Raw genomic sequence first — 72,089 nt, forward strand, 5'->3', positions numbered from 1 at the left:
GTATGGTTACGTTCTGCGGTTTGGACTGGAGAGAAAAGTGGTGTGTATGGGGTAGGGAGTGTCAGGGATTTCTGTCCTACTCACCTTCACTGACCCCTCCACAGCAGTGGAGGCCAGACTAAAGCTTGCCTAATTAAAAATGGAATTAGGATTTTTAACTACTTTTTCTATGTCATGGGTGACATAGTTTGACTTCTTTGGTTGGAAATTGTAGGTTACTGATCAGGAACAAGGACAGCTGAATCACAGCAGATACCAGAATAAAATCTAAATAAAGTATTTCTCAGACCAACTAGGATAATAGCAAATACTATGTGCTTGTTATAGCAGCATAGTCAATCAACAGAGCAGCCAGTCTTTATTTTCATCGCAGACAACAGTCTTCATTGTTAGTCTAATTCTAATAATTTGTATTCTACACAGAGTTGGGAATGTAAATGGCCTTAAATTTAAGCAGCATTCAATAGCCAATCCTGGTTGTTCTACTCAGCCTGGCCTTTTGAACTGAGCAGTTTCATAGGGGAAATCTAGCTGAGGTGTTAGATATCCTTTCACGGATAAAGTTTATTCTTTAAGTAAACAATATCCCTAAAAGTACAAATCACTTTCTCAGTGCGGGGAGACTGCTGTAGACATCAGAAAATAAATTGGGTCACTCCCATCTCTCTAGCAGCATGTCTAGCTGTCTTTATACATCTTCCACTCAATTTCCTTATAAGCCCTGAAAATGCATATTCAGTGCAGTAATTTATCCTCAATGCTTCAGTGCAGAACAGCCTTAATTTGCCAATTAACACTTCACCACCCTCCAGCAGGGCCACCATCAGTTTCTTTACAACTATTAAAGCAGCAGTAGGGTTGTGCTTGCTTATTTCAGAGCTTGGTGCTGCTAAGGGGGTTACCTACAGGTGAAAGTCGTTTTCTTTACAAAGTTCTCACTTCCAGAGCATGAGAGTTGAAATACTGTGGTATCAGCTCAAGTGGTGTTTCACACTCTTTACGGTTATGCAGGCTGGTGTTTCTCTCCTCTGATTTCTTTGTGGGTTTTTTTGTTTGTTTGTTTGTTTTTTAAATAATGAAACAGCAAGGAGTGAGAAATGAATCTCTCAAGAAAACATGTAGTATAGCTCCTAAAGTACTAGCGACCAGAACTGGAAGGAAGATGTAATTTGAAAACTCATGATTATACTTAAATATTTTGTCTTATAATCAGGCACTTAATGACTCTCCTGCACATTAAACAAGTTATCAATCAAGCTGAGTACAGCTTAAAATTTGAAGTGTTTCACGTCCTGGCTGTAGAAAGCACAGTCTAGCATTTGGTCAGGCTTTAGCTGCAGCTCTTCAGTGTTGTAACCCTCTCTGATTTACTGTGCTGGTGTATCTTCAAAATAGTAAAACTGCATGTAATAAATGTCTATCAATGTGCACAACTCTTTAAAGCAATCGTGTGGTAATTCTAAGCAATCTTTTGTTACCTTATCAAATAGCTTACTTCAGTAGTTGAACTTAGAGAACAGGGGGAAGGCAATAAATGTGTCCCTTTCAGCTTTTAAGGTGATAATTTGCTCCAAATCATGCTTTGGATGTTGTATTTCAACCAATTTGGTTTCACAGAATTTGTCTGTAAGATACCAGGGCTGAAGTGTGATTCTTGGTAACAATATCTCTTAAAAATGACTTCATTTTCAATTTTCCCTTGACACTTTTTTATTTTAAGTTAGGAAATCTATTAACTTACTATACAATATGTCCTGTCAAACAATGTGCGTTGAATTTTTATTATAAAGAAGAGCTATAATGTTCATAATTCTAAGTTTTATTGAGGGTAGATTTAATTCTTCTTTTGAGTTTTCTGATGCCTGCTTTTGTTTTCCAGCAGAATATGGGAAATGTTAGCTGTGAAGTCCTAATCAACTAATTGCTTCGGTCTTGCTAATTGCACTCAGCCTGATCTACAAAAGGAAGAGTCATTGGACTGTTTTCAGTGTTTCCTCTGGACAGGTATGAAATTAATATTGATTCCAAGTTTTTTGTTATCCTTTATGCCCTGGCACTAGAAGGAGTTCTTGGATATTGTAAAGCTAAAGTAATAGAAAAGGAGTTTTTGTGAAACTGTTGGGGATCAATTTCTAACTGTTCTTTGATGTTATGTAGTAACTCAACCTGGAACAGAAATAAAGTGCTAGAGCAGAGGCTTGATCAAAGTTAGAGGGATAGTTTAGATTTATAAAGAAACCTGATAATATTTTTAACTTAATATTATAAAATCTTATCTACAGCTTGAGAATCCATTTAAAGTCAACACAAGTTTTGTTATTGACTGATTTGAATCAGGCACATACAGAAAATGCTGCAGGCTGGGGAAGGATCCCAGCTGTTAAGATTCCCTTAGAGTTAAACCTGTGTCATCACTGTGCCAGTCTGGGATGAGCCCCATCTGGGGCCCTTAGGAGCTGTGAGGAAGTACTCATGCCACGCTCTTTTACAGAGAACCTGGAGACAAAAGTGGTCTAGGTTGATCCTGTGGTTGTTAGATCCATTTTTACCTAAACTGAAAGCCCAAAACCATCTGTGGAAACAGGGCAGGGTAAATGGGAAGTCTGTGGCTTTCTCATACGCAGCTGAAGTGCTTATGGGGAGAGTGCAAAAGCGGTTGGCGGTTTGTGTGCTCCTGGAGATGAACACATAACCCAAACCCTCTTATTTTAGTTTTGCTCAAAGGCATTCAGAAGAAAATAAATGTCTTTGTTTTGTTTTGTTTTCTGTAATAAATGAATAAATTGAATGTTGCTACGTAATATACCAGATGGTCATATTTGTTGAAGAGGAAGCTTTTTCCATTAAAATATTATGCATAAGTGATGTATTATGTAGATATGAGAAGCTACTTTATAACTTCTTGCACTGTGGATTTCTTCTTAACCTCATCTATGATGGGTAAAAGACTGTAAACAGATGGAAAGACCTCTGCCAGTTTTGTCAAGACTATGAGGTTCGATTAGAGCCAATTGCGAGTTTTTTGCAAAGCATAGTACTTTTCATTGCAAGCCAGCTACGTCAGACTTCAGCTGAAATACATTTATGAGACAAATGCAAATCTGTCATTGTCCACTGTGTCTGAGTGTTCACGTATACAGATGTTTGATTTCCAAATAACTTTAATTTTTGAAAACTACTTTATTTGAAACTATTTCAAATGTGTGTACAGGAATTAGTTGGAACTTCTATGCAGTGGAATAAAAAATAATCTTTAAAAATGAGCAGCACCTCTGTATTACACTTTCTTTTCTCCAGTAGATAATGCTTTACTTTAAGCTACTAGAATGTTATTAACTGATACTGTGAGAAACTTGCTGATGATCAGCTGTCGTAAGAGACTGTAGGTCTACTCCTTAGTAGGTGTTTAGTGAGTTTGTAATTTTAAAAAAAAAAAAAAAAAAAAAATTTATTCTTCATATGCAAGTTTGAAATGGACGTTGCTTTTTTTTTGTAGTGTTATAAAACACACCATTTTTCTCTGTAGCGATTAATGCTGCTTCTTTATGCTTACGGTTTTAAGACCCTAATGTAAATGAACTATTACAATGAACTTCACCACTTACCATGAAGTTTCACAGTAGTGCAGTTCTTGATCTGATTGGAAACTGTATTTTAAGGTCATCCATGTGTGTTTTTTTTTACTCTGCTTTCCCATCATTACTATGCTTCACTTGATGATTGATTTCACCTAGTTCAAAAGAACACTTCACAAACAGGATAGCTTTATTTTATATGATAGTATTTTTCAGGCTTCTAAGTATAACTAAAGTCTGAAACAAAACCCAGGCTTAGCAGCTTCAGCTGTGCTGAGAGAAAATTCATTCTTCCTGGAAAATTTTTGTTTGTATTTATTTTCATCTCTAAACCAGCTGCTGTATTCCTGCAACAGTGAGAAAGCTTAGGAATTCAAATGTACGTCTTCTATCAGTGGCACTGCTGGAAGAAAAATCAGCCAAATGGGCAGGAACAGTGAGGCATACGCCATGAGCATGCTGCTGAGCACAAGAGAGTAGGAAGAATATGAATAAGCAACAGTAAAACTCTTAGTTTTACTCTGGCACCATCCATTACTTAACATTTCTCTGATATTCTGCTACTGTAAATGAGCCTTCTGTAAAAAGTTTCTTCAGCATACAGAAATGGAAGTTTCAGTATTAGAAAATATATTGACTTATTTTGTGACATTTCTTATAAACCTTCTTTTAGAAAGATGTTCTTATTCTATTAGACAGTTTTTTCTTCTGTATCTGCCCTAAATGACTTGAAGACCGTGAGAAAGAGAGGGAGGGCTGGTAATTTTAGAAAGTCAGAAAAGTGGCTATGGAGTTGAAAAGGGCTGGCTATGGGGGAGGAGGGGTGGTGTCACTTCTTCCTTCAGGAAAAAGGTGTCATATTTGCTCATACTCCCATTTTCCTGGCAGGTAAAAGAATAGCAGTGGTGAAATTATACTTACATGGTCATCTCTGAATTCAAGCCTAAGCCAAACTGAAGCTACACTCAGTCTTCTCTTTGTTTAGCTCTTTTTCTTCTCTATTTGCATATATTTTTATTTTTTCTCATGAAACAATCTACACTAAACTATTGAATACAAGACTTTACAATATGCTTGAGTAATTAAAGACATATTGAAAATCATTTTACAGTAATCCAAAATCTAAGTTTGCATTTAGAGGCTCAAACCTGATGTGTTTTGTTTGGTTATGGTTTGGACTATTTAAAAGCTCTGCCTTCCTTTCAAAGGTTATTAGGAGGGTTTTTTGGCTACACCAGTATTTATTCTTTTGATTGCTCTTAATTTTTCTGTACTTCATGTTAATTTAAAAAATTGTCAATGGTTACTCAAAAAAGAATCATTTATTTTTGCTGGATAATCTTGATCTGTTCCAGAAGTAATGTTTCTTTTAGAATCAAATTTACCATGAAAAACAAAAGTTTAAAAGATTCAATAAAACGTACAGGAGCTTGACTCCTGGTTTCCTTCAACAGACTTTAAAAACTGAATTCCATTATAACTCAGCAATTGGATAAGTAAAGACATTGCTTTCTTTATTAGAAAAGTGTGTGCCTTTTATCTTTTCCTGTTTATTTTTTTTAGTTATGAGTGGCAGAAACTTATTTTAATGGAAGCTTGAAATTCTTTATATAGCCCGCTAATGACAAAAACATGATTGTTTTAGAGCAGTTGCATATTGTAAAACTTTTGAGGAAAAATCAACAGGATTGTTAATGCTACATGGTATTATCACAACATGAGAAAATGAATGTACTTATATATTGCTGAATTCTCAGAAGTTTATTGCAGTCGTATCATTAATCCTCAATGTAAAGTGTAACTTAACATGTGATGCACAAAATTGTTTTTTATTTGAATAAAACATGCCCCATAAAGTTCAAACTGGTTGCATTCCTGATCTGGCCTACAACATCTGCTCTTGACCAAATGGATTCAGCTGACAATCTAGTATAACCTGATATAGTCCGAATACAAATCTGTCATTATATTGTTTCACTTAAGTTTATTCATTGCAGGAGAAAACACATCTATCATTAGTGTATGTTAGTATGTACCAATATCTTTTTGCTGTTTTGATCTATATTGAAGACACATAAGAAAAGTTTGATTTTTCAGGAGAGCTAGAGTCTTCATTGTTCTTCAAAAATTTTCAGTAAGCTGAAGATGTCTTGTTAAACCTGACAATTTTTTCCAATTGCTTAAACCAGAAGATTACAGCCTTTAATAATGACAGTATAGTTCATTTTTGTAATTATTACACCTATTTTTGTCTTCCTTCATCTGTGATGTTACCTAAAGGTAACTCAAAACAGATAACCAGTAATTTTAATCAGAACATAGTTTTCAACCATACAAAGCAGTGATTTGGATAAGAATCCATTCTATCTCCCATTTCTTGTTCCCGTGCTTTTTTTTTTCCAATAACAAATTCAATTTAAAGAAAAAAAAAAAAAGTTTGACCTGTATATAGAACATCTGAGTAATTTTTTTCTCCCTAAGAGTTCCTTACAGCCAACCGAATATGAATACCAAGTACAACCTGAAAATTATCACAGTGAGTTAGAGTAATGGTACTTCTTGTCTCCAAAAACATCCTGTAGCAGATGCCTACTACAGAGTTAAGAAAGGGCAGGCATGTATGATAATTCCTCTGATACCCTTTTCTTGTATTTCCATCTATTCTCATGTTAGAAGATTTCCTGAGTTAGAAGTTTTTCCTGTCTACTTAGTAACCCATAACTTTTCCAAATACTTGACGAGTCTCCCTTGTTGGCATTAAGGAGTACAGATATGCTGCCTGTGCTGTGAGAATTCTCTCTGCTACTAAAAGCACTGAAAACTGAAAAGTGTCACAAAACAGCAGCAAATTACTCTGATGCCAGCCTCATGGCATCAGAGTAGCCTTTTTTATTTCATTGAATATGCCAGGTCAACAGACATGTATGGCAGTAACAGTTCTTTAAAACCCATGAAGGATGCTAGGTAGCTAAATTTTCTTTCATGCATCCAGATGCTCAGATAATCAAGTTGGGTGCTTGGGTTGCTTTTCCCCCTTTATGAGAGAGTCTTTTTCTATTAATTAGAAAGCTTTCATTATGAAATTAAAAACTGTGGTCTTCAAATGTCAGACTGCAAAGGTAAAAGTAACATTAAGCTAAAAACTCAAAGGGTTAAATCTTTTTCAGGAAGTGTGTGTGCATTTTCAGACAGATTGAAACAGACATTTCCATAACTGTAATTTATGCAATTCTGAATCAGAATTTAGATTAAAACTTTGAAGTGTCTGCTACAAAGAGCTGTGATGTTAAAAACTCCAGTTCTTATTCTGTGCTCTTGCACATCAGACAAGATTTTTGATTGTAATGGGGTTTTCCTTCTTTAAGATATAAGAAAAAAGTGAATTGTAAAGATTTATGTGCTATGTCACAGAATTCTTAAACATTGCTGGTTTTGTAAGTGGTTCTTCTATTAAAGCATTTTACTTCCACTCTCCATCAAAGTTGAATTTCTGGCTATAAAAGCAAGGCTTTTCCCAACTGTGGTGTTGGTTGTTTTTTTGTTCTGTTTGTTTTTTTTTTTTTTCTTTGTGTCAGTCACATTTTGTAAGTGTTATTCTTTTTAATATTACCTAGGTTTATGATGTATGTTACTAGAGAATGAGAGAAACATATTAGAGAAACAGAGGAAAGGGGATGAATTTAGAAGAGTGAGAGCTGTCCAAGATAAAACATTTGATTTTTTTTTTTTTTTTCATGAAAGTCATGTCCTTATAAAATAAGGATCCTCTTAGAAACAGTAAAATATATTTGGCTGAATTACCTTGCTACAAAACTAAAATATAGAGATTTTCCTGAAATACTGAGATTAAAATGAAAATACCCTAGCATCTCCCTAATACTTCCCTATTTTTGTTATTCATGTGAGAAGTGTGTGTTGGAGAACAGTATTTGAGGCAGTGGCAGCAAGTAACCTGATAGACCTCCTCCTTGTGAGGCTGCAGGGAGTTCTTCAGGAAGTTGTTCAGATGCTCATCTATCCTTGCCCTAAACAGAAAGAGGGAGACTCCAATAGGCTTTTCTCCTCTTGAAGGAATATATGAAAAGACCTCCTGTATCTTCCGCCTTCTACAGGGCCAGGTCTCTGTGAAGCAAGATTCAGCCAGACTAGATGACAGTGTTTCTGGAAGAAGCATTGTTTTGCTCTTGGTTTTCCTCTATTTGTGATCGCCCAGCTCAAAAGTAAAGCCTGCAGGCCCACGACTGCAGGGTGGTATGGGAAGAATAAAGAGACTTACTGAGAGAATTTTCATGGATGGAGGCAGACAGAAATCCAAAAATGTTTCTCTGAAACATTTTTGCAGCTCCAAAATATATGTGGCAAAAGAAGTGTAGGAATAGCTTCTGACCGTCAGCTCAACTGCTCCTGGGAATGGGAGCTCCCCTCCACATTTGGTCTGTGATCATCTCAGGTCTGACTTAGCCAAAAAAAAAAAAAAAAAGCAGGGTCTTGATCCAAAGTCGCTTATTAGGTCCTAAGTTGAGCTTTGAGGTAAGCCTCCAAAAGCACATTAAATTGACCCTGATCTTTAAGACTTATAAAGATCTGCCTAAATGGCAGCCCATTTAGCTGCTCTTAAATGCTGTGCATTCTACAGCAGGGAGCTTATCAGCTCTTGGTGCCATCTATTATGAACCCTTTTTGTGCGTGGGCTTGCTTGTGAGTGGAAACAAAAACTAGCAGCCTTTAATTATCTGGTACTGTTTTGAATCTGAGAACTTTTGAAGAGATTATATTTGAGTATTTATTATATTATTTTTCTTTTACTGAGCACTTTCCACAAACAATATTTATTACAATATTTTTTAATTTCCAGTGCAAAACGCTGTAAGCCATTCTATGTTATTTATTAGTTAATCACAAACTGCATATATATGCAATAAAATATTAATCTGTGTTTCCATATTAAAGTATTTCATTTGAATTTATAAGAAACCTCATCACAAGGAAGCTTAGGAATGTATAATAGTTTCACAGTTTTAAAGTTGTTGTTTTTTCATACATGCAGAAGTTGCTGGTCTTTATTGTGATATAATGATCCTCAGAAGTTTATTTTAGAAAGCAGAGCAATGATATAACAATTATATGATAAAGTCTGTGAATATCAGTATCAAGCCTTGTTCATTGTTGTGACACAGGAAAAAATCACATAATCATCTGAATGGGCTCTTTTAGGTGTGTAAGCATTGTTTAAGAAGACCAAGTGTTAAACAGCACTGAATGGTGTATTTTGAGTATCATGGCACAATCTTCATTTGAAATACACAGCACTTAAGGAGTGATATGTTTTAATCTGATGTGAATTGTCAGAAGCTTTATTGCATTAGAAGATAACCAAATAGGAAAATGAAGCAGCTTTGCAATTGTGCAGTGGTATTTGCTGTTGGAAAAATGGGAATTAAGCAGAACAAAAAGTTTTAATTGCACATTTCAGATCCAGTACTGGCTTGCTTCAAATCTGAAACACATTTCTAGGCAGTATTATCCCTTAAATTTATATACTGGAAGAAATAATTGCTAGAAAAATACCTTTTAAAGAAATTGCAGTATAAAATTTTATCTCCATACTCTGCCAATATATTTGCTATACTGTAAGTCTTGTAATAACCTTCTAAAGACAGTTTGTATACCCGAAAAAAGATGACATCTAGCTAATGAGGGATTGAGACACAGCTCAGTGACATGTAAGATTGCAGGCCTCTAACTGTTTGAGAATTATACCTTTAGTATGCAAATACATCTCCTAGGGAAGTTCTGATTAAAGGCAAATTAAATAGATGTATATGTCATTGAAAGTCAAACGGTGAAATTATATGGTAATTAGTATGCTGTGTCTGTCTATCAGGAATGATATTTCTTATTGAAATTATAAATTGATGAAAGAGTAGGGTTTTTTTCTGTAAGAATGAACTACAACTGGACTATCCTTCCTGCCACATCAATAGCCCAGTAAATCTCTGGCCACTTCCAGATTTATTTTTTTCAGCTACTTCTACTCTTCACAGAATCACAGAATTTTCTAGGTTGGAAGAGACCTCAAGATCATCGAGTCCAACCTCTGACCTAAAACTAACAGTCCCCACTAAACCATATCCCTAAGCTCTACATCTAAACGTCTTTTGAAGACTTCCAGGGATGGTGACTCCACCACCTCCCTGGGCAGCCCGTTCCAATGCCTCACAACCCTTTCAGTAAAGAAATTCTTCCTAACATCTAACCTAAAACTCCCCTGGCGTAACTTTAGCCCATTCCCCCTCGTCCTGTCACCAGGCACATGGGAGAACAGGCCAACCCCCACCTCGCTACAGCCTCCTTTAATGTACTTATACAGAGCAATAAGGTCACCCCTGAGCCTCCTCTTCTCTAGGCTGAACAAGCCCAGCTCCTTCAGCCGCTCCTCGTAGGACTTGCTCTCCAGGCCCCTCACCAGCTTCGTCGCCCTTCTTTGGACCCGCTCAAGCACCTCGATGTCCTTCTTGTAGCGAGGGGCCCAAAACTGAACACAGTACTCGAGGTGCGGCCTCACCAGAGCCGAGTACAGGGGGACGATCACCTCCCTAGCCCTGCTGGTCACAGTGTTTCTGATACAAGCCAGGATGCCGTTGGCCTTCTTGGCCACCAGAGCACACTGCTGGCTCATATTCAGCTGACTGTCCACCATCACTCCCAGGTCCTTCTCTGCCTGGCAGCTCTCCAACCATTCCTCTCCCAGCCTGTAGTTCTGCTTGGGGTTATTGCGCCCCAGGTGCAGGACCCGGCACTTGGCCTTGTTGAACCTCATACAGTTGGCCTCAGCCCATCGGTGCAGCCTATCCAGATCCTCCTGCAGAGCCTTCCTACCCTCGAGCAGATCGACACACGCACCTAGCTTGGTGTCATCTGCAAACTTACTGAGGGTGCACTCAATGCCGTCATCCAGATCATTGATGAAGATGTTAAAGAGGACCGGCCCCAGCACCGAGCCCTGGGGGACGCCACTAGTGACTGGCCTCCAACTGGACTTGGCTCCATTCACCACAACTCTTTGGGCCCGGCTATCCAGCCAGTTTCTAACCCAACGAAGCGTGCGCCAGTCCAAGCCAAGAGCAGCCAGTTTCTTGAGGAGAATGCTGTGGGAGACGGTGTCAAAAGCCTTGCTGAAGTCAAGGTAGACCACATCCACAGCCTTTCCCTCGTCCACCCAGCGCGTCACTTTGTCGTAGAAGGAGATCAGGTTCGTCAAGCAGGACCTGCCTTCCATAAACCCATGCTGGCTGGGCCTGATCGCCTGCTTGCCCTTCAAGTGCCGCATGATGACTCCCAAGAGGATCTGCTCCATGAGCTTCCCTGGTACTGAGGTCAAACTGACCGGCCTGTAGTTCCCCGGGTCTGCCCTCCGGCCCTTCTTGTAGATGGGCGTCACATTTGCTAGCCGCCAGTCAGCTGGGACCTCCCCCGATAGCCAGGACTGCTGATAAATGATGGATAGGGGCTTGGCCAGCTCATCTGCCAGTTCTCTCAGTACCCTTGGGTGGATCCCATCCGGCCCCATCGATTTGTGGACATCCAAGTGCCGTAGCAGGTCACCAACCAGTTCTTCGTGGATGGTGAGGTCCACATCCTGCTCCCCGTCCCCTTCCACCAGTTCTGGGTACTGGGTATCCAGAGAGCAACCGGTTTTGCCGCTAAAGACTGAGGCAAAGAAGGCATTGAGCACCTCCGCCTTTTCCTCATCTCTTGTAACTAAGTTTCCCCCTGCATCCAGTAAAGGATGGAGATTCTCCCTAGTCCTCCTTTTTGTGTTGATGTATTTATAAAAGCGTTTTTTATTATCTTTAACGGCAGTAGCCAGATTGAGCTCCAGACGAGCTTTGGCCTTCCTAATCTTGTCCCTGCACAGCCTCGCTACATCCTTATAGTCCTCCTTAGTGGCCTGCCCAATTTTCCAAAGATTATAAACCCTCTTTTTTCTCCTAAGCTCAAGCCACAATTCTCTGTTGAGCCAGGCTGGTCTTCTTCCCCGCTGGCTCATCTTTGGGCGCATGGGAATAGACCGCTCCTGCACCATTAGGATTTGCCTCTTAAAGAGCGCCCAGCCTTCCTGGACCCCTCTGCCCTTCAGAACCGCCTCCCATGGGACTCCACCAACTAGTGTCCTGAGCAGCCCAAAGTCAGCCCTCCGAAAGTCCAATACAGTGGTTTTACTGGTTCCCTTCCTGGCCCCGCCAAGAATAGTGAACTCCACCATTTCGTGGTCACTCTGCCCAAGACTGTTCCCGACAATCACATCCTCCACCAGTCCTTCTCTGTTTGTGAAGAGAAGGTCTAGCAGGGCACCACCCCTGGTAGGTTCACTAATCAGCTGCGTCAGGAAGCTATCTTCCACTTTCTCCAGAAACCTCCTAGACTGCTTCCTCTGGGCTGTGTTGTGCTTCCAGGATATGTCAGGGAAGTTGAAGTCCCCCACGAGTACAAGCGCTGACGATTTCGCAACTTCTGTCAGCTGCCTGTAGAACTCCTCATCCGTCTCCTCATCCTGGTTCGGCGGTCTATAGCAGACCCCGACCAGGACACTAGCCTTGTTGTCCCTGCCGATCCTAACCCAAAGGGACTCGATCTTGTCATTCCTAGCCTCGAGTTCTACAACATCGAAAGACTCTCTAATATAGAGAGCCACACCGCCACCCCTTCTGTGCTGCCTTGAACAGTATTCAGTTCATGGCTGTAGGAGAAATGTTGTTACCTGAGTCCAAGAGCAGATTTTCTAGAAGGAGGCAATTTTCAAACTGTCACTTTCTTCTTCTGTCTTTTGCCTTTCATTCCCACAAAACTTTCCATTCATTTTCTAGTTATTTTTATCCTCCAGACAAAAGCATTTTTTCCCTTATCCAATGTAGTTGGCAAAGAAGGATTTCTGTGTGTTTAATACAAGGACTATGATGCAGCTATTCATTTTTGGAAATCAGTATGCAACTTTGACATAATCTGAAAAGGTCCAATTGGATAATCAGAGTGTAGCTTTGAAAAAGAGCTTATCTTAACAGCCAGGCTGTGCTCTCAATTATATATTTTGCATAATAGAAAGATGCCCCAACACTGGAGTTGTTTGTTTAGCTCTTGTCTACTTTTTCCTTTCAATATTTTGTATGGTATTTGCAGCTTTTAAACCCTGTTGGGTAAGAATATTGTAGGTTGAGTTATTTCCATTTGTCTCTGGATGAGGTTAGCAGAGTGTGAAAGGGAAAAAAATAGTTTCTGGAATAGGAGTTTTAGAAAAGTATTTCTCATCTCTTCAAAATGATGATTACTGTTTTTATATTGCAGATGGGGAGGGGTTACCTCTAGGCAGGGCAGGGAAGAGAAACTATAAAATAGGCTTTGTGAAACTGCTGAAGAAGGCTCTTAAGAGGGGAAAAAATGTAAGGACTGTTTGTCTAAGTGCTTCTTTAAAGCTGTCTATAGTTGGATACTTTCTCCAATTTGCAAACATATGTGTTGGGCACATTTAGGACCATTTCTATGTCTCAGGTGCACATGGCTATGCCTAATCATGATAATCTGGTTCTCAAACACAGATGAAAATGTACGTTAACTCCATTTCACCTTCCCACCCTCAAAAATATTGTGATCTAATATGTTTATTGCTGAACACTTTCAACTACATGTATATGCTCCATATATGCTATAAATGAAGTCTCAACTCAATCTGAATTTAGTGATATTTATTAAAGACAAGTAAACAGCGCTGGGTGTGCGGGGAGACTATGCTCTACCAACACGCACACACGAACATTGAACTTTCTAAATAGACATAACATTGCTTTTACATACTAAACCCGAGTATGCCTATACATACGTACAACCTAACTTCATTGTGTTGCCTTCTGTTTTGTTTTGTTTTCTTTTCTTTTCTTTTTGTTTTGAGGGCAGGCTCCCCTCTTAAACCCTTCACCCCACAGCAGTCCTTTTCAAAAACAACTTTTCATTGGTCAAACAACTTTGCATATAACAGCAACAGCAAAAACCCAGCAACTTCCATACCTTAATGGCTGGAGAACAAGCAACCCGGAGACTGCATGGAGTCTCCTGAATCACACTTCTTTGTTTCCTCTAAACTCTTACATTCCTGATGGCCTCATTGTTAAGAGTCTTATGTTATCTTCAGCCACGGGGCTTGCCCACCCCCATGGCCACACTCCCACATCTCCCCCTTCTTTATTAATATCAACCATTTTCTTGACACGAATTATTATGCCATATATCACAATATACAACTTGCACCAGTTTAGTTGGATGTCTGACGGAGGAAATGCTAGGTGTTTTTGAAATATTTCTCTCTTCTTCTCAATTTATAAATTACTGTTTTGCTGATTTTAAGGAAATGACTTAAACGAAAATTATAAGGAAGGAAAGGTAGTTGTGATGAAAATTTACATTTTAAACTCATTGGGCAAATAATTCTCTTTGCTCTGTATACTGCTCATACCTAGTATAGTCTGGGTTTGTAATATATTAATGTTTTCTAACTACTTAATTTCATGCAGTACGGTCTTTCTGTAGGCATCTTGTAATCTGTACAGGGAATACTTACACTGGTATATGTTCCTATAACTAATACCTTCTCTATCTAGTAAAATTTCACTTGAGTCTGTAACTTCTCACAGAATCACAGAATTCCTAGGTTGGAAGAGACCTCAAGATCATCAAGTCCAACCTCTGACCTAACACTAGCAAGTCCTCCACTAAACCATATCACTAAGAAATGTTCAAGTTCAACTAAAGTTTTCCATTCAGTAGAAACAAAACAAAATAGACACGCATCCCTCCACAAAGTAAAGGACCTTCCCAATTTAAAAGCTTTTTTGCCTTAGACATACTTTTTTTTTTTAAGTAGTCTTACAGAATTACAGGAAAAGGCCTCAATCTTACAAAGACTTTAACATTGCTTGTCTAATCGTACCTTCAGAACACGTCTTTAACTGGCTCTTTATTTCTCCTTAGAACTGTAAATAGACTTTTTCTTTCTTTTTCTCGCAGCAAAGCTCGTGTCTGATTGTCTATGATGTTCCTTTGACTGCAGCAGTGGTTTGATACTGAATCTAAGTTTGTAGTGGTGCCTGCTAAGGAGACAAATAAAAATGCATCTGGTATGATGAAAGATAAATAGTAGATAAAGAAACTGGAGCTTCGCCCTTCATAATATGTTGGCAGTATTTTTGTAATTATCCTGCTTGGACTCTGGATACCAAAGCCAGGATAAATAAAAGAAATACTTTGAGAGATTATTGGAAAATTATTAGTGGTAAAAGCAAGTGGAACTGTACTTCAGTACCTATTCGATGACCCTGTTTGTGGCCTGTTTGACTGACAGATAACAAAACCTGCATGGTATCCTATGTAAAAATCACCTTTAATTTCCTGCTCAAAGAGCTTCACAACCAGGATATGGTTCCTGCAAAGCTTGAATTCTGTTAATCTCTTACATGGCAAAAATGAACCAGGTCATATCCCCTAATCAAGCAATTATTTTGGTGAGCAGATGAAAGAGGAAAGTCAAGCTTATAAAGAAACACTTGTTTAGAAAGAGTGGACTTGGAAGAAAGTAAAGGCAAGCAATTGGAGGAAGATGCTGGAATACTTGAACAGTGAAATGGCTTAGACAATATGCACAGATGATTTAATAATCTTTAAGTACAGATGTCAGGGGTCTCAGAATAGCTGGAATAAAAGTTCTGCCCAATGTTCATAAACTTTAAATTATTTAAGATGGTTGTACAGACTTTAATATGGTAGATATTAGGTCAAAGATGGAGTATAGTGCTTCAGGTAATATAACTATTTTAGCTAGAATTAATGGCCCTTTAACTAAATAAGCTGAAAGAGCAGTAGCAAATATCCTAGTAGTAATTACTATACTCTGAACACTTTTAGTTGTTTTTTAAAATCAGTAAATGTGATACTGAGAGAAATGTCATCAAAGGATCAATAGATTAAATTGGACTACATTTCTATATTTAAAATTAAATTAAATTAAAAACAAACAAAAACTGAAAGTCTTCTCAGTTTTCAGATAATATCTGTAGAACTGCTAGTCCTAATAGTTAAGAAAATGTGATGGTCTATTGACATGCTACTCGCTATTAATACAGATAAGCTTTATTGATTTAGAGGCTTGTTGGAGACCTATTTGCTCATCAGAAAATGGTGCGGTAATGTTTGATTAAATATTATTGCTACATCTCTGAAAGAAATGGTACTCAGTGCTGGCTACCCTTTCATTTCTGTCATTCAAAACAATTGCTGGCTGCTCAGTTAGACATTTGACTCATCACCCTCTAGAGAAAGCAATGATAAGAGTTGAAGTGCATGCAGATTTTTTTTTTTAACTATATGACTTCTAGAAATAAAATCTCAAGATTCAAGGCATCTTAAGCAGTGACAAAGTGTAAACAGATGAAAGTTGCATGGAGTTGCAATATGTGAGTGTGTAAGCAATAGAATGACAAGTACAGATTTACCACATGAATTTTTCTCCCCAATAATGACAGTATAGGTTGTAACATCATAACCATAGATGTAATAATTACTAGATGTTGTTTCTAGATGAGCTTTAGTTTTGTCCATACATGACAAATATAATAAATTCTGAGGCATTGGAATGTGGTGAACCTCAAAAGATATTGGATTCATTGCTCTCAATCATGTGAAAGTCACTCAGTCATCTCTACGTGGCAGAATCAGAACTGTGTTTTTACCTTATTTCTAGTCAATCTGTGCCAGATTCCGGAAGATCAGGATGGACATGACATTTGATTCTCTGTGATGAAATGAGAAATAAAATAAACAAAAACAACAACAACAACAAAACTACCTGCAAATGCAAAAGATGCTTTCAGCTCTCTAAATAGGTGGCTGTAGGGAAAGCAAACTATTGTTCATTTCTATAGTAATTCTTTATTTGTCCTCCAAGTGACAATATGGCTAGGGGAAGGTTTGAATTTATATTTATGAAGAAGAAATGCACTATTTGCTCTGAATTCAGTTTCAGAATATGTCCTCATTGGGAATCTTTAGCATTTTCAAGGGATGCATCCCTCCCAGGAAATGGGACTTACTGTTCAAAGTGTTGGAGTAAAGAAAAGCTTGGCCTAAAACAGATGGGAAATCTGGACTGTCCTTTAGGAAAAGGGCAATTCATACAAAATCTCCTGCTCTGAATTCCTACCTGAATTTAGCTGGATACTTTGGTTTGCAAAACGCAAGCAAAGAGCAGAAAAATCTCACTTGTTCTTTCTGTCTCTGTCTTTTCTTTTCCTTCTTTTTCTTCTGTCTTTCCTTTTTCTTGCTGGTGTTGTTTCCCCTCATTACCCCACTATGTCTGGTAAAGTCTTTATGACTTAGAACAGTGTGGAGAAAAACTGAATCGTTGAAAACTGACTGAAAGCTCTTTTATGAAGATGCCATTAGGAGCTATGAAATTTTAGTTTTATGGTAAGTCTTGGATACTTAGTCTTACTCATGGAGAATTAGCTATAACCATTCCAATTTAAAATAGATATATTCCTGAAAATATTTTGTCCACTCTTGTATTATTTGTCATTCAACAACTTTAGCAGATAGAGTGAACCAAAGGAAGATAAAAATTGTATGGTAACTGTATTTTCAGTATTTTTGATAGAAATAATGAATGTTTCCCTGTAACCTGTAATGATTAAGATTTGGGTAATAATGTTTTGCTGTTTGTGATCTGAAGTTGGCAGGTCAGGATAACTTAATGGTGTAAAGAACTGTTTTGCTGCTTAGTTAATACCTGCTTCATATCAGTAGGATATTTATTGTTGCTCAGTTGAGACCAGAACAGAGTAGACCAATAAGCCTCCATTTCTGCCTTTGTGTTTGTATACTTGTTCAGTGGTAATGCGTGCAAATCGTTGATGATGCTCCTGGCAACTGAAATATTTTTTCTTTCTATAGAAACTTGCTAGAAGCTTTTTTGTTGTTTTCATTCCCCCTTGTACACAGAAGACTTAATTCAGTGGTGTTTACTTTAAAGGGAAACATGTACTTATCTCCTTCAGAACTGTGGGGCCTTTATCTTTGTTAGAAAGCTGTGATTTTGGGAGGTAGAAGGCCCGAAAGAAAAACTCTAAAGCCTGGTCTCAAATCTTCCGGTGTTCATTTATGCCCTCGCAATCCTTGTGGATGCTTGTTGAAATCCATTTAGATTCAAAGCAAGACTCTGGTATAAGGAAGAAATATGATGATGGTACCCTGTTAATGAAGTGTTTAGCCTGATCTGGCAATGTAATCTCAATCTCAAAAAACTGCATATCAATTTTGTGGAGATCTATGTATATAATATGCATACAATACAGATTGCTATTTCCGGAGGTTTTGAACATAATTTATGTAGCTAGATGCAACTGTGCATTACTCTGACATTAAATTATTATATTCTGTGTTATAAACAAAGTCTCAACTCAATCTGAATTTAGTAATATTTATAAAAATAAAAGGTATAAAAGGCAAGTGCTGGGTGTGTGGGGAGTCTACGCTCCACCAACACGCACACACAAATATCAAACATTCTAAATATACAGAACATTGCTTTACATACTAAACCCGAGTATGCCTATACATACGTACAATCAGGAAAGGTAACAAACAATCCGTTAAGTTCCATGACTTAACAGCCTCCGTTTTCCATTCCTTTTCTTAATTACAAACAAGTCTCCATTTTCCATTCCCTTTGAACAATATGTCTCGCTTTAAGTTGTCAAGCAACTCGGCCTTCGGGCCTTATGTATCCTGAGCTTCCCGCATCAAAGAAAAACATTTCCATCTCCTTTTCAAGGCCAATAGGCCTGGGTCAAGGTCACCAGGGGGCGGAACACTAAAGGCCTGCGATGGCTGTAGCAGCAGAGGGGCCGGACTGATGGCGTAGCAGTCGGATCAGTAAAGGAGCCCGCAGCTCCCTCACTGTCTGGCAAACCACACGTGTCTGACTGGTCCCACGCGGCTCTTCAAGGCCTCAGAGACTGCTCGCCAGGTGCCGAGCAATCCCACTGCAACCTTGTCGCTTTTAGTAGCAGAGTCCCACACCTTGACATCAATTTGGTCCCATGTTTCAGGCTCATAAACTGTCCAATTGTTAATAAGGAGAGTAAGCCATAAGGTTACCAGGACAGTCTTTGTTCCTAAGGATGCATGATTCCCCATAATGCGCAGCTGCTAACCAGCGAGGGGCAGTTGTGTGCGCGGCTCAGCTTCTCTCAGCTTGAGCTTCTTCCCAGCTTCGGTGCGCCCGTTTCCAGCGACTTTCAGTACGAGCTTCTCTGAGCAGTTTGCTGAGTTTGGTTGAACCGATCATGAGGCGATCAATGTGCCTGTTCGCGTCCTGATCTCTGTTCTGCTAGCCTGTCCCTATTCATTCCTTCTTTCTGCTTCTTTATTGATGACATAACTTCATTGTGTTGCTTTTTTTTTTTTTTTTTTTTTTTTTATCTTGAGGGCAGGCTCCCCTCTTAAACCCTTCACCACAGGAGTTCTTTTCAAAACAACTTTTCATTGGTCGAACAACTTTGCATATAACAGCAACAGCAAACGCCCAACAACTTCCATGCCTTAACAGCTGGAGAACAAGCAACCCGGAGACTGCGTGGAGTCTCCTGAGTCACCCTTCTTTGTTTCCTCTAAACTCTTTTATATTCCTGATGGCCTCATCGTTAAGTGTCTAATGTTATCATCAGCCACGGGGCTTGCTCACCCCCATGGCCACACTCCCACATCTCCCCCTTCTTTATTAATATCAGCCGTCTTGTCGACACGAATTACTACTCCATATATAACTTTCTGTCTTCAGAAAATTCCAACCATCTTCTCTTCAGCCACATGAATTTTTGAAGGTAGAGAGATGAGGATAGCACAAACCAAGCGAAAATTACAAAAAACTAATACTCCGCTCATGAAGCAGTCTGCCTACACAATTTTCTGAAATGACTGTAAAGTAAAAGACAGCACTAAGAATAGTTTTAACCACAAATTTCCATTTCATCAGTTTATTTCCATTGCAGGTGGGTCAATCCACTGTTCCTTTGCACCCAGCTATAGCCTACCATCACCCAGTTTTCAAAGAGCAATCCCAGACTATGTTCTACTACAGCTTTCTCTGTCCCTGCTTCACTGAAACTTGGGAGATGTTTTATGCGTGGGAGATGTTTTATCCTCTGACATTCCTTTCTTTACACTCTCCCTTAAACACTGAGACCTGTAAAGTGATTCAGCAGTTCTGAAAACAGCTTTCAGCGTAGTGGCTGTTGATGCTTTTTGTTGTTGTTGTTGTTGTTGTTTTTAAGTGTATTAGAGCAATTCTAAGTCTTTGCTAATAGACCTTTACTGAGATCCTTGCTTTGAGTTTGGCTGTTTGACTTTCCTGTGTCAGGTGCACATTGGGAGGTGTTGAGAGTTGAGAATTGTTGAGAATTACTTTCAAGTTATAATAAATTTTTAAAAGTCAAGTTCCTAAACGAAGTGTTAATTGGGCCACTCCCTTTTGGATAAGCACAAATAGTTTCTTTCCCACCTACTTGCCACTCATTTAGTAGATTTAATTACCACCTAGCCAGAAGGCAGAGACACTATTAAACCTAGCCAGAGGGGACAAGAGGGGAACATAGTCACTTTAATGAGCTGGAACAGAAGTAGGTCAATGAAAAATATATGTATAATTTACTATAGTACTTCTATGTGTGCATATATATTTAACTAGTGGACTAAAGGTGGTGTTGATTGTTGAAGCCTAAAACAGTAAACCTCAGTTGAGTGATGTTTTGTTCTTCCCTTTTTTATAGTTTGCATTTACTCTGTTCCCACACTGATTTAAGTCTTCTGCTTGAGCTTATTTGTTAATTTTGTTATTATAATGTCTTACTGAAGAAATGCTACATTATGTGGATTTCAATTTATCAGGTCTTTTTGCAACAAATGACTGTCATATGTATTTTTATTAAAATTATTGTTCTATACTAAAGTTGTTTCCTGGAGCTATAGGGTACCTGTCTTACTGCCTTTATTTCATTAACAAGTAGCTGTTTAGGTTAAAATGACAAATTTCTTATTTTCTTTGAGTCCTTGGTGCTTTGTTCACATGACACAACTTGAAACTTTTGGGATGCATGTGTGGAAAAACAATGGAAAAGACAAAATGGAAAGAAGAAATAATTAGCATAGAAGTTATGTTGATCCTGTTTACATGAAACACAGTATCTTAGTACTCTTACTACTACCAATTCATGAGCCTTCTGCAGAATAACCAGAGAGATCTCTGCCCTAAGCTAAGTTGTTATGGTTGCGTTCTGAAGAACTTTTTTTTCTGTATCAACATCTTGCTTAATCACACACACACACTTTTTTTTTTTCCATGATTTGTTTTTATCTCTCTTCTAGCCACAGCATTGTATCACTGCAGCACTTTATTTGATAATATAATAAGCAAGATAGCAGTTACAAAAAAAAAAAAAAAAGTTTCCACACTTCCCATACTGGGCATCTTTCTTTTAGCTGGTTTCTTTGTTCATTTTGTCAGCTAGTTCCACAATCAGCTACACCAGCAAAACTGAAGTAAATGCTGTGAGAGCAAGAGTTATGTGGCAAAGAAAATAAAATGGAGATGGATGTGCATACAGTGTGCATGTTGTCTGAGGGAGCTAATTCAAAATCTTCTGCTCAGGAGTCGGTTCCTGACACTTCAGAAATGTTCATGAGTTGTGCTTTTTGCTGCTTTTCCATGATGGGTGTGCACAGCTCTCAGAAACATGAATCATGATGTTTCTTAGCAGGCTTCTTTTCAGAAGAGCAGAGATGGCAGAAACATATGGAAATTCAGTTTCATGTATCAGAATATCTCTCATGCTTTAAAAGCCAAAAAGCATTTCAGCCATTGCCTCACACATTTAAATACAAAATATACATTGTATTCTACCTCTGAATTTCATGAGGGATTATGTCAGCTGAACACAAACGGGGCAGCCACTCTGTATGTGTGAGGAAATACCTCATCTAATAGAATAATCCTAAATTTTATACTGTATCCGTCATTTCATCATCATGAATCAGGAAGTAACCTTATAGTAATTTTGAAAGAGTTCTGTGGTGTTTATGTGACATCTGGCCGTGGCCTTCTGTGATCTCTTCATCCATGACTGAACAGTGTTCCTAGGGAGGAAGGCCAAATTAAGTAGATCCTAACACCGTTTTCTTTTCTCTTAACCTACTGTTTTCATATTCGTGTTCTACTCTATTTTTCCCTTCTGAAAGCTGGACAGTATGGCACTATCTACCATAATTCAATAAACTAATATTTAGAGTGAAAATAGATGTTCTTTCTCAAAAGTAATGTTAATGTATTTCCTTGGGTATGTTTCCTTAAGTAGGACCATGGTAGATCAACATTTCTATTGCTTAAAGGAAGGTCAAGTTATGATAACAAGGACCTCATAATCATTTTGTGGTTGATAGTAGTGGGACATGGCATGATAATTTCTGAAGTTGTTATTGCAAAGAAAATACAAGAGTAAAATAATGGGAGAACCTGAATGTTTTGATCCAAATACAGGCAATAAACTCCATGCAATAAATTGCCAGTCTGTGAGAGCCACAAAGTATCTTCTCTTCATTACACTCCCTCTGCCCTTGCCAAAACACACTTTCTAGAAGCATAAACAATCTTGGGAGAAGTCAGCAAAAAGCATACATATAATATGCCACAAGATCAGAACAGGAAAAAACAAAACAGACACCAGTGATATTATTATTCTGCAACACAAAATAAACAAAAATTAACCTGTGACCTGATCTAGAGTCAGGAAAAAGAGGGAAGGAAGAACGAGGCTTTCTTTTTGATCTGAGCGTCAGCAGCTGACAGTCATGAGCAAGGAATACAAATCCAACACAGGAGAAATTTTAATCCTGCCTTTAGGAGTGCCCAAATACTTCTTACTTCTCAAAGGTGTTATATAAAGAAAATGTCTGAAGCTTCAGAGGTACTGACAATTCAAGTCCAGAAGGCAGGCTGAGCATCAGAGGGAGAATAACCTCTTAGGGTCTGACTGGTACCTGATAAAAGCTTTTAAGCCCGATAGTGTAACAGCTTTTTGTCCTTACAGAACAAAAAGCCTTTCCCTTTCTCAAAAGCAGACCCAGCCTTCCTCAATGATACTAACAAGTTATATAAGGACTAAGACTTAGTTATCTAAGGACTGAAATCCTGTGTCTCTGATGTGCTAAGTGCCCCCCTGCATAGTTTCTAAAATACTGCACTTATGCCAAGTCTAAATGTGATTTCATAGAAACCAGAAGCCTGAAGACTTCCTCTTTTGCATATACAAAATACCAGTATGCGATGTTTCTGTTGTACTGGATCAAAAGTGAGAACTAAAAGCACAATAGAAATTGCAGTTTGCAATTATGCCTTTCTTGGTGGAAATTCTAAATAATTCCTTCCAGATTACTACGTTGTACTTTTCTGTCCCTCACAGTCTCCTCCACATTTGAATGATCAATGCTGGCTTCTCATGGCCAGTATTAGTAATATGTTTCTCCTTGGTATTAAAAATGTATTGCAACCTTTCATGAAGAACTGAAATTTCAGCTTAATTTTTCAAATACAAATAACTTGCACTAGCTGAGCTGCCAGCATTAGGTTGATATGTAGTGCAGTTTATTTTTTGGGGGGAAAAAAAATGTATTTAATTTACTTCTGCGGCTAGTGTCATTCAAACAAGTCTGTATTCTTGGCAACAATGCTGAGGAATCATCTTTGCTTTGTGTGTTGAGCTTTGCTTTGTGTGTTGAGCTTTGTGTGTTAAGCATGATGATAATAATGCTATGCAGTATTCATTTAGACTCCAAAGCCTGAAGTGGTAAGGGCATAATCCTTTTTCCTGGAATTAAGACTTTTGCTCTTTTCTCTAAAGCAGAAGATAGAATACTGTATCTTTCCTGCTGTGATCTTAAAAGCCTTTAGGTATGTATTTCCTGTAAAATTTGCTTACTCTGTGTAATTTCTTCTTTAATAACATACTTTTCAGCACAAGCCAGTTACTTCAGCTCCTGGGTGACACCACTTTAAATGGGATTACAAGGAGCAGTATTGTTCTGTTCCAGTTTAATGATTCCTAATAACATATATGTATATATATATATTCCCATGTTGATTGCTAACTTTCTTCATTCCCTAAAATTTAGTTTCTTGAGAATAAATACCTGTGTAATACCATATTGTATTGATTCATCCCCAGCAGTAATAAATCTTTATAAAATAATAAATAATAAATCGGTTCCCGATTTCTGGTCTTGATTTCTTACTTAAGTTCTCTAGTTGCTCTTAAATAAAAAGAATAATTTCTCCCCTAGCTTCAAAGGCTAACCAATATAAACTAGGAGAAAAATAAAGTGTTAGGTTACTAATAATTTCTAAATGAGATTTCATGTAACTTCAGCATTCTGTTGTTTTAACTGCATGAAAAAAAAAAAAAAAAAGTAGTTGATTTTTTTTTTCCCCTGTATCTATCTCTATTGAAATCCAGTGGTTCCTCATGGTAGTTCTCCTCTATTCATTGCCAATTATGAAATCCATGTATGAGTTTTTCACATTAAACCCTTAGGCTTGAAAACTTTTGTCTTCAGAATCAGAAGACCCCTCACCACAACACCCCTCCTAAACACTGAAATATGTTCTGAAATGTTCATCTTCCTATCCATTTATAGCAGCAGTGGAAGTAGAACCGTCAAAAAACAAACATTCTTGCTTGCAGTTTGGGAAGGGCTACTGCATCCACTTGTTCCTTTTCTGGAAGCCATTCTATATCTTTAATTATTCTCTCTGCGAGGAGAAGACCAAAACTGCATATAGTTTTACAGATGCAACAGAACAGTGGGTCTGTACAATGAGATAATGATATTTTTGTTTGCTTTCCTGTTTATTTTTCTGTTCCTTTTTCAGTAATTGCTAATACTCACGTTTCTGTTTTTCCAGTCCCAAATACCAGATTTATGTTTTCACAGCATTATATACAGTGACCCTGTATCTGCTCCTGCTCCTGTGTATTAGTGGTTGGCTTATCACTGTGTAGGTAAAAATTATTATTTTTTTTTCTATGTGCATCATTTCACAACTATCCTTTCTGAATTTCATCTGCCATTATCTCACACAGTTGCTCGGTTGCAAGGCTTTTCTGCAGTTCTTCACAGTCAATTCCTATTTTTACCACCATGAATAACAGTGGCAGCCTGAAAGTTTGTCATCACACTTTTCACTCCTTTTTTCAGATAACTTAAAAGCATGCTGAACACCAGGGTTTCTAATAAATCCTGTAAGACTCTGAGTATCTCTCTTCAGAGAGAGAAATGACTTTTGCACTAACCTTCAACATCTTTCTTTTTAGTCATCTGTTTTATTCATGTGAGGCCCTTCCTTCTCATGTCTGCTCAGCTTATTTGAAAAACTTGTTAAAAGATGTTGTAGAAGACCTTGTATGTATGTATGCTGTATTAACTTGATCTATCTCATCAATATTCTTATTGACTCTGTTATCATTGACTATAAAACTTTACAATGTATTTTTGATGTATGCCTTGCCTTTATATAAGCTTTCTTGATCCTTCTTGAACAGATCTTATTTATTGTGGTTTTGCTAATTCTGTTCTTCTGTAGTTTCCAAAAATTTCTCTGAAGCAGATTTCAGAATTACTGGCTGGTAATTTGGAAGAAATTTTCCATTTAAACAAACAAACAAAAAAGAAAGAAATTACCACCTTTCTTGTCAACTTCCAGTATCCTACCAACAAGGTGTTTTTGAATGGCATTGCATACCCTGATTCTAAATAACTGATTTATTTTAGCTTTAATCCCTAAATGCAAGTCATCTGAATCTGGTGTCTTGTCCTTGCTGCCAGAAACTTTCCCGATGACACATCAATTTGATACAGGTCCTCTGATGTGCTCTCTGTAAAAGTGATTTATCTGCTGTGAGCGTTGCTTCTCTTACAGTTATCTAGAAGACTTTACTGAACATAAAATGAAGCATTCCAAGAATTTCTTACTAGTATAGGGAAAAAATTAGGAACACTGTTTCATTGCTACTTTAGAGTAGCAGTGACCTTGCTGGGTTTTGGATAGATCAGTAGCCACAGTGTTTGCAGTCATTTAAGTTGCTTTCACAACAGCTTTCCAGTGTATACAGGGTCATAGCCTTAGTATTCTCCCACTTTCTTATTTACCTTTTTCTGAGTTACTAACCAATACATAAATATTGCCTAGTTACATGGCTCAGAGTAAATAACTGAGTCACCTCTTGGAAGTTAATTTCTGATTGAAGTTTGTTGCCCTACTTTACCTTGCCACACTTTTTGATAGCAGACCTTTTGGAGTAAGGTGTGCTCTTTGGTTCAGTTCCCACTGAACCACTTTGCACAGGTATTGCAAACCAACTACACTGAATTTGTATATTCTTTGTCATCTCCATCACTGGGGGTTGGGGAGGCTTTAAAAGGGTTTTAAATCTTCTAATGAACAACTATGTAGGAAGTTGATGCATCATTAATCCTCAGGTCATGGGATTGCCCTGTTTTCTCTTTTCTGGAGTTCTGAAGGGAAACTACTAGTGTCACTGAATCTGTTGAACTTTATGATCCTCTGCAGTTGCTAAAATGATGCAGTATTGTACATGTATTATAAAATCTCATCTTGACTCTGTTTCTTGATTCACCTCATTCAATTTATTTGAGAAGTGTCCAAATGTCCATTTCTTTTTACATATATGTTTTTAAAAGGTAATAACACAGGTGTATTATCTCATTGAAGTGAGTTTTACTGCCCATCTTTCACAAAGGTAAGACACAGAAAGTAAGATGTGTATGGATGGGGTGATTCTAAGAAGATTGTATCAAAGGTGACAGAAAACATTTTCTTAGCAGAAACTTAAGATTCAAATAAGATTTTTTCTGTACTTCCGTGGAGGAAAAACTCAAGTGCTTTGGATGATAGATGCATTCTACTTTGAGAGCCTTATGATCTGTTGCAAGTTGTGATTCCCAGGCATTTAAGTTTGTGCTGCTTTACCTTTTTATAAAGCATACACAGCATGTAACTAAATCTGAGATGACATCTTTACTTGCAAATGCATCTTGTGAAAAGCAGAGCTGTGCAAGAGGAAATTAAGTAAACAGTCATTCCAGCCATATAGCTAAGTAATGGGAAATGTTTTTCCTGCTAATTTACACATGCAAATTAGATCAGGCTCTTTTATCAATAAATCAATGTGGCCTAATGAATTCCTTGTGTGGAATTCAAATATAGCTAACTGCAATCCGCGTTTGTTAGGAAGAATACAGGGTGTACCTCACTTTTGATGGATGTTTCAAATTGTGTCCTGAAACAGGGTGTTGTCTTCAAGTGGATGACAGGGATATCCTCATAAAACTCATTTATTAATGCAGTAAACCCTTTATTTCTAGTAAGCCCTAAACATTCACCCACTAGTTAAAATGTTAAATGTCCTTATTTTTTCCTATTGCTTTCTTACCTAAATGATTCTTGGCAGTTTTCCCACAACATAACTGTCTCAGTCAACACCTGTGGCATTTTTTCTAGATGTCTGTGTATTATAATTGACTTTGCTACTTTATCTTTCCATTTCTTCAGTACATGCACACCACTGGATGGCTGGAAGCAATATGGAACTGTCATTCATATACTTCCATTTTTTCTGCCTCTACTGAACTGTAGTTTACAAACATGAATAATCATTCCATTCAGAGAGTATTATAATGATATTGTAACTCATTAAACCACTATCATGGGACATATCTGATACATGAGAAAAATACTCACTCAAGTAGAAGTTATTGTCTTAGCTAATACTTATCCTCCTGCCATCATCCTTAGTGATACACAAAAACTTAATATCTTGGGGTTAAATATATGTACGTATGCCTAACATTTAAGTTCCTGCTTCAAAAAGTTGATTGATCACTCCAAATATAAAGCGACATACTCCTTGTTTTGTTAGAAAGTCATAGCATATATATAGTACTTAGACACAGTTGTCAAAGATGTGCCTTTTAGTGGATTACACAGTTTTCATTGTCTAACTGCTTTAAATGACACGTAAAGAAGGTTTGGGTCATCTCAGTTAGTAACCTCACCCAATGATGCAGGATATATTGGTGCAATTGTATGTAAAAAGATTGTATACGAAGGTGTTTTAGATTACAGATGCTTTGAATTTTCTATGCAGTATTGAAAACAAAATGATTGTTCTTTTATCTGGACTAAGTTATAATATTTTTCCCTGAAGAAATTAAATTTAGTAAATGTTTTTGGTAAATTTTAGCCAAGTGAAATTACCCAAAATTACAAGCATATTGCTGTGTAGATATCATCCCCAACAAAAATTTGTATGTTACCCTGATTGTTAATGTATCTGAAACAGTGTGAAGCCCATAGGCTGTGACCAATTAGTCTGTAGCCATTTAATTTCCTCATGACTACAAGTACTTTAAACTAGTCTGTAAACAGAACTTAGAGTGTATGTAACTCAATGGTGAATTTCTAGCATAAATAATAGGGAATAATAGGAAATAATTTTATTTTTGTATTTTTTTTTTCAAAATACAGACCTGACAATTAGATTTACTTTCATCACATTGAATGTCTGCTTTTTCTGCTTTACATGAAGGAGAAATTTAAAGTTTGGGATGGCTGATATTGATATTATGAATGTAGTACTAGCAGACTCTCAAGAAAGCCATTCTTCAAAAGTTTGTGTGAGTCTGTGTTTTTGTTGTTGTTTGTTTGTTTAGTAGCATTCATTGTGTTATCCATTTCACTTCTAAAATACTGGCCAAAATTTACCAACACTGTAATGTTTATATGAAGATTAATGTCAATTCTTAGTCTGACTCCCTATAAGAGAAAACTAGCACTATAACTATGCTGAATGTTGTATTTATTGAAACAAGGAATGATTCAGCCCACTTTTACATGCAAAATGGGGATGGAGAGGGAGGAATCAGTCTAAGCTTTCTATCCTGTACTACAAGTTTAATGAGAGTTTTCATGGGTATCATCTGCCTAGAATTCCAAATGCTGCTTATTTCACTCATATTAATATTTGTGCATGTTCATGTCACCTCCAACAATACAGATTTTTTTTAGATCAATACATTTGTGATATTCAATGCTCTGTGTGTAATATACATAATTCCCACAATTACTTGAAATACCCATCTGTTTTTTCTTGTTTTCAGGTTAGAAATAATACTAAATACTAAAAATAATAGTATTTAAGTTAATTCAAACAGCACATGTTCACAACGTATCTTTATCCTATATGGTGGTGTATGGACTACCTTTGAGCAGTATTTCCTTGGGTTTTCATCTTTTGTTTTAATTCATCATTTTATGCTACTTATCAGTCTTGTTTTGGTTTTTAAATATGAAATCACCATTCACCCTTGAAGCCACCTTCACAGCTGTTGAAAAGTGCAAACTTCATCAGCATCACACTAAAATTGATTTTCCAGGCTGATATTCATGATTTTTTTTTTAATTGCTTATAAAGAGAGCATTCTTTCACAGGCTGAAATATGAAGAATAACAGCACTTGGCCCACAAATAAAAACAGCAAGCAAAAATCACAATGATTTCCATAAAGGCTTGAAATGAAACTTAACTAGCAATTGACCTTGTGAAAAAATGTACAGTTTTATAATATATATTTTTTAGTTCAAAGGAACAAGTCTCATTTGGTGATACTTGATGATCAGTTTGGTCAAGGACCCTGGTTGGATTGTTTTATTGTAGGTAGCTATTTACAGTCAACGTTTCTAAATCAACTCAAAATGAAAGGTTTGGGGGTGCAGAAATCCAGTCAGAAATGGTATAATAGAACATGCGAGCCTGAGGACAGGAGGTAGGGGGATTTGAGTGACTAACCTTGCAGAAATATATTGTCTGTATAAGGTCACAAATTCTGTAGCTTGGAAAATCATGTATTTTGTTTATTTTAAAGTGTTCTTGTAAGGCATTTTAGGGAAAATTTAGAGAAGTATTAGAAGATCACTTCCAAGGTCTTGACAAGAAACTGATTCCTGCCCTTTTGGATATATTCCCTTTTCCTTTATTGAGTAATTTGAAGGTATACAACCCTCTTAAACAAACAAACCCATTTTCTTACATACACATATAATAGAGATAGCTGACATATTTTATTTATTTCTCTTTGGAAATATTAGTCTCATAAGAAAATGGAAGCTGTGTAAAACAAACCATCTCTGAATCTCTGTCAGCTCTGAAGATGTTTGGCCTGTCATCAGATGCTTTCTGGGTTTAGCCCACTTCCACTTTTCTGGGAGATATTTTGAAAATTAAGAGGGATAATGTAAGAGTAGCAAGATGAACTGCACAAAGTGCAGGAAAAGCAACAGTCCTAACATGAATAAACATTCATGTCCTAACATTGCACTTGTCAGCCATTTGAGTGAAGAACTAGGTCAAAGATATCTAAGTCATCATCCATGAGGCCCAGGGGCATAGTAAATGTGTTTCATTGAATGTATTTACTGAAAGAAGTAGTATAGGAAAAAACTTCGCAAAAGCGCTGGTAAGTCAGGTACCCTGAATTTCTACCTGAGTCAGTTGCAAGTGCTGCTGTGTTCTTAGGATTCCAGTTTACTCACTTCTAATAGACCTGAATTTGTATTAATATGAAAGAGCTATAAAGGTTTTTCTTTTGTGTTGTGGCTGACAAATCTAGTCCTTAAATCTTGGAGATAGGGAGAAGTAAGCTGACTTATATTTGTTGAATGGAAATTTGAGTTGTGTGTGAGGCTTTTATGGTCTGTGAAATCCTCTCATATTCTCTAAGTATTGTTGGACTATTAAAGAAATGATATATTGGTGCTTATCTTTCCTTAATATCAAACACATCAAATCTTTACCTCATGCAGTAGGGCACTGTCATATTCTATATGGTTCATATAGCATCATGCATAAATTCTCTTTAATCGTAACAACCTTGAGAATATTTTGCAAAGAAATTGGTGAGCTATTTTCAGCTCTTCATTTTGTGCTTTAGAAGTTGGAAGGGCAGGTCTGAATGAGTATACTCTTGAACAGTAAAATCTCTGCTCAGAAATGTTATTTCCAAACCCCTGGAAGATGATGCAGTCAGTTTTCCATCCATTGTTATTGCCAAAATTACATAATCTGGAGTTTATACGATTAAGGAAACATTTTACATCCTGGAAATATGGGCAATAGAAGTTGCAACCTCTGGAAACATCCAGCCAGATGCCACCTTGTACCGCATTTGAAATATGCAGCTTCTAGTAGGTTAGTGGATGAGTAGTGTGAGAGGCATCGATCAATTTCTGATTAATTACATTAATTAATTTAATTAAGGAAAAAAGTCGAAGACAGAGAAAGGGGCGTCCAGCAAGCTCTATGAAGCATACTGGAGAAGTAGTGTGAAGCTGTGTGGTGTTTATGAGACTTGAAATTATTTTCTAAATGACTTTCAGCTCTGGGTTAATGTTAAGAGGCAAATTCTGGGAGGGGAAAATGATACTGGGGGCTTCACTGTCTTGAATGAGACTTATATATTTTTTTTTTTCTCGCTTCATGTGCATTCCCAGTTGCAAAGGCTGCTTGATTATAAAAACTTTATGATTAAATGACTAAGTCTTACTATGAAGGTTACTTTGTGTTGTCTTTTTTTTGGGGGGGGAGGAAGGGGAGGGCTGTTTGCTGTTTGAGCATGGCAACAGCAAACAGTCTGTCCCCTGCAGTGGCACTGAAGGCTGGAGTATTGTTTTAAATATGTAAGGATAGGTCCTGCAGTGCAGTTACATTGCACAGAGAGTAGAAGAGACATATAAACCCTGATACAGTGCATTAGAGCAACACAGGGACAGCTCTGACTTATTCTTCCAAAGGGAAGAATACAGGAAACATGGACAAGTATTAGTGCACTGACACACCTTTCTTTATCAGGATAAATATTTAGATATTTGTGTGGGCTTCAATAGGAGAAACTGTTGAAAAGATCCGTTTATTAAATTACTCTTTTTAGGGGATATACACAAGCCCAACTTCAGCCCCTTTCTGTGACTGAAGAAATCTTAAATCCAATGTTTTCACCTGTTGTCATCACCAGCCTAAAAGTTACTTACTCTGGAGTGCTGAGGAACGAATATGACACTTTCAGTTTCCTCTTGTTGTGCTCCTCCACTTTAAACATTCACTAGCAGAATGGATGGAAGCCTGGTATCTACGTGTATCTTATTTCCTATCTAAGGACTTCTGTGTTCTCCTAGATAAATAGACAAAGATACTGAGAGAGGCTGTTGATACCCCTGTAACCTAGGTCTAGCTGCTTGTGACAAAGCAGCTAGACAAAGCTGAGAGGAACATGCTGTGGAAAAGAAGGGAGGTTAGAAAATTCTTTATTATATTAGTGAGTAGGCAAGTGGCTAAAATTTTATGAGATTTCTTTGTGAATAACTGTGTTAAGGAAGTAGTCAATGAAGAGTGAAAAGCAATACGTGTTAACAGCAGTACGGAACAGTTAACTTGTTGGCTTAGGTACTTTGTCACATCAGAAGGCAGAGAACTGAAGAGCAAAAAGCTGTGTCCCCCGCTTCCCTTGTTTTGGAGCCTCTGAGCTGGGAAAAGGAGTTTGGACCACTGAGGCATTTGCTTGCTGAAAAGCCCATGGTGCATGACTTGCTGCAACAGTGACAGCCACAAAGGTTTGATGTGAAGACATTGCCTTTCCTTCCAACGGAGCTCTAATTTTTTTTTTTTTTTTTTTTTTTTTTTTTTTTCTGGAAAGGGCAATGCTTTGAAGTCTATACTTGGCCAGTGTGAAATCTATTTAGTGTTTGCGAGATAGAGGGAGGGGGAGAGAAAGAGACTGTATTACCCATTATCTTAAGCATTCTTTTCCTATTTTGCTTAGCCTCCTGAAGTATTGGTAAACAGCAGCTTAATCTAGTCTGTGTTTGTGAGGCTAAAGAAACAGTTTCTTCTTGTATCTTAGACACTTTGTTCTTCTGCCCATCATGGTATCCTTTCTTTGATCTTGTTACTGCCTCATCAGCTTCTGAGAAATCTTGTAACAATAGTTACAATTGTAAAAATAGTTGTAACTATTGTAAAAATCTTGTAACTATTGCTGTGACAAAAATCAAGGGTAGGGAAAAAGGAAAGTTGAAAGCTCTTGCTTCAAGCACTTTCAATGTATGATTAATTTGGAGAGCTCTCCTTGTACTAGTTCCTTGTTATTCAGTCCTAAGCAATTATTTAAGCTGAGCTGAACTAACTACAAACATCTGTTTTAAAGAATCCAATGTACAAATGTACAATTTCCAAGTGTTTCTCTGTAGTAGACTAGCGGCTTATTTCTCTTGTATTCCTCTCTAGCCACCTGGCATTCCTGAAATGGTGACTGAAAACAACTGAGGCATAGTGTCAGAGGGATGCTTGTCTGTAGGTTTTCTTAATCGTTATTCATTTTTACTCTGTGAAACCCTAGGAGAACAGAAAATGATACCATAACCCCCTTGATTTACCTCATTTTCCAGAGCATTCAGTTTACCCATTTCATGGTAACTGGAATATTTCCAGTACACATCTTAAATTGGTGTTCTTTTTGTATTTCAGTTTTGTCCTTATGCATGAATGCTACTTACATACCAATTTTCATGTTCCTTAGAAATGAAATTGTATTGCTGTGGTCTAGCAAAGCATACAGATTAATTCTGTAGATGCTGATGTTTAAAGTTTTTCTTTGAGTCTTATTTCCATTTCCGCTCCCAAGTAGAAGTAACACAAAAAGCCATTCTTAATGTGTTTCCTAACAGCAAGTTGTTCGTTGATACACATACCTCCTTTTTCATTGCTCCATAGTCCTTCTGCAGTACTTTGGTAGCTTAGATATCCTGCAATGTGCCTCTCACCAAAAATATCTGATTAGGCAATAAGCTAAATGAATTATAGTTTGAATTAAATAAGTAACAGTAGCAAGGGCAAAGAAGAGACCAGCAGTTGATGGAAGAGGAGAGAGACAATGGAGGAGGGGTAGGGTGGGGGATTGCCTCTGATGGACCTCTCAGCAGCAAAGTCATGAGGGCAGATGCAACTGTGAGGAAACAGAGTATGAATTGTATGAACTGTATGAATTGTAGAAGGGTGTATAAAATGTATTTCCTGTGAAGTAAATAATCATAACAGGAATAATAATAAAAACAATACAGCTAATATCAGGATTGAATTCTTCTCTGTTCTTTGTTATATTAAGTCAGGGGAATCGTGTTTGTTTTATGATTCTGTGGCTTTTTTATCAGTAACATTGACTGATTTATCTTAAAATTTTATGTTCTGTCGTGTTACTCTTTTCCGTGACCGTTATTTTAACACAAGTAAATTGGTGAATGAAAAAGACTTTCTGAGAACAGGAAAAACATTTAAAAAATTGAAATATAAAAGGTTAAATATTAAAAATATAATAATAATAACAATAACAAGAATATCGAAATACTTTCAAAAAGATACTTTCAAATATATACAAGAAAAGGTATGCAGATGACATCCGTGAAAAATATTGGAGGAACTTAAATCTGAACTTAGTGAATTTGAATGCTGATAGTATTTACTGTTTCATTGTATCAGCAAATATGGAATATTGTTTTTCTGTATTTTACCTAATTTTGTTTTGCTCTACTGCTGTCTCCTATTTTTTTCTTCATACTTCTTAAAACAAAGATGATGTTAAGCACTGTAGTCAGCCTGTTTAGTTAGTCTTTTGATTTACAAGTTTAATTTCCTTTATTGAAAGTGTGAGCTTTTCTTATAATGTGAGGATAAACACCTCATATGAGGTCTATCACCTTCTATGTACTGCTCAGATTCTCCTGCAAATAAAACAATTATAGGTACAGATTATAATTTGCAATTTAAAAATGTAAACACAGAAGACAGTGATGCTCTGCTCTTGCTGCTGACAACGTAGAAAAAGCTGGGTTGAGTACAGTGTCCATGACATCCAAATATACTGGAGTGAACGAGATCAGCCAAGAAAAAAAATAATAGTTACCCTGAGGGAGAATAACATTGGATCTAGATAAAGGGGAGGAGAGAGAAGAAAAAAAAAAAAAAAAAAAAAAAAAAAAAAAAAAAAACAAAGAAAAAGAAAAAAAAACCTTAAGGTTAGTCATTTCATTTCCATCTATAAAATATAACCCCAAAATGTTTGTTTTTACCTCAGCATAACAGATTTTTATCTTTTCTCAACCTGCAGTAAAATACAGAGAGGTTAAAGTAAGTCTCGCTTTTGTCCTTGAAAACTTTCACATAAGGGTACAGATAATAGTTGCTTGTTTACATTGAACATAAACCTTACACTGCACCTTTCTCTGAATGCAGGATTTTTTAAGTATGTATACATTGAATTCTAGTTTTGACCTTAAATTTTATTATTATCATGTGCTGAGAACAGGAAATGAGAGAAATACAAAGAGAATGTAAAAGAAGCAGACATAGAAAAGTAATTTAATAGCAGAAAGACATATTGCATTAAAAAAGCTATGCTATAATTATATGATTTGCATAATTAAGTGCTGAAAAGTCATGAACTATGAAATACAACATTTCAGACAAAAAGAAGAAGGAATATGATTTATGTCTGTTTATAAATAAGAATTATGTCTATGTATTTATATATTTCAGCCACAGATTAATTTGGTTAACTGCACAAAACAGAACACACTAGAAGTATTAGCCTTAACCATTTTATGGAATTAAAGCCCAGCCCATCTATCTCCTTTTTCTGTTCTAATCATCATAACTTCTTTTCCTGAAATTTTCCCATTACTTTTATTAGTGTAGTGGTGGCTGTTTCTGTGTTCAGTGTGGGCTGCTTCCACTTCATCATTTGCATCTATGACCAATGACCTGCTTAAAACCTGTCCTCCAACCAGCTATTTGGAACTTCTTGTTTCTGATGCCCTTGCACTGTAGTCATGCCTGTTAATGCAAAGGCTGAGAAAAGGGGTGAACATATATCAACATTTTTTGGAATAAAAATATATTAGTGTTTTTCATGCAAGAAGGGTGGATGCACACCAGCCTTGTCTGTTCATTGTAGTCTTTGTGTAGAACATCTGATCTCATCAGCATTTTCATAGCATTGCAGTGAACTTATTCTACAGAGTAGCTTTATTATATCAGAGGAGAGTAGAGCCCTTGGACACTCTTACTTATTTTTCCTTAAATGTTCTGTGGGAGTTCAAAAGATCTCCTGTGTCTGGCTTTGTTTTCATCTGAGCCATGCATTTCTGAACCTAAGAGCAGTTGCCTGATAGTCATTCAGAAAATAGTCACTGAATGCACAGTCCTCAGAGAAGAGACTCATATAAATGCCACCAAGAATAGGGTCATTCTTTCTTGCTGTGGTATCAGCAATTCCGTTTTTTATTGTAAAGTGGAGCAGCTTATTGGAGAAAAGCTGAAAGTAAAGCTATTTTACAGTGAAACATAGCACAGTGGTGCAAGCACTCTTCTGGAAAAGAGGTATGGTGATCCTGACCCTTGAGCAGAGCTGGGAACAGGAGCCAGGTCTGCCTGTGTGATGGGGCTACACATCAGCATGTTGTTGAGAAAAAGGGATGCAAGCAGGCAGAGGTGCAGAGATCCTCATCCTCTTCTGGCAGCTGTGCTCAAAAGAAAGTAGGCAGTCCTCCATCCAGTACATATTTGAAGAATTTTAGGCCAGAATAATTTATACTAATGACTAGTGGCAGCACTGTAGAAACCATCTAAGCCATCTCAAAATTCTGTACCTCACCTCTACTATGAGACAGGCCCAGGAGCTCCTTCAGCAGACAGGGAAATACTGGAAATCCAGTAAGCACACTTCCAGATAGAACAATCACTGTTTGCAGGTGATACAGATCGGCTGTCAACCAAGGATTTTTTAAATAGTGTCATGCTCTTCAGTGTTACCTGACTTGTGCCATCTCTAAGCAAATAGTCCTAGAACAGGGTCCATCGGCAGGTCATGTATTAATTTCATGCGACACAACAAATCAATAGAATTCACTAGCACATTTGTTTATATTCTGTGTTTGACAAAATCCAAGTCGTGGATTTTCAGTTTCAGGTAACAGACAAGATCTCCACTCAGTTAGTGGCTTGTAAGAAAAGTATTGCTTCAGCTCTGATTAGTCTACTCTTAGTTAATTGACCACTTACTTTTGATGACTGATGCTTGCCAATGTTAACATTCATACTTCAGCTGATGTGCGGCTGCTAAATATCTAAAAGAAAGCATTATCAGAATCAGACTTACAGAGGAGATTGTAGCCCAAAATGTTGTCCTTTTTTTTTTTTTTCCCAATTATATCAGCTGATCTAGGAAAGTATATTACTTTTCCCTGCAAATCTTGTTTCATTTGAAAAAAAAGCTGTTTAACAAAAATAAATGGAAGTACAGAGGGCATTTGTGGGACCCTTAATCATTGTAGCCAGAATTCCTTCTGAAGTATTCTGCTGATTTGTTTTCAGCTATTGAACAATATATTTTGCCAATAAAAATATTGTGCGTAGGATTACATATTTATCTGCAAATTTAACAATATGTGAATATATATCTGTTGCTGCAGGCCAACATAAATTCCTGAGTTATTATGTGAGGTTTCTTTTGGTGTTTTTTGTTTTTTGTTTTTTTTGAAAATGTTTTGTATTAACTACTAGGCAATTTTCTTCCTTCTCTTGGCTATTCAATATCATAATGGGAAAAAAACACTCATAATGCAACATTAATAATACTACAACAAAGGAAACATATTTATGACTATAGGAGAACACTGGCTAACTTCCTGACAGGTAACATTTTACAGCATACGCTGACAAGTAAATCTTTATTTATGACTAGGATCATAGAACACCAGGAAGCTTGTCAATAAATGGTCCTATAATGCTGTGAAAGAAAAATTCTTTATAAACAACATCTTGCAAACTGAATTTAGCTGGATGATGCCTTGTTAATTTTTGTTATAGATGGTGACATTGGTATGAATAAGATTTATTACATTAGTCAAATGAAAGTGCATGTGCTGAATGCACAAGTTTAACCACCAGTACCTGCACAACAAACCTAATTAAATGGTGTGTCATTGAAGATGATTTAAATGAAAAGATAATGAAGCAAATCGCATGAAATGTGTTTAACAAAATTTATTCCGAAAGAATCGGAAAGGTTATTATAATTAGAGAAGTAGTCCTCCATGTTAATAATCTTTTTAAAGCTGTCTAATTAAAATCCAAAGCTTAAAAAAAGTCATGGTAACTCAGCTTTTAGTTTGGGGCAAAAGACGGGGTTTATCTGTCACTTTTTAAAGAAATGAACACATTCTTAAAACAGATGTAAGTGCTGAATTTTGAGGAAAAGTTTCAGGTCTACATAAAAATGTATGGCTTTTGGCTCTCTTTGTTTTTCGTAAGCTTCAATCAATGGCCTGCAGTTTAGCAAATGACTGAATGAGGACTAAATGTCTGCGTATGAACGTTATGGCTTAACACCATTCCTAGTTAGAAAAACATTCATTTACATAGGAACATTTTATACTTGTGAAAGAGGGAACCTGGGCAGTTGATAAAATTTCAGCATGCACTATGAAGCTGAATTTAAGCTTAATGTGCTTACATTGTTTGTTCATTGTTTGCTGAACTGGGTGGGCCCTTATACATGAAATTAGGGCTGTATTCTACTGAGACATCATTAAATCATGCCACATAAAATCATGTCACAAAAAGTTTTAATCACGTATCTTACACCCAGAACAAAAATAGTAAGGTAAACAGTTCGTGAAGGTATTTAGTAACATCACTTGGCTATGCGCATGAAAATGATATTCAGCACTTTGCTAGATGAGAGACTAAGTGTAAGAGTTTTCACTAGATGAATAACAATGTGTTTTTTTTTTCTTTTTTTTTTCTTTTTTTTTCCCAAGTATATGGTCAGAGAAATAAAATTTTGAAGCATGGTTGTCATGGGAGTAATAACACTTACTTTAGGTCATATTAAAAATAAAGACGGCAGTGGTCAAAATGTTAAATTTTGATTAACAAGCAAATAGTTAGGCAAATGTATATTTTATTCTAATGGATTCATAAAGAACATGCATATATTTCATTCTATTTAGAATTGATAGGCTCCATCAATGCTACTCCATATACAGCAATAGGAGTGAAGAGGAAAAATAGGAAAAATTTCAATTCCCTGTGAAAGCTATGCTTACAGCTGGTTACAAAATTGCAAGTATCCCTTTTGTGACAAAATGAGCACAGGTAGGAAAACAGCAGAACCTTGATTGCATCTTAGGAACACAGATAGGTGAAGAAATGAACAACTTTCCTCTACCAATCAAGGGTGTCTGAGTTCTGACTGAGAAAAAAAATTGAATCTATGGACTAAGATCAAGGACAGCCACGCATCTCTGAGCATCACAGCCAGGCTAGTGCTGAACAACCGGGGACCAGATTGATATTTACCCATATTCCCATAGAATGTCTCATTTTCAGAAGACGTTCACATTAGGCCTTCCTAATTCTTTTTCAGTCTTGTCTATCCCCCTTACTAGTCTAGAAGCATTTGTGTTCCTAGTTGAGAATTTTTGGATGCAACATGATTGTGTTGCCAGTAACCACCCAACCATGAATCTGTAGCAGCACTCAGCCTACACCAAATCCCTCTGGAATTTCCTAGTGTTTCAGTGAGTGCTCACACATCATCTAGCACTAAGTTTCCAGACAATTACTCTGGATTGCATGCCACCTATGGAAAATTATTTTAGGGATGACACCATTGCTAGACCTTCTCCCTACTCTCATTTTTAGTGCTGTTATCCTTGGTCTCTTTCTAGAGTTTATCTTCTGCAAGGAGAACATCATTTTCTCTCTCCTACAAAGGTTCCAATGCAATTTAGAGCAAATATGTTGCAAATAAAAATGTAAAATAATTTGTACCACTGACAAGAAAACTGGCGTTTTTATTGAGACACCTGTCAGTACTTCATTCAGAGCATTACCAAGTTGTGAAAGAAAAGGTCATTAAGAACAGCAGCTACAAAAATAATAATTTAATCTTACACAAAAGATTGTAAACCACTTTGGAGCACAGAAGGACTTTTATTTTTCATTTTTCACTATGTTGTTTGTTCAGTGAAAGAGGCATTTGTCAATGAAGTGACTCTCACCAGGCTCTGTATTGCAGGTGCTTAATTGTCTAGGACGATATCCTGTCTGTGAAATAAGGTTCTAAATAGCACTGGAGCTTCAGTCAGTTTCTTCAAATGCAGAATAAAATTTACTATTAGGCTGAAAGGTAGCTAAGAGTGCTTTCTGCAGGAAGTCTTAAGATGATCTTCTGATTAATGTCCTGTAATTGGAAGTTACCATATAACCTGTTTCTGTGGGAGGAGAAAAGAATAACAGCCAATTATCGGTCAGCTGTGTGAAACACTAAGTGATAGACATGGTATTGAGCTGTGAATTTCGGACCTATGGTTTGAAGTCAACCCCCTCCACTCTTGAGGTGTGTGTGTTTGGGATATTTCCAGTTTCTTCAGTCTGTAACTGAAATAGAACATTACACCTTTTGGATCAGAACTCATTTGCAGAATTAACTCTTCACAGCAATGTCCCTGCATAGATGTTTTCAAAAACTGTTGAAATGCTAGTCTTAATTATTGCTGCTCTGCAGTGACTTACAGTGGATAGCAGTCATACACTACTTTAAAAGTATGATGTGCAAGTTGTGTTGTGTGGAGAAAGCATAGTAACTTCAGTAATTAAAGCCTCCTATATAAATACATTAAATATAATGATGTAGGGTAAGGTAACAAGTAATGCATGCAGGTAGCATGCAGAGTAGTGACTTGTAGTTAATATTGATAGATACTTGAAAAAAGTATCCGAGTAAAGTAATTCTGAAAAAAAAAAAGCTTTTTTTTTTTTTTTTTTTTTAAAGCAGAGTTCTATCATGTTTATCCTTTCAGAGCTTCCCTGAATGCAATGAGACTGTACAGAGATGTTTAATGAGATCACAGCCATGTGTGAAGTGTGACCTGTTGGCTGGCAGAAGGTAGATATATAGGGATGAATCCCTGTAGGTGGCTAAGTTTTAAGGTTTAATCTCCACAAGGATTCTGAGATCTGTTAGCAAAGACAGCCAGGAGAGAGAAATTGCAATGCACACATCTGAAATTTAATCAAGAATTTAAACTTATTATAATAAGCACGAAAGCATAAGTTACAACAAAGGTACAGCTTTATATGTATTTGGTGAAAATTAATAGGATACAGGAAAACCTATATTCTAAGCAATTTTGTGTTGAACTTCTGTTGACATATCTAACTCAATACATTAATATTTAGCTGATGATCAGTCCATCAGAAGTGCTATAAACTATGATTATTTCCAGGCAGAACTTCAAATTGAATGCTAAATACATTTTTTTTGACTCATTTCATAATCACAAACAATAAAGCAGAAAATGAAAAGGTTCTTTGCTCACAGAGCATTTGAAGTCACTCTAGCTTCTAGTTCTGATCTTTGCAGAAATACTGCCACTTTACATGAAAGACTCTCTCTGATCAGGGATGAAAACTGAAAATTTTAAAACTTGGCTCTATTCTGAATATTTTTTCCCTTTAAAATGTTGCAGATTTTTTTTTTCTCTCTTTTTTTTTTTTTTTTTTTTTTAAGAGCACTGTCTCCTCTGAGAGTTACATCAATTCCAAGTGCTATTTTCTGCCAGGACATACTGATGCAAAGATCGAAGCCGAAATTCCTTTAAGTGGTATATTCTTTATTGCAGCGCTGGATGCACGGGGGATCTCTCCACCTATTGTGCATACCCAAAGCGGAAAGCAGTCTTGAATTTATACAATCAATCTATCAATATTCTGCAAGCACTTATACATATTCATCACCTATCCCCGCCTTCCCTCGCTTCTCATGCTAATTAGCCTTTTGGCACCTTGCGCCTGCGTAGAGCCTCCCAAGAATTGTGGGCAGGGGTCTTTAGGACGTGGGCAGGGGTCTTTGGGAGGAAGACCCCGAGTCTTCCTCACAGTGTACTTTTCACCTTTGGCCAGGAATCTGCTGAGTTGGCATGTTTCTTAATTGCAAGAGCTGGTCGTTGCTAATTCTTCTGTTTGTTGTATCTTTATAATGAATTCCAATGTCCAGTTTTGAGATTTATAGTCCTTACATTTGTTTCTCTGTCCGTCTGCCGCTTCCTTATCATGAGTTCCAGTGTCTTGTTTCGAGATATACAGTCCTTGTCTGGGGATTGTCCTTGCCTCCCCAATGCCTCCTTAATCAATACCAGAAAGTTCCTGATGAAATCTGCCCGAGGTTCTAGTTTCTTAAATCTGTCCTTTTAACAGGTGATAGAGTAATAGCAGCGGAATCTGACACTAGTGACTCTGGATTGATCCAAACTGTTCAAAACATTTTCTGTTTGCTATTTCTGTTGCTTCTTCTCCATTTCACTTGCCTCGCTGGTAACTGGCTCAGAATCAGAAGATACACATATGGTGTCTCTCTGTTTCCTGAGGTGCCCTAATATTCCTGTAGCTTAAATGCTGACACAAAATTTTGAGCACAAAAAGCCACATCCAGTGGCCTTGTGACTGTATCTAAAAAGTCAGGTCACTGTGTTATGGGTTTCCTGTGCCTTTGCTGAAATATTCTTTCAGTTCTTAGTGAACTGTGCAGGCTTCTGCCCTCTCTCTGTTGCATTCAGTTGTCTTGCATTTGTTATCTTTTTCTGAAATCCTGTCAGTCACCTGAAACATGGTTCATATTTTGTCCTGTAGTACAAACACAGTTTTTAATAAAATTAACACATTCAATATGCTGTCAAATTAGAAATTTTTTGGGATGCCAGTTTTTGCTATGTCTTTTGGAAAAGGACATCACATACAAAATTATTGAATTTTTATAGATTACATGTGCCACCTCTTCTGCAGATAAATTTCTCTGCAGTAATGTGCTCTTATCAAAAGGAAATGTTAGATTCCTTTGACACAACTTCTAGATTTATGGTTAGAAATCAGTATTTGTACTTAAAAAAAAAAAAAAAAAAGATAATTTCCTATGACCGTGAAGAGTTGGACAAAGCTTTAACAAGAAGTTAAATGAGTGGGTCTTACTCTGTAAGGCTGCAAGGTCAATCTGTTAAAGAACACAACTTTTTAGTCTGTGGTCAAAGGGAAGATAAGCGGAATCCTAGTGGGAATGTGAATAACTTTGTAAGTTAAGTGACATGATTCCATCTGCCCAATTTGGGTGACTCCCAAGCTGAGGCAATCTTCCTCTTGGTTGGCTTTTACAAATAAAACATGGACATTTTCAAGGACACAAGTGGTTGGGACTGTTTGTCCTTGTGCAGGCTGTCTGAGAGCTGGCAAGTCATACACCCCACATGCCCCAAACTGCAGGCTAGCAGCCTTGGTTCAGACCCCGACACAGGAGGAAAGGGGGCCATCTGCCTAAGTGCAGAGTCCAGTTTTCTTCCTCTTTTGATCTCTTATCCATATGCTCAGCAAGACTAACTGTCCCTGCAGCCCTTGAACTGGAAAGGTCAAAGCAGAACATTGCAGAGCTACAGGAAAATGAGCAGCTCAGCCTGCACAAAAATCAGTCTTTCAGGCAGAAATGAACTATGTGTTTTTAGCATTTCTCCATTACTTTGTTGTTGTTGTTGTTCTCTTTAAGCTTATTAATGTGTTGTTTTGTTTTGTCTATGCTTCGAGGAGTAGGTTAAAGCACTTTGTTAGAGCACGTTCTGGTTTGTTCTTAATATATAGCAGATAAAGAGAAAATAACGCATTCATGCATAAAACTCACTTTATGCTAGGATTGCATTTGAGAGCATCTGGGAAAACTCAAAAGCTTTATTACAGAGTGGTGAAGTCCATTACTTGAAACACCAAGAATGTAGCCTAAATTACTTTCTCTTTCTCTTACTTAAACTGCCCAATACAACTTCACACCCTTCAAAGGAAAAAGTGAGTACATCTGTCCTTTTCCTTCAGTGCTAAGATTAATACTGTACTGTCAACATGTTGTCTGCCTCCCCAGGCTGGTCTAGCCATTCCAGCAACAGAGGAGTTTTGCCTTCAGGGTTTTGTTTGTTTGTTTGTTTTTGTTTTCCCCAAAGCTTTCAAAAGGCAATTGATGTCATCTAGTACTCTGAGAGAAGAGCTGTGTTAGTACCATAGTTACAAGTCCCATTGCATCCATAAGGGCTGCAACTGCAGCCTTGTCTCACAGAAGAGTAGTTTCTTCCATCTAAAACTACTAGTGTACCTTCTAGCTAAATTGCTGATTAAAAACGACCCAAAATGCCTGTTGTTTGCTTCCTCTTTGTTTCACAGCAGCCTCCTGAGGAAGAAAATAATCAGAATCTTTGGTCACTTAGATTAATTCCTAGTCTCCTTTTTTTTTTTTTTTATCTTCTTTTAGATTGACTTTCACTTCATGGAAAAAGCCTAATCACCACTTTTCTTCACAGGTCATGACGATAACTTTTTTTTTTTTTTTTTTTTAACCTCAGAGCAGCACTGCCTGTGTGCCCAATGGTCGGCATGGTGGGGGCGGGGGATCTGTCAGTCAGCTGAGGCTGGTAAGCCACCAGTAAAGTGGTCACACCAGCATGGGGATGATGAAAATAAGATCTTGAAATTTATAAGAGGGCCAGAGTAGATGGTCCTGGTTGGAAAGAGACATGAACTGACAGAAAGACCAGCATGTTCTTGAGGAGTGTTAGTCCTCACACCTGGACCATGATGAGAATGGCAACAGGGCACCTCTGGGTTGCTGTCTCCTTGAAAAAACAAAGCAAGTGACCCAGTGCAAAATGTTGGGATATGGGACAGAACAGGTGCATGCTTATACAGATAATGCTCCTGAGGGATGATCAAGAAAGGGGGCAAGAGACTCCAGAGGGAGAAGCAGCTGCTGGGGAGGACTCAAACAAGGCAATAAAGCATGCCCTGGTGTTAGCACTATATTTTGGTGCTGAGAAAATGGAGCTACTTCTCCATTTCATGTGCTATGGGAGGACTGGTGCTGGTGGAGCTGGCTGTGGAGTGGGCTGATCCTGAACACTTTCCCACAGAGTGCTTGTGCCTGGAGGATTTAAAGGTAAAGAGAAACACTCAACATTAAGTGTACGGTCAAAGAAGTGTTTGTTGCCTCACATCAAAACAAAAAATAAAAATAAGTGCCAACTTTTTGATGTATGTGGTTACTTTTACAGTTCTGAATATTTACAACTGTTTAAAGAAAATCAGGAAACTGGTTCAGATATGTTGCCAGTTTATAAAAAGACAGAAAGTGGAAATGAGAAAAATATTTACCTGTAGAAACTTGTGAAACTTACCCTGTCAGGTTTGTTTTCACTGCAATTCCTTTTGTTTTGTTTTAGTTTTCCTTTGAACATCAGGTATTATATTTTGTGTAGTCTTGTTCTCTGTAGGCTTATAAAAGAAGAATAGCTTCTTTAGTAGTTCAATTTAGAATGAAAGAGTGTCAGGAATTGCTCTTTCTTTAAGAACAGCAACAACAAAAAACTTTTGTTCATATCTGCAGCATATATGCTCTTTTAATTTTTAATACAGAATAAAACTAAATTCCAAACCAACCTCACTGTTGCTGTGTAGCAGTACCAGAACACTGTGCTCTGATCCAAATATTTATTACAGCGTAGCAGAAATATTTACTGTGAGTTAAGTGTTGTCCTTATTCAGACAAAATGTTGGAAGAACATAAATGTGAAACATGTTTTAAAGAAAAGTAAAGTACATGATTTTTTTAATGGGATACTGTCTTTGTGATACTGTCTTTGTAAGTGTGATAATCTTTGCTAGGGTACAAGCTACTGGCATTTTGTTGGGCAATCCATGAAACACACCACGTGCAGTCAACTATTAATTTTAATACTGAAAGATGCTATGAAGTTTTTCATCAGTATTCAGGTGAATAAGCATCACATCTATAAATAACAGGATGGTGGGGGGGGAAGTGAATTAAAAAAAAAAAATTGGTCTAAAATTTCTAGGTAACTTTGGGAGGGGAGGGTGTTGAAGAACCAGGCATTGAGAATTATGAAAAGAGTTATACTTCATACTTCACAAGGAATTTTTAAGCTAATAGGAGGAAGTGGTTTGGTCATGCAAATAAAATGTAGAGTGGATGTGTGTCATATAACGAGGTTTAAAAAAAAAAAAAAAAAGAGCAAGTAATTGTTTATGTTGATTGCTTATGCAGTTGTCTGTAAATTAAGAGAGTAACTATATTTAATCCAGGCAACCCTTGCTAGCCATCGGTCCTGACACTGAAATTTAGCATTGGAAGACTATTGTTGAAAACCAAGTAATGTGCTATAGAAGTCGGGGAACTGATGGAATTGTTGCAGTTGGGATTACAAAATCCTTCATTGATTACTGGGTAGATTGTTACTCTACTTTGTAAACTCTCTCTCTCTCTCTCTATATATATATATATGTATACTCTGTATATATCTCTGTAATGCCTGAATTACATTGTCAGGGAGCAGGAACAGGCTGCACTCCTGCTGCGAGTCTCAGATACTTGGTTGGAAAGAACTTTGTTTCTGCTGCCCAAAAACTTCACATTTGTGGGTTGTGTGTTTGGTTGTGCATTTTTCTGTTTTTAATTTGGTCCAGTGCTGGTCAAGAAAATTTAATGTTGTAGAGTTTATTTCATGCCACTGGCATCACCTGTTGTGCAATAACAATCTTTTATATTTTGGCATCTAAGCTCCTTCTTTAAAGGGTGGTAGAGTCAAAAGTACAGTGTGCTGAGGAGTTAAGTCTTTTAGCAATTCAGGGTTTCCTTCTATTTCAGTGCAGTGGAGAAAAAACCAACTAACTGACTTTTTTCTCCCCAACTTAGAAGAAAAATGGTTTTCTTTATTGGAAGCAGATCAGGGTAAATCCCTCTGCAGACTTGATCTTGAGTCATGCATACCCAAGTGCTTTTCTAAATGCTACTGCTGCAGCAAGCCATGGGTCAGAGGTTGTCTGAAACCTGCAGGTATCAACAAAGTTCAGCTAGAAGGTATTTTGTGTACATTTTAACTCCAACTCTTGTACTACTGATGCCTCAAGCAGCAAAAACTTAAGACCTTTTTGAAATAGAAATGGCTATTTATTTATTATTTATTTAATGTGGCAGTCATGGCTTATAATTTGGTATTTTGAAACAATCCATAATTTTAAACCCTCATCACATATTCTGGAGTTTGGGATATAGCTTGTGTTCTGTGGGTTGAATTAGGATGATTTAAATTAATGAGGAGCACTCAAAGTGTTACTTATGCTGAAAGGAAACCTACTCAATTTAAATGCTACTGTGAACTAGGAATTCAGAGCTGGATGCCATTGAATCCAAGTAACTTGCTTGGGCTATACAATGTTGTTTGATAGTTTGTGAACAATGAGTAACTACTTCACGAGCGTATATAGTACATTCTCAGTTAGATTCTTGAAGATAATCACTTAAAATACATAACTTGAGTCTTCTATTCCATTGCAAAAAGACTGAATAATAAATAAAATAATAAATATTTATAAAATATTTTAAAAATATAAAATAATAAATAAAATAAAGATTTCAGTTCCATTGAAATGTGTCTATAAACTGTTTCTTCATGACAGACTGAGTATATGGCTTCCAGATTACTGATGAAAAAATGCTTCATCTGTGAAAGTCAACCCTTGTTCTATAAACAAAGATAGATATTACCAAGGCTCAGGCTTCTGTTTTTGGAGATTAAAATCTGCATTAATATTCTTCTGTGTGCTAATTTAATTGTGGTTTCACACTGGAAAGTGGAAATGGCTGTTATGCAGTATTTCTGTGTTTGCTGCCTGGTCTCTTGATATATGTATTGCTGATGCCTTTGGCAAGCTAGTATTTGCTAAAATCAGTAACATAAATCTTTAATGTCTCTCTTCCTTATTTATGTAATTAATGGTCAAACAGCATGACTTAGAGGACAGTTTAAAAATCCATTTTGTCACAAAAGTATTCATTTGAAAGCACTTTTATTTCTTAAGAAAACTGCTGTGTCATTTTTATCAAAGTAATTGACAGTCATAGAGGAAGTAGGAGGGTAGAAAGACCTTTTATGTCTCGGTAAAGACGTAAGGCCAGACTGAAATGTTGGCCTTATTTTTATCAATTTGTAGTTTGGTGAGTTGTGCGCTATGATTTTGATTTTTAAACAAGGCATTCCCTTTACCCTGTATGACAGCATACTTGCTGTCTGTCATGATTTTAGTGAGCAGTCACACATTTGAGTGGGTTGTCCTTCAGCCCACGATCTGGGGGCAATACATAAGCAGCAGAGTTTTGTATTCCTCAGTGCACAGTAACATGCTTAGTGCAACAAGGGAAATGTATTGTAATGGAAGGAAGAAACAATTTTACAATGATAGTAGATGAAGTGGTGAGAGAATTTGTCAGTTGTATCTAAGTGAGAGGCTGGGGGGAAATTCAGGAGAGGTTTAACCAAACACGTGATATGAAATTGTGGGTTAACTAGAAAGTCCATTTCCTTTCTTTAGTCTGTTCTCATGGAATTTGGGCTACCATCTTTCATTTATAGCCGTTCTGAGTTGTTGTTTTTCTGAAGGTTGTATATAGAAAACTTTTTTTTCTAACTAGAAACCTAACATTTGCTGTTGATACTCATGTTGAAATGAATGACTTCATAACAACCTGTAAGAGTTTTAACTTTTATAAATAATATTTTATAGAAATTCAAGGACTGCATTGTATCACGGCTAATTTCTTAGCCTACCAATTTAAGAGAAAATAAAATATATTTGGTGTTTCTGTACCAAACCTCATGGCAGAGGAATTTTCTAGTACTATATTATAGGATATAAAATATGACTACCAAATGATTAGTGTTATACGTGGTATAGCTACTCGTATTGTTGGAATTAGAGATTTAAACATCTGGTAGGTACTAAAAACAGCTATGCTAAATGTTTGTACTTGTAGGATTTTTTTTTTATTTTTATTTTTTTGCCGTTTTTAATTAGTGTTAATGCCTCTGCAGTTACAAAGGTAGTAGCTTCTAGCTGCTTTTTGGAAATAGGTGTCTTGTCCAGGATAACAATTTACTCTAATTCTCTTAGCTGCACATGTATCTTTCTGTTACCTTTTTTTTTTTTTTTTTGGGGGGGGGTGTTATTTGAATTAAGTAAACGCACTACATGCTGTGTAGTTATTAGGTATTACTGGTATATATCTCTCTCCTTTTTCAGCTTCAGTCTAAAAATTTGCTAAGCTTAATTCCTGGAGTATGTGACTATCCCACTGCTACAACACCATAAGTAAAATTCAGCGTGGTTCAGTGTTTTTCCTGAGAACAAGATCTTGTGAAATTAGTGAGTGATTTGCATGTGTAGATAGACCACAGTTGACTGTTAAGATTTTTTAACTACTTTGAACCTGCTTTAATAAAAGTTAAAAATCAAAGGTGTTTTATTTATAATTGAGATTGTATCAAAGTTTTTGTTTTAGAAACAGAATGTGGAATTACATTAGTGTTATGGACTGCATCACTAGATGGTAAGAATAATAATTAAAAAAATAGTAAAATAGCTGAGAGATTTTTTTTTTTTTTTAAATCAGGGTATCATACATTCTTCTAATATAGTTAATAATAAAGTCTTGCAAAGCCTAAGAATGTAAAAAAGCTTTAGGGGTGCCAAAGTGATACCTTAAGGTAGAAGAACCTCAGCTAATAAGCTTTCTTCAAATAGCCGTAACCTTTGTGAAAGTTTTAAAATGCAAAAACATGTAATAAGGATGTATACGACAAGAATCTTAAACTGTGATTCAGAAACTTGATGCTCTGGACTTGTAAAGAACAATATAGCATTCATCATAAGAGTCTGTAGGTTATTCGTTTTCAGTTGCTGCAAGTCAAATTCCTAATTGTTTATTAGGATGTAGAAACAACAATTTCGAGACAGACTACAACTTTGCTTTTATTCTGCTATTTTGTCTATGGTAATGATAAAGGACTTAGGACAAGCAGAAATAACTTACGAGATTTGTTGGAGGGAGGAACACAAAGCAAGTATTGCTGTAGATCTACAAACGTTATTTCCTTCCAGTTTGAGAACTACATATCTATGTCTACTCTTTCCTTCTTTCTCCATTTTTGAAAATCACTTATTTGTGTGAGGAGCCTTTTTCCCAATACGTGGCTGCCTGGTTTCTTCAAAAACCTTTTGGAAAAGGCATTTTGTGCTTCTTTTAGGAAATCAGTTGGAACTTGCTGAGCAGATCTTACATGCTCACCTATTTCAAAAGACTCTGTGAGAACAAAGTCTACAAGAGATGAATTCCCCTAATAAGAGTGGTGTTGATTCTTCCTCATTAGATTATTTGTTGTGCCTAGTGCTATAATGAGTGTTGGCATTAGGCTGTTGATGTGTAATTTCTCAGATTTTTCGTAGAGCCCTTCTTGAAAAATGTGTCCACTACATTCTGTTTCTGAAATGCTGTGGTAGTTTTGAAATGAGAGATTACATTCCACAATTAGCATCTCAATTACTTCAATTTTATATTCCTAGAGAGTACTTGGGTGATCTGTTACTGTTCATTTTGTCATTTTTTTCTAGGACGTCTACCAACCCACCAATTAAAGAAGAGGTCCAGCGTGGGGAATTCCCCACACTCCTTCACAGTAAAATCATGTAAAAATTTCACAGGGTTTTTGAATTGTAGCCTTACTTTCTCAAAATGCTCATTTCTTGCCTTTATTTTCCACAGAGACTCCTTGGAAGTTTTCCCACCACAGATTTGTTCTTAGTTTTTATGCTGCTTGCAAGGAATTTTAATTTTATTTATTTATTTATTTATTGTGATGTTCAATCTAAGTTCATGATCCTTTCATTTTTTCATAGTGGGACGTTTCTCAGCTTTTTTTTTGAGGAGGCTTTCTGTCTTTTTTTTTTTATTCTTCTTCCTTAGCAGCTTAGTCATGCTGCAGCTTTTCTTTCAGTTTTTCTCACATGGTTATTGATAAATGACACCTTTGATTTATCCCAGCTTGCTTCTTTGCTTTAATAGCTTGAATATTACTTATAAAACACTTTCTTTTTTTGTTTGTTTTCTGCTCATATTCTTCTCTTAAGTATTTTCTCATTTTGCATAGCTTCCTTTAAAACATCACATATTAGTAAATATAATCAAGTGATGATGAGGATACTATAGTTATTACACAAAATGGGGATTCTTAAATGGCTTGCCTATTTTGCTTATTCTGAAAAGGGTTTTTACTACCAAATCTGAAGATGGAGTGGCTTCTGGATTCTCAGTTCACAAGCTTAAATAATACTTTTCATATTAAATAACATTTTCATTTATGAAATGAAAATATGGAAAGGCTTTTTCAAAATTTGAATTTAATACTAGCTCATACTATCTAGTATTGAGTCAGTGCACTTGCTAAGTGGATTTATTTGCTAGGATCCAGATAGGATTTTACAGGATGGCTACAGAATAATTCTGCCATTTTGCACCCTTTTTTCTCTTGCTTGTTCCTAGAGAAACATCTGCAGATTCAAAAAGTATTCAGTTTCTATAAGAGGAGCAGAGGAAATGGAGTTAAATTTATGTGTGTAACCACTACTGCAAATGTAGAAATTTAAATCTAGTTTTTCTGTGGTTGAAAGTATGGAAGAAGATTTCAAGACTCTTCAGGATTTACAGTTGAAGAAACTCTGTGAGCAAGTGCTTGAATTTTAAGAGATGTTTGCTCCAAAGTTCTCTTTTCTTCTTTGTAGCACCACCAGTTTTTATGAATGGTACAAGGCTGAAGTGATGGAACTGATATCACGATTCAGTCTCTCCTTGGACTTAATGGAAGCTCAGAATTGAGAGAAATCATTCTGTTAGTAAATGTAAAATTTGACTCTGACTTAAAACTGGAAGACTTCTCAAAACTTGGCCTAGTCCCTATTTGTAAATGCATCCTTTGATGGTTTATTTTGGTTGGTTGGGTCAGCCCGTCTTAGCCTGCTTGATTGCAGGTGAGGAAAGCAAAGACATGGTCCTGTTTTTATTGAAACGTTAGTATGCCAAAATAAAAATAAGAATAAAAATAGTGAAGATACAGCTTGGAAAGTTGTGGTCTCTCAAGAAAGGAAGGTAGAGAGAAGGAAAAGAGGAAGAGGATCAAGAGTGTCATTGGTAATTTAGGGCAGATAGGAGCTACTAAGGTTTCTGAGAGAAATTCCCTAAAACCTTTACTAAAACCTCTCGTATAAATAACTTGAACATAAGAATTGCTGTTTAAGAAATTGAATAATTGAAGTGATTTGGACATTTCTAAAATTCTGAAGACCTGATTTGATACTTGGCTTTGGGAGGCTTAACCATTAAAAAGTTATGTTGTGTTTATTTTGGTAAAGTTATATGAATTAGATTCATAACCAACAGACTCATAACAGACTCATGATCCTACCGTATCCTTACAGTCTTCTTTAGTAGGAAGATTTGTAAGTATTAACACTTAAGTAATCATTCTTTTTGTAGTTATAAATTTGAAAGCTTATAGTTTCTTTTTGATTTAATGTTTACATCAGTAGTCTACAAGTTGGTCTGGATATGAAATGTGTGGACGTATATTTCATTTTCTCATACACTGTGCTAAAGAAGGCTGAGTCCTCGATCATTTGCATCAGTTCAGTTACATGAGATGTGACTGATTGAGGTGAAGCAGATTACTAAAGATTGTCCTGAATTCAGTAGGTTCTTTACTACAATGATATGCTCAGTGGAAAATTTTGTTTCTGTTTTTGTTGTTTTGATTGTGTGTTTTTGTTTGTTTTGATTTTTTTTTCCAGGTAGTTTTAAGAATGAAATGCTTATTAACTTTAATTATTAAGAATTGATTTTTTTTGTTTATACTTTCTTTTTCAGTAGCTGTTAATAAAAATTAATGTGTTTTTTCAGTAAGCAGTGTGGGCTCTGGGCCTCTATTGGAAATAGTCTGTTCAGGTTCCTCAATGTTTTTCAGTATGACCAACTTAGAGATTCTTGATTTATTTTTTTTTCTCAGTTGGTATCTGTAGTGACCAGATAAAAGCTATAAACAGATCATTTCAGCTATGGTGCCTTTTCTATGTAATAAAACAACGGAAAGATAAAAAGATGGATGTCTAATATGTCATGCAGAACCTGGATCTGGTTTAAATCATCTTTGTACAGTGTACCAAAGAGACACAGAAATCTGGCAACAGTGTTGAGAACAGAAATGGGTAAATCCACCAACTAAACTGCAACTAAAAACACAAACTATCTCAACCGCTTGAGGTCACCTACAGGTAACAGAATTGAAGAAGAATCTGTCCTTACTGTGATTTCAGGTATTTCTACTAGCGATAATAATAGCTGATGTTGACTGAAATACTGTGAAAGAAATCTTATTTTCTCATCTTCTGAGAAGCATAGCAGAAATGGTTATTTTTCTGCTTTTTTTTTTTTTTTTTTTCCACTGAAGTGGTAAATAGTTGAGAGAGGCACACAGACACTAGGGAACAATATTTGGCTTCAGCAGTTATGTCTGGAAGTTGTTTTCTTTTTTCTTTTTTTTTTTTTTTAATATATATTTTGGTGTGTTTCTGTAGTATTTGAGGAAACTTTAAAATCTGTGTTTTTATATGAATTTACTAGTTCCTTATAATAAGAAGAATTGAAAATTTCAGCTTTTAATTTTTAAAAGACAAGTGATTGAAAATATCAAGGTTTTTGTTATGCCACTTAGGTTTATTATACAATAAATTGAATCCTGAAGAGCAGGTGAAACATTGTGCTAGAACTGTGGTAATATTCTTTTGAATATCATCAAACTATTCAAACTAGCCATATAAATTTCTCTCCTATTCAGTTCTATCATAAAATAGTAAGTGTTGGGGGAACACACAGCATCATCAACTTGTTGGATTCTTGAGACACAAAGTGGTTTAAAGGAGATTAAGAAAATATAACAAAATGCATGAAGTGCAGTGCTAGTCTTCCTACTTTTTTTTTTTAATCAAATAAAAACAGAGCTTTGCTAAATTCCTGTGGAACTTTAGCTGTGAGCAGCTGTTGCTGTTTGGTAACAGACATCTTTTATCAATATTGTAGGACTTTCACTGTTTCTGCAGGTTAGAAGGACCAAGTCTGTCAGTCAAGAGAGCTGTCTTTTTGCTGCTTACTAGGATAAGAGGACATGGAACCACTGCTATTTCTGGAAATTTTGTTCTAACATTTTAAGCTTTATAAGCAGTGCAGTACATAAATGAGTACATTGTTGCTGTGGCTAGAAGAAATACCAACTTTAATCTGACAGCCAAGTGGTATGTTATATATTTTGACACGTTTTCAAAACAGTGAGCAATGCCTCCTTTCCTTCGATGTCTAATTAGTGGCATCCCTGCTGCATTCTGTGGCCACTGAAGTGTCTAACCCAGTTCACTTGCAGTTGTTGATCATCCTTCTGCTACTGCATTCTGTCATCTGACTGTCATTGCTTGTGGATTGTGACCTAAAGTAATTGTGTAGGATACTGCCCCATGTATTTTTTTTTCCTAAAATCATGCTGCTTCTCCTTTCACTGAGCTGTGGTGCTTCTAATGATATTCGTATCAACTGCTCATCAAAAAGGAAAAAAAATACAAAAATAAAAAACCCTCACATCAGTACTGACTGATGCACAAAGCAGAGTAGGGAACAGGAACACACTTGTCTGTGTTTGCTTTCTGTGACTGATATTAAAGCAAAAGGGAGCCTTCAAGCAAAGTATTGGCAGGCTATCCTTTTACAAGACGTATCAGACAGCTGCTATGTATAGTACTAACCTTGCAGCATGATTAAATATCACACTTCCTCCTTTCACCAGCTGAGACTAAAACAGTGTTTTGGTATCTGCTTAATGCTCACTGCCTCCAACACTGTCCTTGCTTAAATATGTTCTCTCTAGATCATTATTCCTCCTTCACGTTCTCTCTAAATCATTATTCCTCCTTCTTGAAGCATCTGGTATTTCTTACGACCAGTACACACAAGGTGTGAGCCCAAGCATATGCTCCTGCATGAGCTGCTGTAGTGGAAAAGAACACCGAGCAGAGCCAGTTCAGCAGGTATCACCCTTGGAAGGAGAGGAAAAGTTGGTCAGCAACCCCTCAGGCATGTTCCTTTGAACTGCGCAGCTGCCCTTGATCTGTGGAGCAGAGACCAACCTGCACTTGGTATCACTTCTGTAGGCTCTATTTTTCACCTGATCTGAAACCAGTTGGGTGCTGTCTACAGTGCTGAAGGATTTAGAGGTTATTTGGAGATGCTTTGTCAGTAATTTAACTTCTTCTTTTATAGGTGTGTGACATACAATAAGGGAAGCCTTGTTTAGTCACCAGGCATGAAGTTGACTGTGAAGCAGTATTGTCTCAACAGCTAGCAATTTGATTTTTCTCTTGTCTCTCAAGGGTCTTGCTATATGAAAATGTCGCTTGCTCTGAAATGATTTTTAGTTTAACTCCTGAAATTTTTTTCCATGTTAAATACTGAACTTCTCGTTGGTGAGAGATATACAACCTGTAAAGCTGTTAAGAGATACCTGTAGGCTCGTTTAGTTGCATACAGTGTAGAAGTGGAGAGGTCATACTGCTTTCTGTCATAGCTAAGTTAAAAAAGTTGCTGGAATTCATATGCATCTAATACTATGCTTCAAGAATATTCTAAGTATTTCTACAGAAAGTATGTGTTGAAAGATTTATAGTGGTGACTGGGAAGAAAATTTTTTGGTAAAATGTCTTGTGCTGTTACTTCTTTGGCTGGATAATCCTAATATTTGATTTCTGGTTTTTGTTTTTATCCTCCCCCCCCCCCCCCCCCCCAGATGTAAGTGTGACTTTATTAGGTGCTAAACAACCCTGTATATCTTCCTGTTTTGAGTGATTGGAGTTCAAACAATTATTTTTTCTTTAGTATGTTGGCATCTTTTTTTCTTTAATATCTAGATGAACACTGGAAATGAAATATGTTTTTGCTTCTAATTGTATAGGAAGTATGTATGCTTATTATAAGGGTAGTAAAGAATGAAGAGTGATAGGAAAGTATGGTATCCCAATGCCTTTGGAAAACTTGGAAAGATGAGATCTGTGTTTCTTCCAGACTCTGTGTCCCTACACCCTAACTCTGCGAAATCATCTAACTTGTTTTCATAAATTGTGAGGCTATCCAAATCTTCAACAGTGTAAAGCATATTAAGGTTCAGTTTTCCTTTGAAATGTAGTTCACCTGATGAGTTTCTCAGAAGAAATCAACCCCTCCAAATCTTAGGTATTTAAGAGGTATGGCTAGTGTGGAACACCATAGAAAGAGTCATGGTTGTAAACTGTTGAATGCATTGATGTTTTTCCAGTGCGCCATGATGACAAGAACATCTCTTTTGAGTAGTGATGTGCTGATCAACTGTGGAAATCCTGTGCTCAGTGGTTCTTGACATTTCTCATTTCTCCCATGTGGAGGAATGATGGAGTGGCTAAAAATAAAGCTGCAAGTTTAGAGTACAGATGGACTATGATTCAAAACCTTTGGGAAAAATATTGTAATGCTACCTGGGGTTGGGCATATCTGTCTGTTTTTATATATTGGGAGTTTTATTTGTAGCTCTGTATTTCTCTCACCCATTCAATGAGAGGAAGAAGAATCATACTACTGCTAATGTGAAGCAGTGTAAGAGCAAAGAGACTGAATGAATATTATGCTAAGATGGGTCCAACGCTAAAAAATGCAACGGAGTGATAGAAAGTTCTTAAAATCTAGCAACTGCCAGAATATCACAGGTATTATTGTATGCCTGGTAAAGTCTAGCCAACTGTAAAATGAAGTTCAGTTATGTTTTCTACGTTGTGCTGTAAAACTTTCATGCTCTTTCTTTTACTCTCGTACTGTTAGGTGCAATCCTTTTAGCTTCAAAGATTGAGCTGCAGAGTCCTGATGTCTGGAGCTCTGAGAAGTATATGCCATCTGGCTTGGCATATTGGTTGGCTGTGGAGAGGCCACACTTCAATTATAATATGATAAATTGAGGATGCTGTTGTGGAAGGACCATTTGTTGTCCATAATAAATCAGTTCTTGATTTATGCTGATGCACCTGTTACATGTTAGATCGTTGTCAAAAGTACCTCCCGTACACGTGTACCCATACCCCTATCTACAGACTAATTTTGCCTCTGTGTGTGACTTGGTAGGGTTGTTTTTAAAAAATAAAAATAAATTACATCTCCTTTGAATTTTTTGTGCCTTTTCCAACAATCACTGTCACGAAATTGAGAACTGTTCAGCAAGGAGCTGGCTTCTAACCTTTGTGTGCAACATCCTGGCTGTAGGTAGGCTGAAGTGGGTCACTGGTAATATGTTGCTTCTATCACATGCCAGTCTTAAAGAAAAGAAGCATCTGCCTCTTAGCTCTAATGGCAGATGATTTAGTGATGAAATGCCTAATGAAGGGAGCCAGAATCTAATGTGTTGCTAGGTACCTGTATTGCTCAGCATGAAAACAAAGGCTCATCAGTAAATCAAAAATGTGAACAAATAACAAATCTTAATCCAAATTGTTCCAACAAAGATACTTGCTGTAGTTAATCTAGTAGATGTGCGGTTTCACTGTGATGGGTACGATCAGACATTAAAGCTCAATGGAGAGCAAGTGGTAGTTAACAGAATTAAATATGACTTAGCAATTCTATAGTTCTGTGGGTTGCCTTCAGTTCTCAGGACAGTGAAGGCTCCTGATAAATTGAATGCAATTTCTTACCTGTTCAAAGCTGAGCACAAGATACTAAAATACTTTGTGGGATAAGGAACAAGATGCTCAGTGCATTAGTGAGTGGATTTACATGTTTTAGTGTTGTGGCTGGTTGCTCCTTAGTTAGCTTTGGCATCTCCGTTGATTTGGTTGGTCAGTGGAAATTCTTAAAACATGAACAAAATGTGAGTGTAGGGTTAGAAAGAAGATGCTTAACTTACCCAGGGCTTTCAATTGGAATAAACAAATCCCTGTTTATTCTTGCAGGTTGTTTTTGTTTTGTTTTGTTTTTGGGGGGGGCATTGTTTGTTTGTTTCAACTCAAAGCATTCTAATCCCCTAGTCAATTTAATAATGGTCAATCTTCACACAATTTATTTTCTTATGAGTTTACAAAAGAAATTCACATAAACACAAAGAGATTCCTTTGATTAAATAGTTTGTTTTTTAAAACTTAATTCAGTGTTTGTGATATTTGATTTCTCTCATTTTAAAAAGTTTTTTTGGTATTAGAATGTATCTGGGCAAATACAAGCTGTGGTGAGGAGTAGTGGGGAAAAAAGACAAACCTTTGGCTCTTTTTACGTTTCAGAGGAAAATGAACAGAAACTACAACAATTACAATGTGAGTCTTAATCTTTTAACACTATGAACTCTTAAGTGGAAACATACTTGGACAACAGTATTATATCAAAAAAATATATTGGTTAAAAGATTAAACTAGAGCACCAGATATTTTTTAGAGCTCTCTCTAGTGTTTTTGGCTTTTTCTTTTTCCCCCCTTCTTAATGAACAAGCACTGTGCTTTGAAGCTGGGCCAGATATGCCAGATTGGGTCTCTATGAAATCAAAATAAGGAGTTGTAAGACAGAGCAGTGTTAAGGACAAAACACAATGGATGAAACCATATCTTTATCGGTAACTATACTATTATGTCATCAGAGGAACAGGACAAAAGAATGTTACCTGATTTCCCTTAGGCAATGCAAGTGTTCTTAATTGCTTATAGGTAGGTATGTTGTACCCTTAGAGGGGGCAGGTCTGAAATGCCGTGCCTTTGAATCCCTTTGGTACTGTGCAGAGGCAGGCACAGTATTGATAATGGAAGTTATTCTTTTATTGTGCTGGCTGCCTTTCAACAGGCTAAATACCACGGAAAAGAAAGATGTCACTGATTTATGTTTTGTGGCTACACATATGAAAGAGTGCTTGTTGTGCAGTGATCATCAATGAAAGCATGGGGAAGTTTAGCCCATAGCATTTTCAGAATCTTCACTGGTCTCTAATGCTATTTCAGTAATTTTTGGGGGGTGGAGGGTGGATCTAGTATAAATCTCCTCTGGTTAGACTGCTTATTATTTCATCTTTTGGCAGTACTTACCCAAATTGTCTTTAGATGCGTTACATATGTTCAACGTTTTATCTATGGGATAACATTTATTCTTGAGTTATGTTAAGAATAAGGCGAGTAGTATTTCTGACTTTATTACAGATCAAATTGTGTAAAGATTTTCTTGCACATTTCTTTTTGTACTTCACAGCATAAAAGGCTTTATCATATTTCTTTCGATTGTTTTCAGGGACTGCTAGGTAGCCTTCTAACCTTGCTGTGTCAATGTATTTAATGAGCCAAAATCCCCATCGGGTATCTTGGAATTTTGGCAGTCAGTTTTTTGGGTGCTTTGCACTTTCCCTTATTCTACATAACCTAGAAGTGCTTCACAGGATCCTGATGCAGCTGATGTGTATCGGTCCCTCAGGGATCTAAAGCTCGTTTTAGAATGTGTGGTCATCTAGATCTATCTAAAGGATTTGTGCAAGTTCATTACAAGAATAGTCATTTGCATTCCTGTTGTCATTCTAATCAGTAGGATGTGGCCCAGTATGCTTATAGTATTTATTAACTTCTTAAAATGGGACGTACTTTCTTGTCTAATCCTACAGAATGGATACCCAGCCTCATTAGAATGAAACTTATTAATTGCAATCAACTGATAACACTTCCTATGTTTTTTTCCTTCATGATTTACAGTGATGCTCATCTTGAAGCTCCCTGTTTACTGCAGTTACTGCGTTTTTTTCTTAAAACATAGGATTTAACTGTGCATACACTTTTAAGATTTACTGATGTTTTCTATCATTTCAAGCCATCCAGCTGTAGTCATTAAGTCCCATAAGTCCTCTTCCCTTCATTCTCCAGTACAGCAAGTCCTGTAGTCCTTTTTAAATCAGTAGGATTACTTGGAACTTTAAGGTGTTGCTTAAAGGCTTTGCTCTTCAACTGTGATTGCACATTCTTCTACCCCCTTCAAATTATTTTCCCTTAACTTTTTCTTTCTCGTTTCTTAAGTTGTAAGTAAAGAATAGCTCTTCATATCTCAACTGGTGTTCCAGGAAATGTTTTCCTGTAACATTAAAGGAGAAAGGTTTGCTGTTGCTGGCATACATATGATAAAATAGATCATAAATACTGCTTCACTTGGGCTTGCCAAGGTTAAAATATTTTGTGTATTTCTGATGCCTGGCATGGGCTATGCACATGCCACAAAAAAGCTTAGCTTTCAGGTAAAGGATTTTTTCTTTCTGTAAGAGTCATATACTATCTAAAATGGCTTTTATCTATTGTTATGTGTATTGACCACATATCATTTATATCTCAATGGCTGACTTGCACACATAGTCTCTGACTGTTTAAATTGTGCGCACACATTGTAGAATTTCTTTACTCCACAGTAATAAAATTCAACATTGCTAATTTGAGCAAGGAGCATTCTGTAGATATCAGTGGAAAAAGTGAAATTTCTACAAAGTAGGAACTTGCAGTTGCACTTAGAATATTCTGTGATTCTGAGTTGGAAGGGACCCACAAGGGCCATCAAGTCCAACTCCTGGCTCCACATAGGACCACCCAAAAATATATCGTATGTCTGAGAGCATTGTCCAAATGCTTCTGGAGCTACAGCAGGCTCAACGTCATGACTACTGTCCTGCGGATCCTGTCCCAGTGCACAACCACCCTCTGGGTGCTGAACCTTTCCCTAACCCCCAGCATGCTGTGCCCTCAGGTCCTGTCGCTGTCCCCAGAGAGCAGAGCTCAGTGCCTGCCCCTCCGCTCCCCTTGTGAGGGAGCTACAGGCTGCCAAGAGGCCTCCCCTCAGCCTACTCTGCTCTGGGCTGAAAAAAAGAAGGAGTCTCAGCTGCTACTCATGTCTTCCCCTCCAGGCCTTTCACCAGCTTTGTAGCCCTTCTCTGGAAATGTTCTAATAGTCGTATGTCCTTCTTGCATTGTGGTACCCAAAACCATATGCAGTGCTCGAGGTGAGCTGAGTAGAGCAGCACAATCACTTCCCTCAACCTTCTTGCATTTCTTTATTCAATAAGACCCCATTAAAAAGTCTGAATGTGTAACGGGTCCTATCTCTGATTTTATTTGTTTATATATGCAAACATGCAGACAGGAAACCTGCAGCTCTTGTGGATGAATGGAAAGCTGTCTGTGCAGGCTACTATTTTTATGAGTAGCAAGCCAAATATATTGTAGGATGAAGTTTCTCTGATATATTTTTTTCCAATTCTAATTTTTCTCACCTCTAATTTTGTGCATGCATGCTCTGTGGTAGTTATACTTTTAATATAACAGAAGTAGAGCTATATAAGCATATAATTAACAGGAATTATAAAGCATGCAAAACTAAAGCAGTACTTCAAAAGAAACATCTATAGATGAGATCTAGTGTTTATCCATGCAGTTGATTCAAACGAAAGGTGCAAAGTCCCCCCCCCCCCAGCTCAAAGTCTGGCAAAGAACAGGAAGTTTGGTGTAAATTTGCACAAACATGTTTGGTTACTTTTCACACAGGACCCTGAGTTTGGAGCCCTTCTTTGCCTTCTGTGTTGTTCTGTGTAGAAGTGGCTTTGCAGCAGCGTGCCAGAACTCTGGAAACTTATGTTAGGGAGTTCCAGAAAGTAAAGATCTATCTTGGAATAGCATGTTCTTCAAAGTCACCAATAGTCCCTCAGTGGGTGGTTCCTTATGTCTCTGAGGAGAGGTTTAAATCTGTTCACAACTCATAGAGCCAACCAACTCATAGGGTGTTGTTGGTAGGGCTACTCAGAATGACTCTTAAAAGCACTGGAATAGAAGAATAACTATTTGAATTGCATCCTGACACAAACCCTGTCCATTCTGCTGTTTCCTTAGATACCTTGACTTTTGCTTTCTCTAATTTTATTATTTTTTGTTCTGTACATTATCTTTTGGGCTCAACAAAAATGCGTATCTGAAGTTTCTGGGTAACAAGGGCATACATAAACAGAGTTCAAGGTCCCCCATCCAGGTTGTTAATACAGCAGGATCCAATTTCTGTACTTCTGATAGTTTGCTAATTGACCTTACCATCCCTTCTGTAAATAGTGGATCATTAGTAGAGCCAAAGACAAATATGTTGTTAGAACTTGATTTGTTTCCACCAGTACTGTTTTTTAGTGTTGCTTTTTTTTGTTGGTGGTGGTGGTTAGTTTTTTTGTTTGTTTGTTTTAGAACATAGCTCAGAATTCAGAAATATTCTAATATTAAAATATTCTAAGTTTGGTACAACTTATTGATCCATTTGTGTGCTTCCAAAGCGGTTTGAATGGTGTTTTTTGCGCTTTTGCACGTGTAAATAAATGTTTTCCTCTTACATGTTTGTGACCAAAGCTAGACTAGCATTACTTGTGTGATTTATTCTTTGACTTGTATTTACCTACAGAGTGATGACATCTGCATTCTGTGAAGCCACTTTCCTAGGAGGAAAAAAAAAATAGTCTTCACTAATCCCAGTTTGTGCAATATACCTTGTGTATTTGTATGTACCCTGGAATGATCAGTGTGAGAATGACAATTTTAAATTATGAATGGCCAACTCAGGAATCCTTTGCTTGAAGACGAATATGCTACCAAGGCTAATGTACCAGCCAAGAAAAAGCTGGTGGGGAATATTGATCAGGCATTGACCTCCTTGAGAAGAATTTTAATGATGGTTTTGGATCTAGGTGAGAATCAGTTATTTTCCTGCTGTGTGTAGAGGAAATATAGTGTTATTTATTTAATTAAAATGGTTCCAAGGCACAGATTGAATTTAAATCCCCAATTTATCTTGCTATTTAATTTCAGTTTAAGGGTGAGAGGTACTAGTGGCTGCTAAGTCACTCACAGAAGCATCTTTGTTGTTGCTGTGTCTTAGTTTCTGTGTAGGAGACTAGAAGTGCAAAGCTCTATCTTTAAAGGTATCCAACTGTTAGTCCCTAGATTTCACTAAAGCATGATGTAGGTGGGTGACTAAGTGCAGTACTTTATCTTCATTTCATAGGGATCTTCTATAGTGCATCCAGAGGAGGGCCACAATGATTAAGGGCCTGATATATTAATGTAAATGTGCAGTTACGGAGACAAGAGAAAATAAAATAGAAGTATGTGGAAAGCAGTGTGATAATTAGATCATCTTTCTAATGGAGCATATATTCCAGTGTCCCCCCCCCAAAAAAACAAACAAACAAACAAACAAAAAAAAAACAAAACAGAAAGTTTAAGTTACCTGTCTTTATTCTGTTGTAATGTGGGCAACCTTGATAAGATCCAAAAGAAGACACTGGGGACCTTGAATAAAGTTGTTAAAGTATTTTTAGAAATATTCATGCACAACAGCTCAACACTATACAGGAATGGCAGAGCTAGAACAGAACCAAGCTAGCCAGCATGTTGGAAGCAGTGTTGTATCGTTAATGGGAGTCGGCCTCTCAACTGATGTCCTATGCCTAGAGGTAGGGCCGTTATAGCCCCAATAAAGAGCCTTCCCAAGCCACTGTGAGCATTTCTCAGAAATAATGAGAAGTGCCCCATTGCGTGTGTTCACAGTGACATGTGACAAAATGGTCACCAGTGTGAAATATGTTCATCTGATTCGTGTCAATATGGAACAATGCTAGGGCCTCATAATGAAACGTGACCTTCTGTCTTACATTCCCTTGTATAAATAACCACAAGTCCAAGAGAAACAGAATGGTTAGTGTATATAGTTCTTGTATCTTGCAAAAGAATAGTCTAGTAGTTTGTGTCGATAGGGGGTTTGAAGGGTAAACCTTGAGACTCGGGTCTGGGAGATAAGGGTAAACCTTGAGACTCGGGTCTGGGAGATAAGAGAATAGGGGGGAGTTTTTTGAGATAACTGCAGACTATTGGTTGCATGAGACAACTTTCTGACATCTGGCCCAGAGACTACTAAATAAGGAGCAGGGGGGAAGCTGAAGAATGACTGGAGGACAAAGCCTGGGAGGAAGACTACGAGCCTTCAGTACAAGCGACCCCCGGAGGGACCACCGGAGGCTGATACGCATGCATCCGTGGGATGGTTCGGGTCCCAGGAAACTAATTATAATAACCTTGCCTTTTCCAAAAGTGGTGATGAATATGTATTAGCCTAGGAGCGTAAAAACCAGCCACCTGATGTAACTGGTGTGCGTCTTGGTGGAGCAGAGACTCCTGGCGCACCCAGCGCTGTTTGCTTTCCTCTATTCCTTTAATCAATTGTAAACTTTGATTGTAACCCTATTTGGGACTCAGTCATTTATAACACCAGCATCAGTCCAGCAATCCTGGATTGGCAGGAGATAAGACTAATCCTTTAAAATATATTTTTCTACTATAGAACTGGCTTCTTTAAGTACTCCATTGGATTTCTGTAGTACAACTTGCACAATACAGCAATTTTCATCTTCAAGTATGTCTTGCAATCCAATTTCATCTGCTGGACCGGATCTGAATCTTAAATGATATAAGAGGCTTTTGAGGACTAAATTGGGAATAAACTATGATTATTTAGTTTATTCTCTGGTTAGATTGAAGTGGTTCCTTTTTATTTTTGTCAATAGCTGTGTGAATTGCAGAGTTAGAATAAGAGTATCGGATAGTACCAGAATTGCATTTGCTTTAACTTTCTTAATGTATTCTGTGCTTGACCTGCATAGCAATAACTGGCCATGTGCCAAGAAATGGATATATTGCCCTTAGCAGTGCAATTTTGTAAGAATATTTTCTTAAATTGATTAGTATGTATCAGATACATTAATTTCACCAAATGGCATGCCTTTTATCTAGAGGTGAAGACTGGGACTGATACTTAAAATAGAGTGAGCTGCTCTCTAGAGTAGAGGAAGTGAATAGAAATTATACATCAGTGGAATTATATTGGATAATGAACATTTGCTCACTGCTGGGGTAACAAGTAATGAAAAATGCCAGTGTCCTGCAGTGAGATTCCTAGAGCTCTGAATTTAACTCCTGAAAATGAATACTGCAAAGTGATGGTACAACTATGTCTATAGTGACTTCGCTCTGTGGAGCAAAATGTAACAAAAAATATCTTGAAATTGAACCCTGGCTAATAAAGATCAGATATTAAATGCAATTCATTACTAATGAGGGTTACTAGCAGTTAGAACTAAGCAGTTCTGAAAAAGTTGTTGAACTCGTGTTTACAATTTTACTTATATTTAGGTACTTACCTCTGAGATAGTTGGGATGGTTATCTGCAGAAGAGAACCATTAGGATATTTATATAGTTATGGCATACTTGGGAGCTTTATGGATTGTCTTTGCCAAGCTTAATTATAAAAGTACATCAATGTTACTCATAAATTTCTTGTTACATGTCCTATCCAGCAACTCAGGGACTTGAGGGGTAAAGTTTTACAGCAGTAATAGAACTTTATTTCCTGCATTGATCTCTAATTCTGGCCTGTCTGAAAGCATTCGTTATAGAGGGCTGGCAAGAGGACAGAGAACAAGGTGTCCTGTTCTTCCTGTTGTATAGTGAAGATATACGTGGCTATGTGTGAATTAAGATGGAAGAGAAAAAGTAATAAACTGCAGAGAAATAGAAATTCCTGTATTATTGGGAAAGTGTGGGGTCATATTGTGAATCACAACTAATATGTGGCAATAATGGCTATGCCATGCTTAAAATTTTGGAACGTATTGTATTTCCCATTTGGATTAAATTAAATACATACATCATTCTAACAAACCTCTCACAGCAGACTGTGAATTTTGAAAGTGGGGAAAGGACTTAATGGCAATGTATTTCACATTGGTGTTCCTCTGTCTAGTGATTCCATTATTTTCCCATAAAGAATTAACAGTTTCTACACAACTGATGTTGGTCAAGTTGTGAATAGACATTGCTGAAAGTGGAGTGAAAAATGACCTTCAAATACAATAAACTCAACAGCTATTATTTATCTCATGGTCTTAAGAGACAGACCTAATAACCTCTTTCAAAATAAAAGGGAAAGAGAACTAGGACACAGTTCAGTTGCAGTGCCAAAAGCCTATGATCAAAAGCTGATCTTGAATGCAAGAGGAGTCTGAGATACCAAATCATGGTAGTTCATCAGCCAGGTTTGTGACTGAGGGAAGCAGTGATGAAAGACAAGCTGTTCTTATAACAGTGTGTCTGATGCAATCAGGTACCTGAATATAGGAAGGTAGTCATGAAAATCTGGCCTTTTTTGATTTTTCAATTTGGAGTTAATTTCTGTAAAATGATCTACTTGAATGGTTTAGGAAATAGGCTTATAGAAGGGTCTTGTTTTAAATAATTGCAAGCTAAACCAGTTATGACATGTAAAGAGGATTTTTGTGCCAAGTAATATACTTTTGAGAAGAAGACACCAGCTAAGTAAGAATATGTTCACAGGCGATCAAGTTTTTCTGTTTATAGTCATTTATGAGACAAAAGAAAAAATCCCTTTTGGGTAATTAAATTCAAAGATTAAAAAAGGGAGGGGGAGGGCGCTGTTTCAGAAATGTGCTATTGCTTTTTCATATATACAGAATATTAAGCAGGTTTGGGTTCATTTACACAAGGTGTTTTGGAGCAGGCAGGAGGGCTTTTGTGCTAGAAGAATGTTTTTCTGAAGTTCCATAAGAATTGTAGAGTAGTGATACAGGCTTCACTTCTGCCAAATCTGCAGAAGGCAGAGAGCCAAAATTAGTTTACTAAGGAATTCAACATTGAAATTTAAATTCTTGCATGCATGAACCTGTGCAAGGTATACATTAAATGCCTAAACTATGCATGCACATCCATAACTTTATATGTTTAGATGAAATCTGGGTGTACAGGTTGTACTTATTGAAGGAATTGACATCTGCCCTATTTAGTGGGGCAAGCAAAAGAAAACTAACTTGTTTTTTGCTATGTCCTTGGGTGAAGATGTTGTTAATCAGATGTTGCTGATGCTTATTGTATAATAAATGTAGGCCTGTATCAAAAGAGTAGCAGGTTGTCAATGATTCTTTAAATTTTATTTATTATGTTTTCACATAGTGTCTTTTAGTAAGTATTAAGCATTTTGGAAACTGCTTTTACCTTGCAAACTGTAGGGGAAAGGTAGTTTAGAAATTGCAGTTCTGTTTTTCTCTAGGATATGCAGTGACTGTGTAGCACAGTTGGTAAGGAAAGGACTCCAGAATTAGATCAGACTGTGCAAGTCAGACTGCAACCCCTGCTGCAGCCCTCAGGGAAAGAAGTGGTTGCTGTTGATAGTAGGTCTGTCACCAATGAGGAGCAAGGCTGTGTGCCACTTGGGTCCAATGTTAGATCAGAGCAGGTCTTCGAGCTTGCTGGAATTCAGAATATAGCTCAAGATGTACATTGAATATGCAGAGTTGGAGCAAGCACCTGGTCAGTGTTAGTTGAACAGACTGAGGCAGGGACGGGTGCAATAACCATATAATAACACCACGGGAACAGTACAATACAAGTCCTCCTATATTCACATACGGTTCTCTGCTTAAACCTCTACTTGCATGGATTTCTTATCATGGACTTATCCTCTTGCTTTTCTTTTGCAGATTAATAAACTTACAAGCAGGCAATGAAATAGTATACTGACTGAAAAGCAAAGCAGCAAATAGCTTTGGGTGTTCTGATGTTAACAGCTACTGAAAGCCTATAAATTAACAGAGTTGAGAACAATTTTCACAAATAGGGGAAAAAAATAAATATTAGCAATTATGCCAAATAATAGTGTGCATGATCTTAGGACTGGAACATGTGCAGCATTGCCAAAGACAGGGGCTTAAAATGTTCCAGCCTGTTGTGAAGTGAATAAAACTACGTGCCTATTTTTGCTACAGCAGAACTACCATGGGACCATGAGTGTGGGTGCATGTCAGCAGTAGCACGCTGAGCTCTGGTCATGTCCTGTCCTTCACAGATGTACTGGAAAATCCTTTCTTATATATGTTTAAATATTACCGCTTAGCTTTTCTCTTTATTTACAGACCTAGTGGCTGTTATCCATGTTTCCCATATGTATCACTTCATGCTGCAGCCATGTGCAAATACTTGTTTTGTGCCTGTCCCTTAATAAAATGCAGATACACTTTTTTTCATCTCTAATTCAAGTTCTCCAAATGTAAACTATCAAAATAAATTTCTTTGATCGCAATTTCAGAATTAGGCTCTTGTAATTTCTGAAGCTTTGTGTTCCTAAATTGAGCTAAGACTTGCTTTATATCTGTGGTAGTAGTATTTACTTCAAGGAAGTTTTTCTAACTTTTTTATTTGATTCAGCATCAGGTAGGGTCAAAGTATCAGATGTATTCTTCCAGACCTGCTCACAGTGAATAACTTTGTTTTCCCATGTTTAAGCAGCACAGAAGGGACTATAGTGATAAATTTAAGGGACTTTGATTTGTCACTCCCCTTCACAAGCTGTGAGTTCCTGTGATTATAGCATCTTTCTGAAGAACAATTAAAACGGGGAAGTTACCATTCAGAGTTTATTACACATCGGAGAAAGCAATACTCACAAGTTCTTATTCTGTCAGGAAGAGAGCAAGGGTGACAGGATCAGGATTTGGTTCTCTACCTGGTATGATCTGTAGTTGCTGGGCCTCTGAATTGGTGAGAAGTGCTGTGTTTCCTGAGTGCCAACAGGTGAAGTTTGCAAGTAGAGAGGTGTATTTATTTTTGCAAAACAGTGTGCTAAGGTGTACTGAAAACACTAAAACACTTAATATGGAAACTTAAGTTGGTCATGGATGATAAAATTACTAGAAGCTAACTTAATAAAATATCAGCTACTGTATCTACTTTTCTTTCTCTATATAGCTTACAGTTCACTTCTTGTTGATGGGCCAGTCTTGTATGACCTGTGTTTGATTTTAAAATGTCTATATTTTTCATTCTTTCTACCATTTGAAGCTTTCTTGCTCAGCTGTCATCATGCACAATGAGAGGAAGTAAAGACTGGAATGCCATTCCAGCCTGGAATGCAATGGAGAGGGAGGAAGATAACAACAGCACTTCCTCTTCTTGGATTGTTGTTTTTAAGGCTCCTTTCACAGAATCACAGAATCACGGAATTTCTAGGTTGGAAGAGACCTCAAGATCATCGAGTCCAACCTCTGACCTAACACTAACAGTCCCCACTAAACCATATCCCTAAGCTCTACATCTAAACGTCTTTTAAAGACTTCCAGGGACGGTGACTCCACCACCTCCCTGGGCAGCCTGTTCCAGTGCCTAACAACCCTTTCAGTAAAGAAGTTCTTCCTAACGTCTAACCTAAATTTCCCCTGGTGCAACTTTAGCCCATTCCCCCTCATTCGTCACCAGGCACGTAGGAGAATAGACCAACCCCCACCTCACTGCAGCCTCCTTTAAGGTAAGGTACCTGCAGAGTACAATAAGGTCACCCCTGAGCCTTCTCTTCTCCAGGCTGAACAAGCCCAGCTCCTTCAGCCGCTCCTCATAATCCCTCACCAGCTTCGTTGCCCTTCTCTGGACTCTCTTGAGCACCTCCATGTCCTTCTTGTAGTGAGGGGCCCAAAACTGAACACAGTACTCGAGGTGCAGCCTCACCAGAGCCGAGTACAGGGGGACGATCACCTTCCTAGCCCTGCTGGTCACACTGTTTCTGATACAAGCCAGGATGCCGTTGGCCTTCTTGGCCACCTGAGCACACTGCTGGCTCATATTCAGCCAACTATCAACCAATACTCTGCCAGGCAGCTCTCCAACCACTCATCTCCCAGCCTGTAGCTCTGCTTGGGGTTGTTGTGCCCCAGGTGTAGGACCCAGCACTTGGCCTTGTTGAACTTCATACAGTTGGCCTCAGCCCATCGGTGCAGCCTATCCAGATCCTCCTGCAGAGCCTTCCTACCCTCGAGCAGATCAACACATGCACATAGCTTGGTGTCATCTGCAAACTTACTGAGGGTGCACTCAATGCCCTCATCCAGATCATTGATGAAGATATTAAAGAGGACCGGCCCCAGCACCGAGCCCTGGGGAACGCCACTAGTGACTGGCCTCCAACTGGACTTGACTCCATTTACCACAACTCTTTGGGCCCGGCTATCCAGCCAGTTTTTAACCCAATGAAGCGTGCGCCGGTCCAAGTCAAGAGCAGCCAGTTTCTTGAGGAGAATGCTGTGGGAGACAGTGTCAAAAGCCTTGCTGAAGTCAAGGTAGAGCACATCCACAGCCTTTCCCTCGTCCACCCAGCGTGTCACTTTGTCATAGAAGGAGATCAGGTTCGTCAAGCAGGACCTGCCTTCCATAAACCCATGCTGGCTGGGCCTGATCGCCTGCTTGCCCTGCAAGTGCCACATGATGACTCTCAAGAGGATCTGCTCCATGAGCTTCCCTGGTACTGAGGTCAAACTGACAGGCCTGTAGTTCCCCGGGTCTGCCCTCCGGCCCTTCTTGTAGATGGGCATCTTTGGATAGACTTGAATAGTAAGTTATGCACGTGTGAACACAGAATAACAATCCTTTCTACTTTAAGTGCTGTGGCTTTTTGTTTTCAAAGGAAATAATTACTCTCAGTTTAGAAAACTTATTTTTTCAACACATCATGAAAGTTTAACTCTTCTTGGCATTTTTTTCAAATGGTAGTGATTTTCTTTGTTTCTGCCAAGTGATCCATTTATTTCCTACAGGTTAAGCCAATTTCCCCTTTCTGCTTCAGAGGGCAACCTCCAGATCTCATCAATGGTCACCAGCAGGGGTTACTTGAAAAAGTCACATTTCTGTGAGAAATGTTTGTTTCACGTGAGCCCTTACACTAGGATAATCTAGATGCTGAAGTATTGCATTAAGTTAGCAGTGTGCATCCTGATTAAGCAGTTCCCAGATGAGCAATATGAAAGTAATCCTTCTGTAAAGTTACTGTGAACCGCTCAAAATTCTTTAAGTACTTTTCTAGGTGGCGATTAAAATCCTGTTAACTGTGGCACTGAAATGTTTCTGAACATCCATATAAAATGCAGTTTATTTCAGTGGAAACAGTAAGAAAAATTAGTTTTGCAAGCTCTGAATTGCTCTGTCTGATATCAGTGGTGATAGTGGCAGCAAACAATAAAATACATTAGAATGTAAACTATGTTATCTTAAACTGAAGAAAGGAGGCTGAGAGTGAATTTTAGTTGTAATTGAAGTTCCTTTGTTTTCATTCTTGAATTTACTTCTTACATGGAAGAATGTTTTCTTTACAGATAAGATTTTTCTAAATTTCCCATTCTTCTTATTTTTGTCTTCTGTGTAAACTAGGTTTGAATTTATAACAATAGTCTACTTCACTTTAAAATATCCTAATTATTTTCTGTAAATGCACTGTCTCCACCTGTGGTGCTTTCGGCCTCCCTGTCCATGTGTAAATCAAAGTTATAGGACATAAGGTTTGAGATCTCTTCTTTCCTTGTTTAATTTGGGTAATTGATATAGGAAATAAAGACATTAATTTGGAATTAGTTAAATTCAGTTCTTATTGCAGACAGTGCCATGATTTTCTTATGTAGCTGTAGTAAGTCATTTGGTATCTGTTTTTCTTCAGTTTCTCAAAAAAGATGATCATGGTGTCATATTTCTTTTATGAGCCAGTGGAAGAAATGGAGTCATACAAATACTTCTGGAGATGTAGTTTCAGTAAACACAAAAATGAAATGTTGTGTACCAAGTGCTGTAAGAAATAATCACAGCAAATAATTAATGAGAAGTCTTCTGGTAGCTCTTCTAAGTGTCACCAAATCAAACAGAAAAATAATAAATAAATAAATATATAAATTGGATGAAAGTGTTAGGGAATTTCTCCTTTATGTTTATTGAATCACTAAAAGTGGCTAACCCAGCCTGAAAACAGAGGCATTGCAGCCAAATGGATAGGCCTCAATCATCTGTCATCATGTTGGCAAGTGATACTGAGAGCGGTCTCAGGGTTGAGCTCAGGTGGCAGCTCTGGGTGAAGCTGCACTGCAGCAATATAACAACCAAGAGGGCTGACTACTACCACATCAGTGACACACAGTGATTAATGTCCCCTGTAGAAAGAAATTTGTGAGGAGGGTGGCATAGGGATGTTAAAGTCATTCTTCTTGTCACAAGTAAAGGCTGAGTGGTATTCTGTGCCCTTCTCAGTGTTTTGCAGACTCTTGCTCTAGATCAGACCAGTTGTCTTCTGTTT

At 37.3% G+C, this 72,089-nt stretch overlaps 1 long non-coding RNA gene across 3 annotated transcripts; it reads left to right on the forward strand.

Annotated features, from left to right (window-relative positions):
* The first annotated feature begins 815 nt into the window (after positions 1-815).
* LOC137855289 (uncharacterized) lies at positions 816-50,608 on the forward strand. 3 transcript variants are annotated; one of them, XR_011095678.1, is made up of 3 exons: positions 816-908; positions 1,880-2,004; positions 50,549-50,608. It is a non-coding gene; the product is annotated as an uncharacterized lncRNA (long non-coding RNA). The 3 variants fall into 3 exon arrangements; XR_011095677.1 differs by having other exon boundaries at positions 903-1,039; XR_011095676.1 differs by lacking the exon at positions 816-908 and adding an exon at positions 915-1,039 and having other exon boundaries at positions 1,883-2,004.
* Positions 50,609-72,089: the final 21,481 nt, after the last annotated feature.

Source organism: Anas acuta, chromosome 4 (assembly GCF_963932015.1).
Source record: "Anas acuta chromosome 4, bAnaAcu1.1, whole genome shotgun sequence".
NCBI classification, from domain to species: domain Eukaryota; kingdom Metazoa; phylum Chordata; class Aves; order Anseriformes; family Anatidae; genus Anas; species Anas acuta.